Consider the following 71,550-nt stretch of genomic DNA (forward strand, 5'->3'; position numbering starts at 1 on the left):
TCTCGTCTTATCGGGTAAGACTCTTGGTTCTTGTCTCGCTCTTATCGGGTAAGATTCTTGGTTTTTACCATATTCATCCGGTTAGATAATGTGACTTGGTAAACACTTATTCAAGTAAGCGTTTGATAAACGGCTCCTTAGTTTGGTTTCAAAAATCCAAAAGATTAAAATGTAACAAAAAAACATGATAATTAAGATTAAAGCAATTCATTAGCATATGCAAGCTTCTAATTTAAAGAATCAATAACCAATATTCATATATGAACAATCATCTCATATTTAAAGGCAAAACTATATATCATACTTTTGTGTTTTTTTATTAACATGGATATTCAATCTGTTATGCGAATCGACTAGTCTTAGGACGACCATCTGTTTTGTGGGTAGCCCGGAGTCACCACATTTGAACTTATGTGGCTATAAGTAGATTTTTATTTGTCATTGGATTTGAACCTAGGACCTAACATGCACTTTTGATTTTTGGAGTCAAGCTCAAACCAATCAGACAACATCTTTGTGGTTCAAAACACTAGCTTTTAGTATTTTTGAATAAAAAAACAAATAGTCTAAATTACAAAATGTATGAAGTTTTAATAGAACGATGAACAAACCATAAACCAATTTGTAACTTGTAATGGCTCATTGTTTCAAGAATTCTTCGAACCTTTCGGTTTCGGTTTCGAGAAAAACGGATCCCATTCATGAACACCGATATACTCGCCTTCTTCTAACAACGCATACTTCCAACTCAATTCTTCGATGAAATCATCGTTCGTTCTATTGTTAATCATATCTTCTCGAACCCTTTTCACCTTCTTGATGATCGATTCCACGGATACATCAAAAGCATCTTTTAGAGTCTCCAATTTGGATCGCGGGTCTGCGTATATCAATCTCGGGATCAGATTTACAACCTCATCCCTCATTTTCTTGATCGTTTCTGAAGGAATTCGACTGAGAATTTGTTCTATACTTGCGTTCTTACGGATATCATCTTCTGGAATGAAAACTGAGTATTTTGTATAGTTTTTTGGGAGATGCCAAGTGTATTGTGTGTACGCCGAACCCGGATGAAAGAAAACCGGGATACAACCCGCCAAGATCGAATCAAAAGCCGATCGTCTTGTGTACGAATCACCTTGAGGCTGTAAGCAGAAAACCGAATTTTGAAACATTTTCATCACACTACTCGGCGAATGACACTTGCTTTCACCAAACCCACATTCCAAAAGCTTCCCAACTTCCGAATTCTTGCATTGATCGATCAAAAGACTCCTGATTGATTTAGGGTTATCCGGGCGTGGAGCGCCCGCGAAACAAAACAACCATTTTCGTTCAAGATTCTTCATCCGGTCCTGCCAAGAAAACACGTCCGAATCTTTCGACGGATGAAAGTAAGTCGGATACGGAATCGCGAAATCGTTTGCATTCCACGGGCTCGATTCTATAAGAAGCATCGACATGTTTTTCGCAGCCGGTAAGAACAAAAACTTGTTCCCCCAATCGGTTTCTTCTTCGCTTAATCTTCTGAAATCCCAAGTGATTCTTCCTCCAACAAGAAAATGATCTTTTCCACCCATGAACCTCCATTCGGGTCTCTTTTGAAGCCAATTAACAAGATCAAGAGAAGCAGCATCTCTCATGGAGATATTGTATCCCCAAAGATATCTTGCAGCATCAAAACCTGCATAAAATGGTACAAAAATGGCGGCAGCAATGGAGGAATCATTGGTTAAGCATTCATACTGTTTCATCCGATTGTTGAAGATGACATCAACTGAAAACTGATTTGTGGCATACCATCCATTATCGGAAAACACACCTTCACTGTTCTCTAATGGCGGACCAAGCCCATAATTCGTAACAAACTTACACATATCGAACCATTTATTAATACTCTTGCATTCCTTAACCATATCTTCATTGAATCTCGGAGGAAGATCATGAACAAAAACATATCTCCCACCACATGGATCACTCTTGTTATCCACAGTTCTCATTGCTTTCATAAAAGGGAAAAATTTAGGGTTTTCCGATCGAGAAATGGAGGATTGGGGATTCTCTGGTTCGCGATTAACATCAATCGGCGGAGCAGGAGGACTGGTTGTGATTGGATGAACAACAGGTGTGGATTCAGGATACCTAGAGTGATTTGCAATTGGATTAATTTGAACTTCAAAAGTTCTACTTTCGAGAAAACCAAAATGGAAGAACAATAAGCAAAACCAAATTAGGGCACAAAGTATCCCTAATACACAAATCCGAGACTGTTGGAAAATGTAATTCCCCTTCTCCATCGAAACGTCGGCGACGGCGTGATTCCCGCCGGTGAACGGCGTCTCGATGGATTTCAAATACACAAATAATCGACACCCATACACATGAACATGATGAAACGAATGCAAATCAAATTAAACACCTTCAATTCCCTAAAGAACTAGACGCGATGCGATTGAAGTGAAATTAGATCGATTTAACGTGCAAATTGAAGTGAATATGATTCGAAGTTGATTGAATTGAAAAGTTGGATGATCAATTGATGAGTGGATGATTTTTAGGTGACCAATTTGAGGAGGGTGATGATAATGCAATATATGTATATGAGCAGTAGAGTAGTCCAATGAAGAAGACGACGGTAAGTTAGCGTGATGGGCGCAATATAAGCACAGGGTGTTTAAAGACTTTTCGTGAAGGTTGTGTCGGTAGCCTGTAATTTTATGCCACGTGTAATGTTGTTTTCCCGTAAATCATTGGAGTATTTGATCAAATCAAGACCCCGCGTATTCTGCCGTAAAACCTACATTAACGGGAAAGGTGTTTCTAACATTGAATTTGAGGGTACGAGATTCATGTCAGATCAGTCTGTTTTTGTGAGATATATATAAATTTAATTTTTTACACTTGAAATTTTTATAACATAATAATTATGAAGGTAAAAAATTGAACTTTCACATAAAAAACATTGTAAAATTTACCTTCATAGGGTTTACTCTCGGTAGGTGTTTTCCACATTATCAAATTCTTGTGTCTTATTTACTTCCTCATAATTGCGTTTGTCTATCAGAGAATACGACCTCTCGTTGTCAAAATGAGCACATTGAACTATCCATGTGGCTGAGAGCCCTCACAGCCCAGGCACAACAACGCAATTATCAGGGACCCATTGTAATTGAAAGGAAAAATCTCCTGTAAGGACGATTCTTAGTTTACAACAACCTTAATTTATTTTTATAAAATGATTTTCGATACACACAAAAGTATAAAAAACAAAATATAATATTTAAAAAATAACTTTCTAATACAGAAATTTATTGCACTTAAATATAAAAAATAGATTTTAATAAAATAAAATGGAATAAAATATTATCTAAAAGTGGGATCCACATATGGCCACGTGGCATCGAGATTTGAGTCGCGGATTCTCGCATCCACCGTCGTCTTTCACGTGACCAATGTTGCTACGTGGAGTCGAAAAAACGTTGGAAGGACGAATATTAAGATACATTTCAATAATTTATTGATCGAATTTATAATAAAAAAAAATTTTAAAATTGTTTGATAGTTGTTGAATTATTTGATATAGAGTAATTAAATGGTTAAAATAATTAAGAGGTCTTATGATATAGTACAAAATAAAATATAATTGTTTGATAATCGGTAACAATGAAATTAAGGCGCTGAATGGTTAAGATAGGCTCAATATACAAAATCATTAAAAGGGTTTTAAAACCATGAAAAAACAGATGTTATATTTGTCAAATAAGATTCATCATGAGTTGACTCTTAATGAAACTAACAAGAGGTAAACAAACAAACCCTTGATTGATTTTACAAATAAAGTTTTCTGTGTGGATTAGTCCATCTGTAAAGATTTAAAAGGTTAATCATAAGGGTGATGTTCGATTGATTTAAACTTGACCTCCAAAGGTCAAAAGTGTTTGGAGGCCTCATGTTCGAATTCAAGGGGAAATGAAAATCCTATTATGACCACAGAAGTTCAAATGCGGTAACTCCGGGCTACCCGTAAAACGGATGGTTGCTCTAGGATTAACCGGCTCGCATAGTGGGTTAGATATACAGGTTAATAATAAAAAAGAGGTTTAAAAGATTTTTATTTGAGAGGATTTGTTTTATATATGGAATAATCGTGTTTTTTGTTTTGGTAGGTGATTCAGAAAAAGAAAAAAAAAAACTTGATGACACCATTTGACTATAAGAAACAAATATAAATATATTTTTCACAAAATCATCATTGATCTGTTGATTAGTTCGTTACTTTTCATATGTAGAGTCCTTTGTTGATGTCTAATTAAAAGTTAAGAATAAAAATGTTTACCAAACCATTACCCAGTATCACTTCCTTACATGGTGAACACGAGAAGTATCAATAATCTTAGGGGCCGTTTACGAAATGCTTACTCGAGTAATCTTAGGGGCCGTTTACGAAATGCTTACTCGAGTAAGCACTTACCAAGTCACATTACCTTACCGGATGAATATGACAAGGACTAAGAATCTTACCCGGTAAAAACGAAGGCAAGAACCGGGAGTCTTACCCGGTAAGTGATGGTGACGACTCTTACCACGGTTAGCGCTTACCGGGTAAATTGTTGTATATAATGTCGTGATGGTGGACTAAAATCTTACCCGATAAGTATGTAATAGTGTTGAATTTTATCGATAAGCGATTACCGAATAAGTGTTTGGTAAACAGACCCTTACTCGGTAAGTAACAGAGAAAACATTTACCCGGTAAAACTCTTACCACGTAAAAGACGTTACCAACAATCCATTTTGATATATGAAAATGTTACCCGATAAAGTAAGTCAAGGTGGTGACTCTTGCACGTAAATATTTACCAAATAAGTATTTAGTAAACTACCCTTCATTCATATATTAGAACTTATGAAAGTCAAATGCCGAAAACAAGTTCGTAACGGGTCGCTTTTAGCGGTTCGATGAAATCCAATTAAATGCACAAATAGACTCTGGCATAAAGATAACAAACAAGTGACTCTGTGGCCCAATGGATAAGGCGCTGGTCTACGAAACCAGAGATTCTGGGTTCGATCCCCAGCAGAGTCGATTTTCTACCCTTTTTTCTCTGGTTTACTTTAGATAGAGTAAATTACAGTTTTATCCTTGTGGTTGTCACTCATTTTCAAGTTTGATCCCTCTTTTTAAATTAATTACAGTTTTGATCATTATATTTGCATTTTGTTTCACATTTAGTCTCTGACTAACTATAGTTAAAAAGATTAGTTAAGTTTCTTTTGTTTTTTTCTTTTTGATCATAGAGTAAATTACAATTTTAGTCCCTGTGATTTGTGTTTCTTACTATTTTGTTTTCCATTTTATACTCTTTATTATATTAATTAATGATGACTTTAACTAAAAATACATTAAAAAGGTATTTTGTTTTATAAATTATACCTTTGAAAAAATTTATCGGTATCTTTAAAATGAGTTAAATATTAAATATTTTTAAATTTTTATTCAATTTATCTGATATATGTATATATATTTATAGGGTTAGGTTCATCTAAAACCATCCTGCATCCATAAGCTCCGTGAGACCATTTTTTTACACTTGAAATCTCACAACAAAACTCTGTCAAGGTAAAAAAAAAGTAAAACCTTTACAGCAAAAACACAGTGAAGGTTACATTCACAGCGTTTTGCTGTGAAGTTTCAAATATAAAAAAATGGTCTCATAAGTCTCACAAAAACAAACTGGTGTCACTTGATCCCAAAATTTGAAAAACTCTCAAAAAATGATTGCATAAGAAAGATAATTTATTTTATTATTATTTCCATCGGTAAGAATTTTTTAAATTAAATAGTCACGAGAGAATAACAGTTCATGAATTATACATAATATTTTAGTAATATAATTTATATTATAATATCCAAAATAGAGAAATTTTTTGAAGTATATAATATTTTTATATACGACAAATAAAATAAATAAACTCAACACCCTTCTCACATTTGGTGAAGTTTGAACCCCTGACCTCCTAGGAGGTCAAAGACTCATATACCGCTAGGCTAAAGGCCCTTTCGTAAAAAACAGAGAAGTTGCTGAAGCTTAAGGTAAATTTCTTTTGGAGATTTTTACTTTTGACCATATCTTTTGAAAAATCTGTTGGAGATATTTTTTACAGATCAACCCTTGAGTTATGCATTTTATTTAGGATTTGATTTCTCACTTCGACATATCTGACGTCAATTAATGTAACAAACTTTCTAAAATTCATATCTAATAGCAACCATGTGTTATACTAACCGATAAGGTTGTTAACTCAACGGTTAATTTTGTCTCCAAAATAATTTTTTTAGAAAGTTAATTATTTTAATCGACGATTTTAGTTCACGATGATGGGCAAATATAGATATCATCTAGAGGGTTCCATGCTCTACTCTATCTAGGCATGACAATGGGGGCGAGGATGGGGCGCGTTTTGTAATCCTTGGCCTCAACCATGTTTTTTAGTAACAGCCTCTGGCCCCGTTTGAGTAACAACACCTGGCCCCTTTTTGAGTCTACCAGGGATCCCTGACCCCGACTCTATGACCCGTTTTAACAGGAATCCCTGTCCCTGTTCGGGTCGGTGAGTCGGGTTCCTCATTGAATCGGAACAAATCACCATCCTTAACTTTATCATCCCAATTGAAAGCTGTAAAAACCGTTTTTTGTCTTCTCGGAGGTTGTAGTTTTTATATGATGCGAATTATTTTATATCTCTAAGTTGAATTTAAATCTATTAAAGACAAAGTCTGCTACATTTTAATATATTTTTTTCACATAAAGTATTATTAGTGGTTGATTTTGGGTGTAAACAGATATATGGATTTGCCATGTTGCAGTGTCCAAAATTAAGGGACTGAAAATGTCATTATCATATAGTTTAGGGGAGTAAATATAAACAAATAAAAAATTATATAAAATTGTCAAGAATGGGATTCGAACCCATGCCCTTTCGGACCAGTACCTGAAACTGGCGCCTTAGACCAACTCGGCCATCTTGACTTTGATGTTTTGTAGTTCCTTTTACTTTTATAAAAGGAGAATTAGTGAGACATTTACAAAGTTAAGGGTCTATTCGGTAACTTTATATTTACTCAATTACTCTTGAACTTTGGTCCTAAAAAAACCATATCCAAATTTTTAAACTTACGGAAGTTATTTGATTTTTAATTAGTAAGTTGTATGAAAAAGTAATCTATTTTAATTTGATTTTTATTTTGGGTAATATACTTTTAACACTTACATTTTGGTACATAAGATGTAAATTTTTAAACATTTAAGTATTTGGATAACCGGTTATCATGCTGATGTGTCGAGTGATGCGGTATCCAACTCAGTATTATTTGCTGAATCATTAACCGGATACCACATCACTTGCCACAATCAACATGATAACCGGTTAATACTTAAACCCATTACCCGGGTACTTAAATGTTCTAAAACTTTACATCTTAGATACCAAAAAGAAAGTTCTGAAAGTACGTTACCCAAAATATGAATAAATTAAAGTACGTTACATTTTCATGCAATTTGCCTTAATATATTTAATAAGCAATGCCAACCCTCGTCTTTTTTGATTTTTTAAAAATAACTTATAAAACTGAATGCAAATATAAGATGTAACTGTATTTGGACGACATAAGTTTCACAAGAATATGACCAATCAGATATACATTTAAAATACTGTAATAATTTCACACATTCTTTCCTATTTTATCAGTTTTAGAAAAAAGATTTTAAAGAATCCGTCGAAGCTAAAAAAACTTGTTCAAAATCTTAATTTTCTGCAATTTGAAGAATCTGTTGAAGATGCTCTAACTTTGTTATGTAGATGTACTCAAATACCCATCATATCTACGTTAGGGCTTTACCTAAAAAAACTCTTATACCTTTTTAGAGCTATAAACGTTAGAATATTACTAGAAGGGTACTCGAACAATGCAGCGAGATACATCTTGATTTTAATGTTTCGTTTTATATGTTGGTAATGCAAAATTATGTGGTTTTGAGGAAAAAAAATGTTTTTATTTTTTAATAAAATATAAATTTGAAGATATTATAAAATTTTGATAAAAAAAACGATATTAATATCAAGATAACTATTTAAAAGTTCTATTTTTTTGTATAATTTTCTTTAATTCATTTTTTTTTATTATGATTTAATTAAATTTTAAAAATGAACTAGTTTATTTTTGGTTTAATAAAATAATTTTTTTAAGATCATAATTAAGTATTCTGTTATAATTCAATAATTATTTTAATTATATTTTAGATTTTTTATATTTAAAATTATGTTTATCACGTATTTGATTATGTTTATATGCAGTTAGTTATACGAATTCAAACATAGAGCTTTAATAAAATGTACTCATGCACATTATACTTGTAATCTTAAATTTTAAGTAATATGCATCAATAAACAATATTTTATGCATAAAAAATTATTTTTAATAGTTTTTATCAAATGCTTTATAATATAGTATAGATATACAAATCAATAAGCTATACAAATTCTTTCAATTTTTAAAAACCGGCCCCATTTGTGTAAACCGTGTAAACCAATCTCATCCATCCATTTTTTGATCAATGGCCAAAATTAATTTACTTTAATTTAGGAAATTAAATAAAATATATATTAAAAATTTATTTTATTTCAACAGTAAGGGCATAAATGGTAAACAAAATTTAATATTTGGTAACATCCTACTCGATCTTTCATGAATATTTTTTCATGCAAAATTATTTTCTTCCAAGATTAGTTTACTTTCATGAATATTTTTTCATGCAAAATTATTTTCTTCCTTTTGTTTCTGGTTTGATACATTAATTCATTTAAGCCTTGCAATTTTAAAGATTCTAAAGCGTATTACAATTTTCAAGATTCTGAAGCAGTTTCTTCATGTACCCGTTTCATCATTCAATTATTTCATGACGAACCAAATACATTATGCAACCGTTTCACTAGTCATGCTTAAGAACGCCATGAACCAGTTTCACTTTCATGAAAATTATTTCATGTACATTAATTTTCTTATTTCACCACTGATTTGATGGATTCATTCTTTTAAGTTTTACAATCTTCAAGATTCTATAACAGGTTACAATCTTCAAGATTCTGTAGCAGATTAAAATCATTTCCTCGTTTCATCATGCACTTAGTTCATGACACATCAAATACAAAATGCACCGGTTTCATTTTCCTCTTCATCAACTAAATGGATCAACTACACAATCAATGCAATGGGTGCATCATGAAAATGTTTCGGTTAACATAATTTATTTGCAACATGAACCAGTTTCACGTTCATAAAACCTGTTTCATTTATGGATTTTTTTATGTTCATCTACGATTTGATGATTTCATTATACACTTCAATTGTTTCATCAAGACCCGTTTGTTGATTCTTAAAGATTATAATATATGAAATTCAAATTTTTAATATTATAATATAATTAAATATTTAAATGTTACCATTTATACAATTTTTTTATTACGTTTCTTAATTAAGATTTATTAATAACTTTTATATTTAATTGAAAATATTGTAAATGACTGAAATACTCTTATTGATTAATTTTAATTAGAAAAAGTTAGAATTTTCCTATTGGTCGAAATTGATTTACACGGTTTCTTAGAAATACACAGTTTTCATTTGAACGTGCCCCTATATATACACACATATCGGCCGGGCCGGGCTAGTGATCACCTTACTAATTCAAATTTGATACAAATTTCCCCGTTAAAATCCCCGAATATATCCTCGATCCCCGCCCCGTCCCTATTAAGATGTCTCTAAACCCGATCCGAAAGTTTCGATTTTCGTTTTTCACCATCGGTTTCGAGTTTTTTTTGTCATCTGTATAAATACGTTGAATAAAAATGTATGAGCCCATGACTGGTGGGCCAATTAGCCCAATAATAATGTTGTAGAATCTTGATGACTCTCAGCTCACTGCACACTAAATTTAACAAGCGCCATTTTCTCCGTTCAATCGGTTAACCGCCGGTGAGTGTTTCTGTGAGGAAGAAAGCATGGCGTTGTTGATGGAGAAAGGTGCAGAACCTCAAACTGAGAAAGAATTAGCAGACCTTGATGCTATCGCTGCTCTCAAGGAGTCCGCTGCCATTGAACTCAAAGTAATCTCTCTCTCTCTCTCTCTCTCTCTACTTACATACACGCAACAAAGTTAGGTCTAATTTCATCATTTGGTTTCTTATTATCGTGATTTAATGACTTGATTATCGACTGATTGTATGTTTTCATCGATCCTAAGCTTGTAATGGAGAAAATGATACAATCACTTGAATCCCTAGTAATTCAAATGAATTACTTTGTTAGATCAAAGTTATCGTTTAGGTTTTCAGTTCTTCATTCCTAAAGTTTATTGTGTTTGTATGTCAATTGGATAAACGTATATCGCCATAAAGGCATTTAACCTACAAAGATGAGATGGAGTTTTGAGCACTATGATACCAGTCACTAACGGAAAAAGAGAACATATATCAATGCACCCTCTATGCAACTGGTACGGAGGATAGAACAGAAACGGAAGATAGTATACTCTCTCTCTCTATATATATATGTGTGTGTGTGTGTGTATATCAATGAACCCTCTCTGCAATTGGTACGGACTACGGAGGATAGAACAGAAACGGAAGATAGTATACTCTCTCTCTCTATATATATATGTGTGTGTGTGTGTGTATATCAATGAACCCTCTCTGCAATTGGTACGGACTACGGAGGATAGAACAGAAACGGAACATGATAGAAGAAAAACTTGTTATCACACATTTGATGTGATATTAGATGATTCAGTTGTTCTGGGAGAACAAAAATTAGGTAAACGGACCATATTGGTAAATTACTAAATTGCCCATGTCAAATAAAATCCTAAGACCTTCTACAATTCTTTTGGAATCCAAAAGCTGCAAATCACGAACCAACAGACATGTATATAGATAGGAACCTGCCCATAAGGGCTATCTTGGGGTTCCATGCATACAAGTCGGGGTCTATCACATCTAGGGACTCAACATACTCTTTCGCCTCCGTTCCAGGGGCACCTTCTAGTCTCCATTTGAAGGGCCGTGTTAGAGTCCCACATCGGCTACACACGGACCATCAAACTTGTATATATATATATATATATATATATATATATATATATAAGGGTTGAGTACCGGTGAGAATGAAAGTTACGATGAGAAGGGTAAAAAGGATCTCCACCATTGGATCAATCCTAATTGAAGACCAACACTAATGAGATGCATCAGTTCCCGCATCAAGCGCAATTCATGGTGTGGGGGTGAGATTAAAAGTGATCAAGGGTCCAGTTCCCTTCTTATGCTTCTTACTTAAACTCCTATTCTCACATGATCCTTCGTCTATATGTATGTAGGAATTCCCCTTCTTTCTATGAGGGATCTTTTTATAAAGTATCTTAAGGGTTCCATTTTCCACATATTATAATGGTGTTTATTGATGTTCATTTTGGGAATGTAGGAAGAAGGTAACAAGTATGTCAAGATGGGAAAGAAGCATTACTCGGAGGCTATCAACTGCTACACTCGAGCAATAAATCAAAATGCCTTAAGTGACACTGAGACTTCAATAATCTTTTCTAACAGAGCACATGTAAACTTACTCCTTGGAAATTATGGGCGAGCTCTTTCGGATTCAGAGGAAGCCATGAAGCTGTCTCCAACAAATGTCAAGGTTTTCTTTTGTGTTCAAATGTTAAGATTTTCCGTACGGTTCTTTTCTCAAATTATCGTTAATAGATATACGTGTTTGTCAAATTCCTAGGCTTTTTATAGAGCGGCCAAAGCATCATTATCTCTGAATAAGTTGGTTGAAGCAAAGACTTTTTGTGAAAACGGACTTGATCAGAATCCAGATAACGAAGAATTAAAGAAGCTACTAAAGCAAATTGATTCACAAATATCCGAACATCAACAACACGAGGCTCAAGTTTCCAAAGCTCTGACATCAGCTAAGGTTTTGCATCTTGATTGATGTTTTAGCGTTTAGGGTTTAGAGGGGTAGGGTGAAAATAACACTCATCTTAATGGTGTGAAGGCTTCCTAATCCGAATTTATGCAGGGCTTAGTGTCAGCAATAGAAGACAGAGCATTGAATATTGGAAAGGCAATGTTTCAAGAATTAACTGGATTGAAAAAGCCGATTTTGGATAAAGATCATATACTTCACTGGCCTGTTCTTCTTCTTTATGCAGAAGTTATGTCTAGCGATTTCATTGAGGACTTCTGCGAGACTGATATGTTTTCGGCTCATCTTGACTTGATATCCTTTCTCACTCATTTCTTAGATCACAGAAGCTATTACATCCCCTTTTGGTTAGCCATAAGCTGGTTTTTTTTTCTTCAATTATGCCCCTTATATTTGTCCTTTTTAGGTCATCTTACATTGTTCTTAAGCTTATCAGCCAATTTTTACTAAACATGATTAGTTTATTAGCTAGCTTATCAGCTAACAACTAGCTTATTAGCCAATAACTAGCTTTTCAGTTAGTTTGCCGAACATAGCTTATAAGGAAAAGACAAAAGATAGGTTCTAATGATGGTTAAGTAGAAAACAACGAGGTATGATAACTTTCACAAACCGGAGGTCTTCACAGAAACAACCATTTGGGGTAGAGATCAGGTCTGTACACACCCCACCCTTCACAGACCCCATGTCTACCACGTTAATTTGGTTATAAATTTAATGATAAGAGTGGCAAAATATGTTTTACTCGATGGTAGAACGACCAAACAAATGTTCTTTTTCCCACCGATACCCTTGAATTTTTTTTAGGGAAGACTAATCGTATTCGCAGTGGAATCTTGAAATCCTTAGCTTCAAACATGTTTTCAGACAGTTCTGCACCGTTGCCGTGGGATAAAGAAAATGCTTACACTCGTGATGCTATTGAGTTGTACTACGAGGTGAGATTCATGATAATTTATATTATTAACTTCTCATTCTACAATTCAATAATCTGTTGCAGAAATAAACAAAGAATCACTTTATTAACGGGAAATTGACTGAAATAGCCAATCCCATCAAGGGGTTTCACTTTTTAGCTACTTTTGTATCTCATTTCGACTTTTAGCTGTTTCTTACGCATATGCGTAAGGTTTGCTTTTCTGGAAAAAAAAAGAAAAAAACAGTCCTTGCGCATATTTCTGTCAATTTCCCCTTTATTAACATACATGGATGTATGTTATCTTATGGCTTGCTTTTTAAGTCACAATTATTCTTAATGTTTCGTGTCAACTTCCGATCACCAGGCAGGATCCGGGGTCCGTTTGTCGAAGAGGGAAATTATTAGCACTTTCTTACAGGGTACAGTTGCTTCCCATCTCGAATCTTTTGGTGATGATGAGATAGATGGGGTTAAATCTTCTCCGAAAGGAATCTCTTCAATTGGTATGTTTCTTTGACTTATATGTGTTATTTAGAGATGAGAATGTATATAAAAATATTCGCAATTGTTTGCTTTTGAATTTTCGTGAGGAAAAAGTACAAAGTTTCAGCATGAAGCACCCGACCTTGTAAAGCATGTTTCTAACCTTGAGGGTCAGTTAACTCCCCCGTAGGTCGCTAGTTCAAGTTTCCTCGGGGTGTTGTTTGGTATGCAGAACAGGACGCGGCATGACGTAACAAAAACTTCGTATCCCACATTTGGCGCGACATTAGACTGGGACATGACGGGATTGTGTGGTACAAAAAATGCATTTGTTGTGTCCCACCAAAATAGGTGGAATGAATATCAGGGAGATGAAACAAGATTGGTAAATTAATAAACTATCCATGTCAAATTGAAATCCTAAAACCTTCCAAGATTCTTTAATCCGTCTACCTCGCTCTCACCCGTACCTGTCCATTCCCGTTCAGTCTTGTTCTGTACCGCCCATGTACCAAATGTATCCTTAGGGCCACCGAGGATTCTTGTGGCTGTTATTTTCAGGGTCCCATGGGATTAGTCCAAAGTGAGGTGTGCAGAAGCTGGCCTGGACACCCCAAAAACGCACGTTTCTTTCCCATGTTGCAATCATCTGATGTCGGATTTGATTGATGCACCGACTGCCGAGCTCTTTTATGTTTCTTACTTCCTTTTGTTGTAATGCACTTTAGGAGAAGGTCGTTCCAAATGGGTGAAAGTGAACGAAAGAAGAACCCTTCATGCAGTTCTCAAAGAACCGAATCTCATTATTCCTGGAATTCCTGGTTTGTAATCAGCTTGTTTTGTGTTCTTCCGTATTTGAACAACATGCATCTATGGTCTAGGGGCAGGTTTATATAAGAACCATAATATTTCGATATCTGCAAGAACCAAATATTCATAATATTCATGATGAATATTCATGTATTCTTGATGAATATACTTACATACACACATAGAAGGAATGTCCAGTTGAGAACCGGGAACCGTCCACAGCATGTCACATCTCTTTTCGGGATGAATATTCATCATAACTAACACATTCCTAATGAATATGGACGTGTCATTCATCATGAATCACACGTGTCGTGCTGTGGACGGTCTCCCTTTACTTGATGAAAATTAGCAGAACCTGCCCCTACACACACACACACATTCATGTATATTCATTATTAATATTTGGTTCCTAAATAAACTTTGGCACTAATGGTTTATATGTTCATTTTCTTAAATTCAATTTGGTGGGTGCAGTGTTTTTTGTTGTTTCAAAGAGAAGCAGCTTCTATAAAGAGTTCAAATCTGGGAACTGGTCTCTTCCATTCTGAATCAAGTTGCATCTAATAATGGCTTATGGAAGAGAAGAGAGAAACATTTGGTAGTGCGTTTCGTTATGCAGTGAGACCAAGATTGTCGATTTACTGTAATCCCGTATTCATTACATGAACCCGAAACCCTATACCGTGAACACTGCTATGGCTTCTAGACGAGAAAAACATTTGGAAGTGCGTTTTGCTATCCGGTTAGGCTAAGATTGTCGATTTATTGTAATGTATGTACATTAATATCCATTTAAATCAACAAGTCTAGGTAGGTTATGTTTATTTAGCATGCAAGTTCAAATTTCCGTTCTTGATGGACGTTCGGTGAATAATCTCAAGATACATTTTCATTGTTCGAGTTATGTACTTTATATCTAAAATTCAAGCTTTGAAAGACTCTTTATGATTTCGAAGTCGATATTGATTTGAACTCGGTAATTTTTGTATTTCGATTTTATGATTTATGAATATATGGATATGTTTGATTCGAAAAAATCGTAATTTTTGCATTTTAATTTTATGATTTATACAGATTTGAATTTTCATGTGAAACATTAATTTGTTTGTGACCCAAGATTTTGGTCGAGTGGGGTGTAACTTTCAAAAGCATCAAAGGCTTGATGTATTTTTAGTTGAATTTTACTGATAAGAGTTTTATAACGTTGTTTTGGTTGATTTCGAGGGATTTTTAAAGGGTTTTTTTTTGTTGATTTCCATATACTTGTTTGGTTAATTCCTAAAGATTTTTCAAGGGTTTTTGATTGATTTTAGGGACTTTTTCGCTTTTTAGGTTTATGTCCCTTGTATTTACTGATACACAGAGCACCCCTCAAAGTTTAGCATATACGCCTTTCATCTCTCAAAAAATTCCATTTGCAAAAGATTCAGTTTGATCAAGTGCACGGACCCGCTGGGTCCTCCATAGATCCGGCCTTGTGCCTATTATTGTGATTGAATGGTGGTGTTACATGTTTGTTAAGTAATAAGATGTACCATTAGATGCTACCCCTTTCGGCTTTCGTGTTGAATCGATATTGACGATTGTTTTAAACGAATATCGAGAGAGTTGACCTTTTAGTTTGACTTTCTGATATAAGGCCAATTTGTGATCAGCGAACCTTATTTCACAACACATTAGCAATGGCAAAAGTTGTCCAGGACTTGAGGTGGTATGGACCCGAGCAGTTTTGCTAGGTCTGGATTCTAAGCTAGAACTCAAAGAACATGGAGAATCCAGACCTAAGACGGAATCGTCATCACCAGCACTCTTGCCACTGTGTTGCAGCATCGACTACACTTGACCGATGTTCACAACAGCCGAATTGGGTGGTCCACGACAATCTTCGGTTACTCCATGGTTTATAGGAGGCTAGTTGCCGCTTGGGTCTTGATCAGGGTCAACATACCTGTTGAAAGAGTACTAATAACTGAATCAAACAAATCCAGTATCTCCCATCCATAAGTGGAATCCGGATAGGTGAGATGTACACAAATCTAAAAGAGTCCACATAACAAAATCATCAGAAAATGGTCATAAAATCCCAAGGAAAAGAGGGTTACAAAATTAGAGAAACAAGGATAACAATATGAACTCTACCCCCAACAAAATCCACATTTATAATTGGCCAAAAAAAATGGTAAAACTTGTATTATCATGTATACAAGTATGAAACTATACGATTAAACGGAAAAAAAGTGAAGAAGAACAAAACCGACACCATTTTACCAAGAAAGCTATGGAGAAAACGTCTATGATGGGGAAACAATCTCGTCTCGATATACAATATTTGTTGGATCCCTAAAACCCTACATACAACCGAATATGGCCACGGGAAATGGCGACTTCTTGAGGTGTACTACAACTTGTTAACAAACACATTGTACATGGGTAAACATACAAGAAAACGGTCAAAAGTGAGAGAGAAAAAGAAAACACCCGAGCAGAAGGCCACGGAACCAATTCCAGCTAGCAGCATCGGTTAGGAGAGCTGGTGCAAGTTCCTGTAACACAATTGGTCGTTTAATCGTCCCACTGAAATTACAACAACTTTCAGTTTCTTATTTTTCAGATATTTTAAAGCTAAAAGCACCTCCTTGTTAAAACATGAAAGAAAAAAAGAAATTACAGTCTCCAATAATGAGCGGTTTTGGACCAAAGGGTATCAGCCGAGTGGTAAATGGGTTACCAATAGATCCCGACCTCCCTGGAGGACATGGGTTCAAAGATGAGGAGTGTGTGATAGTTTCCCCGTTATATTAAGGGTAAAATAGTCATTTAAGTGTCCACATTTCTATTTTACTTTGTCCGAAAATAGGTGTCCACATTTTTATAGGAACTTCTGTACCAGAAACAACGGTATCTCCAATTAGAACAATTTGAATATTTAATTATTTTAATATTGAATAGAAGGACCATATCAAGTGTCTACTTTTCCCATTCTACCCTTAATTATGAGATGGAGGTTAAGGGTAAATAGTCATTTAATTAAAAAGGTGTAAAAATTACACGTTCCTAAAACCATGTCTTTTTCATCGACATTTATTTTAGGACGCAGAGAGTACTTAAAAAACGAGTTATTTTGGACAAGGTGCCAATTACGACTTCTTTTACATTAAAACCTTCCCAGTTTGCCATATATAAATATTATATATTTCAAGAAATCCTTCACAATTAGTCCAAAATCGTTCATTCGGCTTCTTTCGGCATTTTTGCAAGATTGATGACTGTTTTCAACTAGAAGTCAAATACAATGGTTCATGAGTTGACCACTCCTTGATCAATGGTCAAAAAGGATATTAAAACGCATCTACGAGGTTAATTGTTGCAAATTTCATGAGCGGAGATACATACCTAGATGTGAAACATCATGGCTGTGTTTTAACATTCTAAAGCATAAAGCCTGACCCTGCAATACAAGGAAATAGACTCACAGGTTATTCAGTCAGCTCCACGAGGCTGATCGGTAGTGGCTTAATGATATAAAAAGTGACTTATTGAGTAAGCTTATATAAGGAGTTGTATGCAGACGTTTTTTCCAAACTTGCTCCTCCCAATCAAAAAACACGCACCTTCCATCTATGAGAAAACCCTCCCAAACAAAAGTCTTTTAAATCCATAGAGAGAAAGTAATCCACATAAACAGCTTTATCTTATACAAGACTTAATGGAAAACCAACCAAACAGCCCTATAATGTCATTAAAATGAAGCACTTGCTGAACCAAATAATGCAACATATAGTTTAATAGAAATGTTTGGTTATTAGTCAAATATAGGAAAGTTCAGGTGAGAACTTGTTTTTCCTTGAGAACCCGAGAACTGTCCACAGAATGCCACATATCCCTCTTCAGGATGATATTCATCATGAATAACACATTCATGATTAATATGAACGTGTTATTCATCATGAATCGCATTCATATGAATATGTACAACATTCGTATGAACATTCATGATGAATAACACGTCCATATCCTTGATGAATATGCCAAGTGTAGTATTGTGAGTCGTCCCCCGGTTCTTAGTGAAAATGAGGTTCCTAACAGAACCGCCCCTAGTCAAATAAATCCAAATAGACGTCTGACAAAATAAGATGACACATCGACCATAATCCATATTATATAAAAGATCGTTAATGAGCAAAAGGAGGTAATCTTGGATTGAAACTTCGTCAATATATCATGTTGCATTTATGTTTTTTTTGTAACCATGGGTGTCTAGGCCATCTTGAACACACCTTGACTAATACATTGGGGTCGTGAAGATAACAATCAGAAAAATCCTCAATGGTTTGAGGCTCAAACCGGCAACCTATGGGCAAGAGCACGAAGACCCGGCCTTTATTTGCCGGTTAGGTCTCAAGATTTGTTGCATTTTTTTGGAAAGGTGTCCTAAGCTATGCCCAGACCAATCCCGGCAAATTGCTACTGATAAACTCGGTGGCCACAATTGTTGTGGATGTTGCATGTAAATTTGGGACATCTTAGAACGGAAATTGTATGTAAACGAGTAACAACCTGTACTATCGTTCTACATCCATTTGTGTTTCAAGAAAGTGATCGGGTCTAGTGAAAGTCATCCCGTGAGCACCATTAAATTGAAGGACTCTAAGCTTGCCTTCCTGCAAACACACATAATATTGCAAGTGAATTAATGTTGTTTAAATGAAAACTTCAAGGATAAAAATGTCGAACAAAAATATGAAGTTAAAGAATGCGTAAATAGTCGAGTACAAACCTTTGTTCCATAGACAATACCTCCCCCCGAGAAAGGGTGAAAACATGCTACATTCACCTCATCTTCTGCGCTAGGAAGCACACTCACGAGTTTCATATCCGAAACTCTATATACCTAAATCCCCATATACAAAAACCGAGCTCATCAAGAGAATGTAAAGTGGATCTTCATGATCTCATAACAACACGTGCATGAATACTAAGAAACAACTTCAATTAATTGTATGCACATGTGCATAAAGTCCAGATGAATGATCACCAGGGAGTTCATCAGTTTTTCATTATTTAGAGGTTTTCCCCCTAACCTAACTTTGAAATAACATCTAAACTTCGTCACCATCATGCCCAAGCCTTATGATACATGCATGCCATATAGTACAATGACATTAGCTCTCATTTAGTTTTTGGCTATTTGATTGCAACAACTTCAAACAAAACACGTCGAAATAGTAAATATTTCGAAACCAACACTAATACCTTAAGTTGTGATTTTATCCTAGGAATCTTTCTAGCAAGCAAAGGTCCAGGGGCGGACCCACTCTATTGGATATGGTGGCACGGGCCACCACTTCGTTCCTTCATTGTAGTGTAAAAAATTATAGGGTCGAGAAAGGTGCCACCGTATCATTTTGTTTTGTGCAACCGTATATATTTTGAAGCTACAATGATAACACAAGTTTCCCTTGATAGAGTTGGTTTGCACGACTCTTCTCCCACCCTAGACCCAGGTTCGAATCCGTTTGTATCATTTTCCTTACTTTTAGCTTTTAATTTCAGATTTATTATGTTTATGAAAAAATGTACAATAAAAGGATTGAACACAGGACCTCACATATGAAAAGCAAAGAACTAACCAATAGACCAATGATAATTTTGTGAAAAATATCCATATCTTTGTTTCTTATAGTCAAACGGTGCCACCACCTAAAATTTCTAGGTCCGCCTCTGCAAAGGACTATCCTATCTGCATAAATTAGTGTCAGTATACCACCCTACTTGTGAAAACACATTCAAACATTTATCAGTTTACAAAAATGAACAATCTTATTGATTCTACTTTCAGACTTCAGCACCACCTATTATCAATAAGAAGTGAAATAAGACTTAAGAGTTCAACACCTCTTAAAAAACAAACAACACCTTATGCTCGTTTAGGGAGCGTACACTTTTTAGAAAATATAATGTTCAAATCAATGAAATTCACGAAGCTAGGTTTTGGAAGAAACTATATTATGAACCAGAGTTCCTAGATCAATTTTTTCGTATTCCCACTAATTCCATCCTGGTGCCTGTTGTCCATCATGATGGCAAAAATGAAATTAATTCTCCCTATGAAAGGACTCCAGAAATAGATATTCTCTACTGGCAACAATTGGTAAACAGAAGAAGCTGTACTTACTATTTACGGGAGGCTCAATGTTAATTTTGCGCAAATTATTACTCCCTGCACTCGAAAATAAGTGTCCACATTGCTATTTTTGTTCGTCCCAAAATAAGTGTCCACCTTCAAAGTGCCTACTTTTCAATTCTACCCATTATTATGAGATGGAGAATTCATTATTCCCTCTACTGTTAAGGGTAAAGTTGTCATTTAATCAATTAAAAGTGTAATAATGACACATTTCTAAAAAATGTTTTTGCGCTGGAGGGGGTATCCACGTAGCTCTGATTTAGTCTGTCATGTGCCAAAAAAGCACATATTTATTGCTAAAGAGGATAAAGATTGTTCAATATATCAAGCTTTCAACATGGTTGTCTTATCTTTTGTAGGAACGAAGCGGGTATAAATTTAGAAAACTGGGTACAACCAAGAGAAAATACGGAATATTACCTCCAAAACCGTGTAAATAGATAAAGAAGTCTCCCCATTTATATCAATGCTTTTGAGAAGGGAACTATGGCGTCGACCATAAGCAAGCAGTATGTGCTCAGAAGTAGGTGAAAACTGCAGGATAGCAGAAAAGAGAGATTATTATAAAACCTTCAAACAATTGATGGCACTCGAATCTTGCACTTGTAATTTCCACCTAGGATAGAGTTTATGTTTTAAAAAATGGGAAAAAAATCCACATGGGTCTTTAACCAAGGTTTTTGGAGAAAAAAGACGCGGAAAATTAGTTTAAGGAATCATATATGATGGGATTTTTGTAATTTAAGGACTAAATTAGATGTTGGACCAAAGGTCCCGTGTTTTTGTTGGCAAATAACTCTAAGCCCCGTTTGGTTTGCAGGATTTGGTGGGATTTGGAATTGGATTCCATTCCAATCCCGTGTTTGGTTTAAAGGAAAATCTGAAATTGAAATCCCGGGATTTCAATGAAATCCCACAAACATGAGATTTAGAAATGCCATGAGGGTAGTTGGTATTTCGCAGGATTTCATAGCATTTGTTTGTAATGATGTTAAAAACACTTGTTTTGTAATAATCAATCAATAAAAGGGTAATTTAATTACTTTCATAATTGTTTTAAATAAAGAATGGAGTTCAATTCCATTCCAAAACCCTCCAATTCCAAATCCTTCCATGAAATTCAAATCCCTCAAAAACATTCCGTTAAACCAGACGAACCCTAACTGAATTAAGTGAACATACGCAAACAGCATATGGAAAACTAATGCAGAATCAATGAGCAACATGAAATGTTTAGATAGACTAGAAAGAAGTTTACCTGGATTGACGTCAAACAGTGAGCAGCTCTAATTGGCCATGAGATAAGTACCGAACCGAAGCTACACAAGCACGATAATTGTCAGATTTACAACTTAATACACGAAATAAAGTAGTTAACATAAAGGCACCTAGGCAGAAGTTATTGGTAAGAAGAAATGAATCCCTACGTTGCCTCCTCGAGTGAATATATTCGAAGTTCATAGATCACTTGACGAGCAGAAATAGGATGTCGTGTAGGAGATGTTCCAGCCCCCCTGGCCTCTTGATGGAGTTGGGTTGGCATCCCAGAATCGGCTTCAAACTGAGGAAGCACACATGCAACACAAGCAGCTAGATATCTTCCACAAGGTGAAAAATGGGCACCCATTTCGCTGCAACAGCATACGCAAATGAACAACCAACATATGATCACCCCAGACCTTAAAAAACCGTATCTAAGCATATATAGCATAGAATAAATACATATATACACACATGAAGCTCGAATCATAGGGGTCAGGTTCAGGGGAAAACTGCAAAAAATTGAAAAACTAAGAAACAACCCCGGCAACTGTTCATCTTGTCGGTGTGCACATGTTCATGCAAGTAATCTTTTAGCAATTTGTCCAGTATGCACATGTGCATAAAAAAACAAGAAACGGTTTCAATTACTTGTATGCACATGTGCATACTGTGGGTGTTCCTCAGTTTTTCATTTTCTTGGGGGTTTTCCCCTGAACCTTCCTACCAATCATAATTAGAACAAGTGCACTTTTTGGGTCAGATGATTCAGGGTGCATGGTTCAAGAATCTGGGTTCAAATTTGTGTATATAGGTTCCATACTACAATGCAAATGAAACATAATATTTTGTGCTTTAACGAGACAAAAACAAAGATACTGCCTCTATCCCAAAATAAATGTCCACAATGGAAAAGGCACTTTTAGAAATATGTAGAAGTGTTACACTTTTAAATTAACTAAATGACAATTTCATCCTTAATAAATAGAGGGAGTAATGAATTTCTCCATGTCATAATTAATAACAGAATTGGAAAGTGAGCACTCACTTTTGAAAGTGGTAACTTATTTTTGGGACAAACTAAAATAGAAACATGAACTCTTATTTTGGGCCAGAGGGAGTATTGCATTTCACGAAATGCGACTTCGCTTAAAAAATTGAAAGTGCCTCTGAAATATTACCTGCAAAGGACAGCATGTGGAATAACTAGACGGCATCGTTCAACCTTGAGTGAGGCACTTGGATTTTTCAAATCATGAGGCCATATTCTTAGCTTCACGGTGCACGGCAACTCAGCAGCCGCTGTGGCAGCCAGTGATGCCGACAGCTGAGACTCTATTCGACTTATAATGGGAAACGAGTCACCACCGTCGTTTGGCTCATTGGTTGGAGCACTTTGCCTGTATTCCGATGCAGAAGTCAAAGTAGCATGTGGATAAAAATCCCATAATCCCGGTCTTTCAGGATTCACCCTATTCATATTGTATGGCATGACCAAAGAAGCCTCCGCAACTTCCCTACTAGTATTTGTCGATTCAGGTGTCAAAGATGTTAAACCTGGCCTCCTGTCACCAACTGAATATCTATGTGGACTACCCCTAAGAGGAAATGTTGATGGCGTGCCAACTTGATTATGACCCATTAACCATCCTTGCATGAAGGGTAATTCCCAACGTACCCGATCTCTTGATAGGTCTTGCCTAATCTCGTCCGACGCCTGAGCCAACGAACTAGGTCTTGATTCATGAACACCTTCAACACCAGAGATATCCATGTTTGAAGGACCATCTTGATGGGATCCATCTGAAAGTTGCAACGAGCTACGATTTTGATTAGCTAAACTATCATTTACGGGATTATGGGTGTTAGAAGTAGGCATAGAAGAAGCCATCAGATGTTCATATTGTTCGGTTGAATTTGCATGAAATATATGTTGATCAGAAGATTCTAACAGTCTGGTATTCGAGCCAACAGGTCTACTGCCGTTCTGCGGTTGTGGCCTTGAATCAACTCTTAGAATTGAAGGAGAGTAGAGAGGTAAGGGCATCAACGGTAGTTCTGCTGCTAAACTTAGACGATCTATCCGATGCATATTGCCCATATATACAGCAGGAGGGGGATAATGCAGATAACCAAGAGATGTTGCAGGTGCCATTTTAGAATCCGAAGAGTCAAGATCATTGACCTGAAAACCCATTCAATTATTTAGAACAAGAGAATGGTTTTTAAGAGTATCTCCAACAGATTCTCTATAATTTCTCCAAAATGGAGAAGCAAAAGTTGAATTCTCCCAAAAAACAACATTCATCTCCAACAGTTTCTCCATTTTGGTGATTTCAACATAACATTATTATTAAAATATTCAATAGACTTAATATCCCAAGAAACTTTCAGATAAACTTTATACAAAATTGATAATGCATGTGGGAACAATTAAAAAAGGGAAATTGTCCAAAATAGCCAATTAGACCCACGGTCTTCACTTTATAGCCACCTTTTCAACTTTTTGACCGAAATAGCCAAAAATTACACAAGTGGCACTTGTGCAACTTGCATGACCCACTTTTTCAATATAATATTCAAAAAAAGTAGACATATGCAAGTTGCATAACTGCTACTTGTGTAATGTTTACATGGAGAAACAAAAAGTAGACTTGCACAAGTAGCACTTTGCAACTTGCGTAATGTTAAATTTTCCTGAATATTATATTGCAAAAGTAGATCACGCAAGTTGGGTAAGTGCTACTTGTGTAATCTCCGGCTATTTTGGTCAATTTGTTGAGAAAATGGCTACAAGTGAAAAGAGAAGGCCTGATTGGCTATTTCGGTCAATTTCCTTAAAAATATTTCTGTATTCAGCATTTAATTTTGAAGAGTTCTCCAAAATTGGAGATTTTTATCCTCTCTACTACTTTTTCCATTTTGGAGAAAGTTTTGGAAGATATGTTGGAGCAAAAAGAGGAGGTTAAAAACTCCAAATCTCCATTTTCTCCATTTGGAGTATCTGTTGGAGATGCTCTAGTAATTCCAAACCGGTGAAAAGAATGCTACCTCAGCGGTTAATAAAAGTGGAGATGAATGTGGATGGAAATGCACGGCACGAAGAGAACGCCTTGTCCTCAATACGATAGCAGGTGAGGAGGTCTCTCCTTTGCCACTGTACTGCCATAAGTACAGCTGAAATTGAAAAGCTACTGTCAATATAGTGAACTATCCCTCACTCCGAGGCCTAGGCTCTAACTTTACAAAAACAAAATATCTAGACAAGAGTCGGGTTCAAAAGAGAGCAGTGACCAAATAAGAGAACACGAGAGCGACTAAATCATGTGATTTTACACTAAAATCACGTGTAAAATCACATGTGATTCACGTTGACCCTGATCCATAATCACATGTGATTTGGCCGTTTTCTTGTTTTTTATTTTGACCCCAGAGACATGACTATAGCTAAGTTAGTATTAACACCTTATGGCCTGCAGCAACTGCAAGCAGTTCTCCTTCAGAATGGAATGCAATGGAAGCAATAGGCCGGTCTGTAATAAACACAAATATGCAGACATAAGATGAACACAAATACATAGGCATACAAAATATACGTATGTATATGTACAAGCATGTTTTCATGTGCTAGCTTTCATCTTCATGCAAACATTGTACTCACTCCGTCCCAAAATAAATGTCCACAACGGAAAAGGCACAGAGTTCTAGAAATGTGTAATTATTACACTTTTTATGAAATTAAATGACAACTTTACCCTTAATAATAGACGGAGTAATGACTTTCTCCATCTCATAATTGATGGTAGAACTGGAAAGTAGGCACATACTTTTGAAAGTGGACACTTATTCTGAAACAGACTAAAATAGGAATGTAGACACTTATTTTTTGGGATGGAAAAAGTATGTAACTATGTATCAACATATCCTAAATGGTAAACCATTTAATATTTTCTATTTGCTTGATTGATTGATTACCAAGGAATCCCATCAATATTCTTTTTATTGATGATTGATGAAGTAAGGGAAAAGAATGTTTAGTAATTACAAAAATCACGGGATCCTATGCATTCTGAAGTATTTGCATTCCATAAGCGAACTTCATGGTCCAAGCTTCCACTGGCAAGTATGTCTGGACGCAACGGGTGAAATCTAACCTGTTAAATGAACACCAACACGTAAACAGATAAACAGGTCAACACATGTTTAAACCATGAGATACCTGATATCTTATATCAATTCAAAGAATCGCAATTATCCCATTTCAAATACGACAACTAAGTCCACGTCATATTTCCATGGAAATACAAGCCTACAAAAAAGTTAAGCACCAAACATAGAAAATATAGAAAAAATAGCAGCTTTAATGGAACTCTAGGTGATAAAAGACTCTGATTGCTCAAGTTCGGTTTGGTTCAAAGACTCTAATTACGCAAGTCGCGAGTCTTCACGGAAACAGCCGATCCACTCTCGAGGTAGAGGTTGGGTCTGCGTACAACCCACCCCTCCCAGACCCAAACCCAAACCCCACCTCCTGGTGGGCTTAGGGTCCGTTTGGTTGGTTTCCATTAAGTATTGTATGGATAAAGTTGTATGTGTGGATTAATCTGTCTATATAGATTGAGAAGGTTTTCGTTTGGGAGGGTTTTCTCATAGATGGAAGGAGCGTGATTTTTAATTGGGAGGAACAAGTTTGGAAAATACTTGGCTTTCTGCATAAAGCTCTCTCCTAGAAGTTTACTAAATTAGCAACTTTCTATATCATTAAGCCACTACCAAACAGTCATGTATAACTGACCAAATAAGTTGCAAGTCCCACTAAGGTCATTAAGCTGCTAACAAACAGGCCCTTACTGGGTTTTTTGGTTTGGTTTGGTTATTCAGGAATCAGGACACAAGCTATGTGCATAGTTAGATGACGAAGATATTTGTTAAAACTAATTACGTCACATTCAAAGAAAATGCTAGCATCAAAATTGACCATGAAAGAAATTAATGCATCGGTATCTTACCACCCAAGGTGTCCTTCGATGTCCACTCAAAACCTTCAGACATTTCCCAGTTTGGCAGTCAATTATTTTGACGGTATGGTCACCGCTGTCAACCCCGAATTGAGCTACTTCAATTAATATAATAAGAAAAGCTTGTAACAACAAAACAAAAACAACCAACGACGTACTGAGTAGACGCAAGAATTTTCCCATCTGGACTAAATGCTGCTGCAATAGTTGATCTCGGTGAAGGCATTAATGGACAATACTTGGCTGATAAACACCGCAAGGACTCAGCCTCCACCCTATAAGAACACGTAATTTGGAAAAACGATATAGCTGCACTTTTACTTATTTTAGCTTGGAAGTTGGATTAAATTGACAAATATACGAGGGGATTAAATAAAACTCAGCTTTACGTAAGTACCATGAAAGAAGTTCCCGCCTTGAATCCCGAGCACTTTCACTTTTGGGTTTAACAAACGACCGATGGTCATGCTCAGAAGTTCCACTCCCTTGCCTTCGCTGTAAACCCTTTCTAATTCTCGGAGCTATCTCTCTCCTGGCCAACATTAGGAACACGTTCCTACTACGGATAAAATTTACCTGTTAGATGGCTAGTATCCAACAATTCTCACCTCTAAAATCTCTGGCATAATTGTACTAGATTTGAACATCAATACTATTATAATTCATTTAAAACATACTATATGCGAACCTAAAAGAAATAAAAACATATAAAAACAACAACATGCAAACCCTAGACGAAAGAAGAAGAAAAACTATAAAAATACCAACAAGCAAGACCTATTAGAAATAAAAGAAGGATTCAATTGGCTGACTTGACAATGCAATTGAACAAAAAAAAATTGGAAGGGTGTCCCCGGCTATGCCCAGACTAATCCCGACAAATTGTGACTGCAAGAGATCAACCCTGATAAACTCAGTGGCCACAGTTGTTGTGAACGTCTGGAATAACCCAGGGCAGATGGGATATTCCACCACATCCCCCTGGGCCTCAATCAATATGCCACAACCCTTGTAGTTGCAATTGAATAAATTCACAGAGACTATTCCGGCAAATAAATAAACTAGAAGTGCAAGACAACCAAAATATGAAGCAACAATCCGGGCAGGGATTGCAATTTTCGTAAATTAAAACATGGTCAGGATATGCTAAGTCTAATATATCTTATGCATCACTTATGGACAAGAAAATTCCTATGGGTTTCGTGAAGGTGAAGATGAAAGATCATCTGCGTGTGAACTTGTCTTCATGATATCCATTCATATAAATCAAACTTGAAAAGGTATCTTTAAGAAACCGAGAGAGATCAAACACGTAAAACCAGAGTTTCTATGTGTTGTATTTCTCCGCTCCCTCACTTTACTTCTTAAAGATACCTCTTCAAGTTTGATTTATGTGAATGGATGTCATAAAGACAAGTTCATACACATATCATCTTTCATCTTCACCTTCATCTTCACCAACCCATGGTGGGTGTGCTTTAGTTCCGTTGTTTTGATTTCGGTAACTGGGTTGTTTCTTGTTTGGTTTTATTTATGGTTGCCTTTCAAAAATTCCTATGGACAAAACTAACGATCGCTAATAGCACAGTGATCTAAGATGTGGAATCAATCATTACAAAGATCTAGCAGAATTTTTAAGAATTATTACGGAAGTACATGATCCAACTAGCGAAAATTACTACTTTCCCTAATTGCAGAAGATAAAACCAAATCCGACCACCAAATTATATCAACATATCCATTTTCCATATCCTACCATCAACTGTTCGATTAAAATATCCAAATTCAGCATCCGTAAATAACATAGATCAATCCAGATTCTATCAAGAGAGAAAAATCATTGAATTAAAATTGTAAATAATCACGAGGAGCAGATAATTCAATCTCACTTTCGATAGGTTGGTGAAGGTGAAGAGGAAAGATCATCTGTGTATGAAGTTGTCTTCATGATATCCATTCACGTAAATCAAACTTGACAGAGAGGGAGAAGAGACATCCAACACATAGAAACCCTGGTTTTAACTATCGATCTTCCTCGGTTTCTCTCTATGATTGGATTTAGGAAGTGAAATTTTGATTAGAGAAACCCTAGCGAGCGAGGTAAAACCGGGATGATGTCTGATTGATGTGCAAGCAAAGGGAACAAATCTCTCTCTCTCTCGCTCACTCCCCTCTAATATTATTAGATACAAAACATATGTTCGTATATTCTTGTAAATTATAAACCAAAACAAACAATAAAAATATTATTAAATATAAGAAAAAAATAAAAATATTATTAAATATACAAAATCATATATGATTTACGTACAAAATTATATATGATTCGGCGTGATTTGGCTGACGACTCAAGTCACGTCATAAGTCGTTTGATTCCATTTATTGACGTGAATGTAAAAGACATGTGATTTTGTACATTAACGACTTTTTTTCTTATTTTCTTAAATAATTAGCGTTCTCGTTTGAACGTTTCTCGATTCTTGTATGTACCTTTATATACATGCATTTCATCCAAACGAATGGTTACTAAGTTGTTCCTCAATTTTTAATTTTAGGGGTTTCCTTGAACCTCTTTTTATTCTGAATTTTGATAAATGTGACTATTATTACATACGAAATATATGTACATATATTCATGTAGGGTCAGGTTTATGGAAAACAATAAAAAAAACCAGATAAACACTCGGGTAATTGTTCATCTAGACTGTATGAACATGTGCATACAAGTAAAGTCTAAGCAATTTGTCCGCTATGCACATTTGCATAACATGCACGTGCATAAAAACAGGGAAACAATTTTAATTATTTGTATGCATGTGTTCATATCATCCGAAAAAATGGTTACCCGGATGTTCCTTAGTTTTTCATTTTTTGGGGGATCTTCCTTTGAACCTCAATTTATTCATGTATTTTGATAAATGTCACTGTTATTACATACAAACTATTACATAAGGTGTTGTTTTGACATGATTTTTTCCATCTAAGACTATAATTTAATATATATTAATTAACATATATTCGTGTTCTTTATGTGTTTGTTTTATACATATTTGGTTCACAATGTAAAACTTTCTAGTTGTATTTTTAAATTTTTTTTTTTTGTTCACAAACACATAAAAAAGTGTTCATATTATGAAACAAATATATGTTAATTAATACACTAAATAAAAGTCGTAGATGTAAAAATCATGTGAAATAGCATACGATGGCACTGGTTATCAAGGTTGTCACAACTTTATAGATTCTTACATAAAGCCCCCCTATACAATTAATTAGGAAAAAAACTTTCTGATTTTAAACGATTAAATGTTTGTTTGTTTACCACTTAATAGTTTCATTAAAAGGCAAAACCTGAATCGCTAAGAAGTGAATCTTATTTGACAAAAAATTGTCTGCCTCTTAATGGTTCTTCAACCATCTGAATGATTTTGTATCTTGAGTCTCCCCAAACGATTAACCACCCTAATTTCATTTTGAACAATTTGCTAAATAACCATATTTTATTTTGCATTATATCATAAGACCCTCTTAATCATTCTGACCATTTAATCATATTGCATCAAACCATTAAGCAATTGTCAAACGATCTCTTAAGAAACCTAATATGTTAAAATCAAGGGAAGCACGAAAACAAATAAAACAGAGAAGGAGATAAGCAAACAATATTTTTGGTTTACAGCAATTTATGAGATGAGAAAACAAACAAACATGAGTTCAATCTGACATAATTGTATTTTCAGTTATTCTTATTATAACAATATATTTTCAAATTATTTTTTATTAATATATTGTACTTTAAAAAATTTACCTATTATAGCATAGGATAACTTTTTTATTTAAATTTATCAATTATATCAGGTTTCAATGCTACCTCACTCTACACGTATATTGTTTACATGTACTATAATGTTGACATGACATTTCTTATTACATCACTGTACTTTCAAAAATATTTTATTATAACATAATCAGTTCTTATTACAACATTGTATTTTTACTTTTAGGGGGTGTTTGGGAAAGCTTTTCAAACTCACTTATTGACTTATTTCAGTTTGGTACCGGAGATAAGTCATTTTGGAGTGTTTGGGTAATAAAAAAAAAAGTGCTTATACCGGTACCAAACCGGTAATAAGTCGTTTTTTATAAGTTAATCCATACTGACTTATGAAAATTGACTTATTACCGATTTACCATTTTAAGCTTGTCTAAACACCCCCAATCGATCACGTCTCCAAATCACGTCTTCTCCAAAATCGATCAGATATCCAGGTTACGTTTCTCCAAAATCGATCTCTTCTCATCGATCTCTTCTCCAGGTACGTCTTCTCCAAATCGATCTCTTATCGATCTCTTCTCCGATCATCATCTCCTCTTCTCCAATCGATATCTTCTCCGATCATCATCTCCTCTTCTCCAATCGATATCTTCTCCGATCATCATCTCCTCTTCTCCAATCGATATCTCTTCCCCTCCATATATACATCATCGTCTACCCTATACGATGAACAAATCGATACYCTAACCSTAGAGATCGATAACCCTATACGATGAACAAATCGATACACTAACCCTAGAGATCGATAACCCACATCTGTATCAGTAGCCATAAAATACAGGTGCATCTCTTGCTCCTCACCATACAATCGCTCTCCCGCCTGCATACATTAACCCTAGAGATCGATAACCCTGTCCTTTTTGGTCATTTTACATATATAAGCAAAATTTGCCAAACACTAAAAAAAACTTATCAGCTTATTGCAGTTTGGTACCGCTATAAGCTAATCCAAACACTTTTTACAAAACTCCAGTTTGATACCGCATAAGTTAATAAGCACTTTTACAAAAAAGCATAAGTTGTTTTAAATAAGCAATCCCAAACACCCCCTTAATATTTTATTTTTTAGACATTGTACATTTAATCAAACACGTTTATCTAAATTTAGTATCTGTTTATAATATTTTATTAGTTGATACAATTTACCAGGTTTTCATGTCATCTCATTGTCTACATGAGATGTTCACGTGTAAAATTTTGCTGATGTGAGATTTCTTATTACAAAATTATAATTTGGAAAAAGAAATTGATTTTACATATTATTTAATAAATATATTAAATGAATTAGAAAATTTCTAAATTATTCATAAATATATCAATATTAAGAAAACTGTTAGAACACAATTTATCTCCCTAACATTTTTTTAAAAAATGTCTTTTTTGAAAAAAATAAAAAATATTTTTTACTATTTTCTTACCAAAAAATATTTATTTTTTAAAGAATATATCATATTTGTGTAAAAACAATTACTTCACATGTAAATATATTAAATTAATTAAATTTTTTGAATTATTTATTATAACAATATTTAAAAAAAAAAACTTGTAAAGCACAATTTATCTCTCTAACATTTTTTTTAAAGATATGTATTTTTTTGAACAAAATAAAATAAGAAGTGTTACCTTATTTTACAAACAAAATAGTAATCTCGAAAATAATATATCATATTTATTTAAAAAATCTTTACTCTAAAATATTTAATTTGTATTTAATTTAATAAGAAAAAGTTAAAAAATTGAAATGTTTTCTTAAATATATTTAATCATGTCATCAAAATGAAAAAAACCATTTCCAACAAAAATCTTCCCAATCTATACAGACATATTAATCCACGCTGACAGCTTTATCCATACACGACTTATCCATACACGACTTAATGGAAAACTAACCAAACAACCCCTAATTCATCAACTTTATAGAACCATACAATTATTTCTTACCTACAAAACAAACCGAAAGATGCATCGAACTAGAAACCGAAGCGGAAATGGCTACTTACAACGAACACGAGAACCGTGGTGCAGGAAGTCAAAACAGATGGATGCACAATATAAACTACGTATCGACAGAAAGCATCGAAAAAAATACGTTTGACTAACTACAGGTAATGGTTACATACATCATACGAGTTTCATCTTCTCTGATCGATTTGGTCCCCAAATGCGAATGGTTTGATCATCGCTAGCAGAAGCTAGCATTTGGTGTCTCTTGGGATTCCAGCTCACGCTGTTTACAGTCATTAAATGGCCGGACAGCACCTCGATTGGATCAGAACTACGTCGATTCCAAATATACACCTGCTACGACAAAGGAGAATGCTTTATGCCCATGGCTGGATAACTTTCTCTACGGTTTCACTAAAAAAAAAAAAACCAAATGAGACGAGCATAGTATATCCCACTCAAAGGTGGTTTTGTTGGGGGAAGGTTTATGCAGACTTGCCTCTGCTCCAAAAAATAGAGTGGTTGTTTCTATGGCTTCAGAGACAGACCCAAGATTTTTGTCGAGTGGGTGCACCTTTAAAGTGAATCAAAGGTTCATAAAGTCACGGTTTGACCCGAGACAAAGTCAATTGTGTCGATTTGGAGAATAAAATACAGTTTCCAAATGGGATCGACCTTTTGAGCAAAATGCAATTCTATGTTTTACCTGATGCGTTTTTAGCCGAATTCCACCATTTTTCAAGATATTTTTTCAGTTTTTTTGTTGATTCGAGGGAATTCTGGGGGATTTAGTTGATACTGAGGAACTTTTCATTTTTTTGGTTGATTTCAACGGACTTCTTCAGTTTTTTGGTTGATGTCCCTTGTATTTTCTAATATCCCGGAGCATCCCCTCAATGCTTAACATGCACCTTTCATACCCAAACAAAAATTCTACTTGCAAAAATCGGTAGAGCGGGTGCACGGTACCGCCTAGGTCCTTCATAGGTCCGCCCCTGCCCGGCTTGTGTAATAGCATGAGGAAGCAAGCAGCATGAACAAAGATTAGCATATGCTTGATGCATGTGGTTCGAAAGGTTTCTTTGTGGTTTCACTAGGGAGTTGAATATCCACTTGTTTTGGGTAATGGAGAATCCAAACAAGAACAATCAAGCTTGTTTGGTATGCAGGACAAAACAAAACAAAAATTTGATGTCCCATCTTTGGTGCGATAATCAGATTGAGACTGGGTAAGACTGAGTGGAACAAATGCATTTTTTTTGTCCCACCAAAATAGGCAGAACACAAAACAAAAACTTGATGTCCCATCTTTGATGCGACAATCAGATTGAGACTGGGCAAGACTGAGTGGAACAAATGCATTTTTTTTGTCCCACCAAAATAGGCAGAACACAAAACAAAAACTTGATGTCCCATCTTTGATGCGACAATCAGATTGAGACTGGGCAAGACTGAGTGGAACAAATGCATTTTTTTTGTCCCACCAAAATAGGCAGAACAAAAATCGGGGAGATAGGATAAGTCTAGTAAATTACTAAACTACCCATATCAAATTAAAACCCTAAAACCTTTCACGATTCTTTCAACCGCCTAGCTCAATTTTGCCATTGCAACGAAACACAAGCATCCATATAAAATAGAGGGAGAGAAGTTAATATAGACTTGAGTAGGGGAAGGTTTAAACAAGAACCATAAATATTTTGAGATCCTATAAACCAACTATTTCATGTACTATTCATAATGAATATCATGTAGTTTCATGATGAATAATTTTCATCATGAAAATCTATCACGACATTCGTCGTGAATAAAGCACGAAAAGTTGGTCCTCATGTTCTCAAAATATTTACGGTTTTTATTTGAACTTCCCCTGACTTGAGTACGGATGTAGCATACCTGTGAATCCTCACTGCCACTGGCAATAAACATGCTGTTGACTCCACCGAAGCAAGAACGTATGACATACTTGTGTTGCTTATGACCCTTATACGTCAACGGCTTTTCCCACGATCCTTCAATATCCCACATGTGAATCTTTTGGCTGTTGAGGTTAACAATCAAATACTTGCTATCCCCGGAAACAGAAAGAGACGTGATAGGGTGCTCCTCAGAGATAACCCGCTCAACATTTGTGACCACATTTAGGATCCGAATATCCTTATCCGAGAAAATGCTGATGAGATTTTCTCCATTTGGAGTAACGGCGATATCTGACACCTTAGGCATCCTCACTCCTCTCCATGCCTTGGTCTCGTTGCCTTCACAATCCCACATGCATATGCCCTTTTTGGGGTCGGAACTGCCACAGACGAGTTGCTTTGAGCTCGGGAACCAAGCACACGAGCTAACAAGGAAGCCACTATCACCAAAAGTGTGCTTACATGTACCTGTTTCCACATCCCAAAGCCTAAGGACTTCTGAGCTGCCACATGTCAGTAGCATCGTGTCATCAGGGCTCCACGCTACAAAAGAAACTGGATTTTGGTGACTGCTTAATGTATGTTGCAGAACCAACTTGCAATCTTCTAGTACCTGCAGCAAAACTTTCAAGAATAGGATTCAGAAAAAAGGGTACTTTCTGGGCATCTTCGGTTCTCCCTCTTCTCTGTTTTCTGCTTGCTTCTTTCCCCAAATATATACCTTTCAAGATTTGCCACATGAAATCAAGAAAAGAAAAAACAAGATGACTAGACAAATGTAAGAAGTGAACACAACATATAAAGATAATCCATGCATAACAAAAATCGATCCAGAATGCAGTTAGGGCCTGTTTGTTAGCAGCTTAATGAGCTTAATGAGACTTGCAGCTTATTTGGTTAGCTATAAATGACTGTTTGGTAGTGACTTAATGAATTCAGTAAGCTTCTAGGGGGGAGCTCTATGCAGAAAGCAACGATTTTTTCTGAACCTGTCCCTCACAATTAAAAAGCATGCTACTTCCATCTATGAAAAAACCCTCCCAAACAAAAACCTTCTCAATCTATACAGAAAGATTAATTCACACATACAGCTTTATCCGTAGAAGACTTAATGGAAAACTAACCAAACAGCCCCTTAATGTGCAGGGACCCGGTGCTTTGTACAACCAGAAGATGGAAGGTTAGAGTGAAACAATATACTCGAGATTTAAGAACATGAAATTTCAGTTTTCCTAAATAAAACATTGAGAAGCTGCTCAAGGTTCAAATCAAGTAATCATAGTTGATAGACCACAGGAATCAGTGTTAGGAATTCAATTCTTCTAAAGGCTTTTTAGGTTATAACATGGATGTTTGTGCCCATTGGTTGTAGAAGGTCCAAAAACTTGTTATAAATCAACAATTCTACACTCTGTCAGATTGGTCTGAATTGTGAAACTGAACACATATGTCTCACCTGAATTGGCAGTTGGAGGCACTCAAGCCACAATGAGATTAAGTGCCCAACTCCCCTGTTGTGCATAGTTAAGAAGTTTGTCTTTCCTGAACAATGGAACAGACAAGTGAATGTTACGGATTACAATCAGTCTCCTAATTCCGGTGCATGACAGAAGAAAATATAAAAGAATATATCATGCATTCATATCTTATCCCAGTGTTAGAGCATTTGATTACAGTGCTTTATAGACAGCTTAGGCATGTTGTTAAAGTGCACCAACAAGGCAACAGCTCCAAAAGTAGCAAGTAATCATGAAGAAGTAATAATATGCCGCGTTCAAACTACTGTTTTGGAGATCAGCATTTTGGAAGGTGAAGTAATTGGCAACTTTTAAAAGATAAAGGAACAGCTTACAAATGTCATGTGGCCACAAACTCGCCCACTATTCAGGACAATAGGAATAATGGCCACACGCTTGGCTTAATGTGAGTTGGAAATAAAGTTTTTGGTGGTAAGAAATAAATGCCAAAACTGATCCAAAAGTAACATAAAAAAAGTTAGGGCACATTAAAAAAGCAACATTCTGGTTTACCAAACATCTCAGTCAGTTATAGCCTTTAAATCCCTACCCAAGAAAGACAAGAAACTCATGGTCAGGCCTCGCCTACATAATATGGATAACAGAAATGACACTGAACATATGCTGCACACCTACTAGTCAATAGCAAACGGCTCAATCTTGGATACTTCACCTACTCATGAGCATTCCTATTTCAAGGATATAATTATAAACATCGGATTCCAGGCTAGAGCTAAACCCCTCAAACAGATGATATAACACAGGCAAATAGACACCACAAGGATCCAGAAGAGGAAAACCGCATCTCCTAGGTTTGTCATCTTGATCACTGTGAACTGGGATGTTAGCAAACAGGAGGCAAATATAAGGATTTAAATCAATAAGTGGCGTATTCAGCTTTACCTGCTTTTGGCACTGCTAATGGTCATTACCTATTCATTCAGAGAATCATCTATATGAAGCAATCAAGCTAAGTGATTTCCGAGCGAGGTTCATTTATTACTGTTATGAGTTCTAAGCCAGTTCACTATTCATTGGTAAGGACAAAACAGGAAGTGCCTGTACTCATTTGACCCAATTTCACCCTAATCCTCTTTTGTTGATACCATCACTGTCTCATTGATATATCCAATTGAGGGTGTTCGAGAAACTCCTTGTAAGATGGATGCATTATGTAGGAAAAGGTAGGAACACATTTATTATTCAAATAAGAAACACGTATTTTGAATTTAACAAAACAACTTACTGTGGGTGTTTCTTTACCATCATAACATTAACCTCTTTTCATGTTGTAACGTCTTACTGTTGGCTTCTTTGGGATTAATATTTAATACTTATTCACTTTAACATGTTACGTAAAATTAATATCTAATTAAATGAGAGGAATGCGTTGTTTCTATGATTACACTTGTTTCATTCCCGAGTTCGTACAGGTAGTGTAAAATAAAGAGTCCATGACCAGAGATCCATGGACTCTATGTAAAAACCCATGGTTCAGTGATCAACTGCTGCTTGAGACCTTTCCAATTCAATATCAATGAAACCAGTGACCACAGTTACCAAGGTTAGATACTATGTAAATAACATTAGGGATTCTCTTAACCTTGATAGAACAAACATTGACCAACTTGTTAGCAGAAAATATAAGCAATTTGTTTCAGTTAACATTGATGATAATTAGTGTTTAAAAATTGTCCTTGATTGCCACATGCGTACCAAGTGAGAAGGATAACAGTTTCTCATTATATATATATATATATAATAACCAAACAAGGACAATTGGTTGTCTCCATGATATCAACAAAATAGTACATAAGAATGTTTGTCTGTTCATTCAGAAAACCAATTTATAGCGCGCGAATAAGAAACTATATTTTTCCTTGCTTTTATATGGAACCTATAATTCAACAAATTTCCCACATATTCTACAAGTAGAATCTCCGGAGTATCAATTTTGTCCAGAACATAATATTACCTTCCATATAATGGCTGTACAATCGCTTGATGAAGATGCTAAATAGTTCCCATTGTTAGAGAACTGAACAAACCAAACTTCGTTCTTGTGATCAGACAGAATCTGCAACAATTTAAAAGAGGTTACTCCATCCATTGGTCCACTAAAAAATCACCATAAAGAGAAATCACTAGTTGACCAATTTACAAATGACGGTAAATTGATTATGTGTATGCTAGTTAATAACTAGCACCAAGAAGTCAAAAGTTGTGATAGTCAAGGGTACTCTTGTCACATAGGGACCGTTCAAGAAAAATTAAATGAAAAGAAAATGGCAAAATTTTCCATCATAAAGTTAGCTCAGGTAGGCAACACAGATACATGGCTTCAAAAGTCAACTTACACACCTGGACAGTTTCTGTAGGGATCTGATCCCGGCCACAACGATGGTCCCCATAGATTGACACTGGATCGAGAGAATTATGATAGATGCATGAATCAATTTGGGAACAAACCACCTTTTCGACCAGATGTTCCAATCTTCTATCAGGCACAGTGATTGGTGGTGGGAGCAATTTCTCCAATTCATTTATTAGATTTCTCCTCAATTTTTGAAAAACATCACCATCTTCATGAACTTCATTCAAACCCAGCTCCCCAGGTGAAAATAAACTAAAAGCAAGCTTGTGCACTTTCTCTCTACCCACTTGCAATTTGGAAATTTGTTTACGCAAAAGGGACAAGGCTAAAGAATCATCCCCTCGTCCCAAAGACTCCAGCAAATACTGTTGTGAAACAAGAAACAAAGCTGCATCCCTTTGTTCATCTGTCATGTCCCTGATCCCATATAGGCTATCAATACAGCCCTCCCAATCAGCACTAAGGACCAATGATTCAAGCAACTTAAGCTCCGCCGATTTGAACGAAATGCCTGACTCTAATTCCAAACAAGCTGCCGATTTCTCATAGTCTAACGAATAGAGACACTGAATAAGGATCCTTACAAATTCGTTCCTTTTTATTAACCCTTTTGAGCCAATCACCATCGATAAATTCTCCATAAATAAACAAGTTCTTTCTATGCTCCAAGATACTCATCTCTTGCACTTGCCATTTATCAAAGCACTTAGCAACCCAACTGTCATCGTGACGTTGAAACTGTAAAAAATGGAAACAAAAAGGAACATAAGCTTTATGACGATTGAATAAAGCTCAAATTTCTATGTCGTCATGCTGTATGGGGGCCTTGTCATATGAAGTCCAAGATTCTCATCAAAACAACAATGCCACAAACACAGATATCTTAATTATATATCGACATCCTATAGTCTGCTCGTTGACTTCTGATATAGCTTTGAGATGGCTATTGTTCGTTGACTTCAAATTCCTATTTGAGTAACTCAATTCTACTTAAATTCAAACAAATTGATAACTAACACTAGATATAACCTACCAAATAATTGAGAAATACATCGATCAGGAAACGAAGTGAAGATAGACGAAGCTTAATTTCATTTAAAGTACCTCGTGGTCGATTGAAAATTGTGTTCGACGTGCGAAATTACAAATTCTCGATGAATTCGATCAAATCAATGACTTTAACACTTGATCAATGAGATTAGTAGAACCCTAAGTGACACTGGAGATTGAGAGAGACGAAAATCCTGTGGAAGATGGAGAGATCGGTGCAGTTTTCAGTCGAGGATAGGGACGAAAAGGGGGTTAACTAATTTTGTTCATAAATCATAACCCTTCAATTATCAGATTTGTTTTTATTATTTTATTCGGATAAGCAACCATTCGACAAACCTACAAAACAGTTAGTTTAATATACAGTACGGTTATTATTTATATTTGTATAATCAATACAATTTAATTTTATTTAATTTGATAAATATATGATTTTATAAAAATTTTGATTGTTTCTTAATATAAAGAATTGATCATAATTAATAAATCATATTCGTCTTCAATAAATATTCAAATCATAATAAATAAACTTTTATCATTTCTATAAATATCTCAATTAATTGAATTGCATTAATTATACAAATGGACATAGTTATATTTGAAATATACTATATATATATATATATATATATATATATATATTAAAAGACTAATCATGCAATACAACACGTTAAATTTTGATTTTAATGTTTTGTCTTATTTTTTGTTTTTATCAGTGTTATAAAATGGTTTTATGTAATTATAGAAAAACGATAACGTTTTTATTTTTTAATAAAATATAAATTTGAAGTTATCTTAAAATTTTAAATATATATATATATATATATATTAGTATCAAATTAACTATTTAAAAATTCTCGTTTTTATAGTTTATTTAATTTAATTTTTTATTATAACTTAATTTAGACTTAATAACGAAATAGTTTTTTTTTGCTTTGATAACACGAGTTTTTATAAAAACAATATCTTGTTATAACTCAATGATTATCCTAATTATATTCTAGTTTTTTAATATCTGAACTGAGATGTTTTTTTCTTATTTGATTATGTTCATCTGTTGTTAGTTACACGAATTCGAACATGGAGCTTTAATAAGTTGTACTTACGCATAGTTTAATTATAATCTTGAATTTTAAGTAATATACATCAATAAATAATATTTTATGCATAAAAATGATTTTTAAGAATCTTTATCAAATGTTTTATAAAATAATATAGATATATACGTTTAAAATATTAGCACATCTTTAACAAAAAAACTTAAAATAGAAAAAAAATTAAGTTTTTGTCTTTTATACGATTTCAATAAATTGTCTATTTTATTTTCTAAAATAAAAAAATATGAAAAAAAACTCTAAATACAGAGAATTCTTCAAAAAAAAAATTATTAAAAAAAAAGAGAAATGAGTTTTTTATTCGTCTCATCAATGAGATTGAATGAATATTATTTTATATAAAAGATTTTTTAAGTGTACTGCAATCATAAACTTATAGAAGGGAGTGTTTGGTTAAATGTATTTGATAAATCAATGTGAATGAAAATAAAAGAAATTTTTTGGTTTTATATAATATAATGGGTTCATTCATCCAAAAGCCCAAATTTTGATTCCAAGTTTAAGTGGGGAATAAAATTTTTCATTTATCTGACTGAACCAAATACCCCCTAAACAATAATGTTTAAGGGGTTGTTCGGTTCCTTTATCATTAAGACATGCATAGATAAATATGTTTGTATTAATAAAGTTGTCTGTATGGTAACAAATAAGTTGTTGTTCGGTTGTTATGTTGAATAAACAATTTACATGTCAGAAATGACTATTTTTACCATTAATGTTTGTATTTTGTTTCATTAAACTCATCTCCACTCGTTCGTGATGTTCTATTAGAGATGCTCAAATCGGCCCGGCTCGGCCCGGACCGCCGGAGGACCGGGACCGGGACCGACAAAGGACCGGCCCGGGACCGGTAAGGACCGGTTATGGGACCGAAAACGGGGACCGGTTGAGGTTTTTGGTAGTTTCGTGGGACCGGGACTGGTTATGGGATCGACTATGGACCGGCCCGGTCCGAAAATTCAAATAATTTTATAAATAAATGTATTTTTAAATAATTTTATAATGTATTTTTATAAGAAAACGTAATTTTAATTATATTAAAACGCATTTTTAAAGTGTATTTGAGTGACCTAATTGTAAATTTTATAATGTATTAAAAATATATATCATTAAAAAAATAAAAATTAAAATCTTATTTTTTTAATGCAAGGACCGGTTGGGACCGGGACCGACGGCCCATAATCGGTTATGAAGTACCTTGACCTGTCCTATCATTTTCAGTTGGGACCGGGACCGAGACCGGGACAGGAACCGGTTATGACCGATTATGAGAAAGATGAGGACCGATTGGGATCGGCTCGAGACTGGTTTTTAGCCATCTCTACTTGGAAATATATGTACCTTATTCCTTGTTGCAACCCATCTCCCTCACCTGCCATTAAACAATCACCAAAAATATCACTTCCCTTTTCAACCCATCACCCTACTTTCAATTTTATTTATTTCTCTAATTTTCCACGGTGCCACCAAATTACAAATAGATTACATGCCTTTAAAATTCTAACTACAAAATCTCAATAATTCATACCATCCCTGAACCTAAAAACTGCAAAATATTTTTTTACAACAGTTAATCTGAACAGTTGCAGGTGGGAAAACATGAGATCAAATATGCCATCGTGGTGGTCTCCATCAGCATCCTAAGTCTTATCCTCTGACAATGGCGTCCCTCTTTTAGGATATGAAACCACTAGTGGCGGGTTGAAGTCCCTCATGAACCCGATACCTTCCCTCACGAACCTAACATGGAAAACGTGGTTGTGGGTTCGACACATTCAGGTCAGATAGTTCAAGGCTCACGGGCTCTTGATGTGAAGATGGAGATAGATCAAAGATTTGAAGTTGGTGTTTTGTGTTTCAATATCTACAGTATTGGTGTTGAAGTTCTTGAAGACGGCAAATGGAGACGAGGAGAGAATACCTAAATCAATAACTAAAAATATACAAAATCAAAACAATAAATCATAAATCAAACCTCAGTTTCCATGTTTTTTCTTTGGTGGCTGGAGTTTTTTCTTTGATGTGGTGCAGCCAGAATGCGAAGATGGAGAGGTTCAAGACAAAAGGTTTTATGATTTGGGGATGAAGATGAAAGAGGGTGAGAGGCAAAAGAGGACTATAAAGGGCTGAATACGAAGGACTTTACTTATTTAGCTGACCAAATAAGGCATCGGCTGAGCAAATAAGCCACAACTGAACAGTTATTTATGGTTGAGCGAATAATCCATATAGGTTATACAACTCATTAAGCCATAACCGAACAACCCCTTAGTTTAATGCGGTAATGTCAAAACTCGAAGTAAACAAAAATCAAAAGAACAATGATAAATTCATAATCTAAGCTACCGTGCATTGCAAAACAAGTGACCAATAAGGCAATATCAACAACATATTGTTGTGTAGTGTACTCTAACTGTGTTGATACATTGATGCGCTTGTGTGCATTGCACGTTTATTTAGGTGACGTTTGTTTTTTAAGAGGTGCTGAAGTCTGAATTCACTTCTGATTTTTAAGAGGTGTTGCTGAAGTCTGAAATTTGAATCAATCAGACTGTTTGTTTTTTGCGTCAGAAATCTGAAGTTTGAAGATGAGAGATCGAGAGTTGATATGGATCGACAGTTGACAAAGTTGAGAGATGAGAGATCGAGACAGAATAGTTGATCCAGAGAAATCGAACGCAAAGAGATCAGAGTAGGTAGGCGACGATTTGAAATAAGAGGTTTCTCAACCACTTAAATTTTCAGACCTAATAAGAGCTTTTAAGCTCTTAATTGAAAAAAAACAAACACACTGAATCCTCTTATGTCTGACTGATTCAGACTTAAGAGGACATTAAGAGTTTTTTTATTAAAAACAAACAACCCCTTAGTATTAAAAATGTTTCATTATAGATTTAAATACAAAATATTTTCTTTAGTATTCAAAGTGTTTCATTATTTTTAGTTGATTATAGTATGTTTTATATTTCATAATTTATTAGGATATAACTAATTCATTGTAGGTGACAAGAAGTCATGTGAGTTAGGTAGATGAAATATAAAACATACTATAATTAACTAACAACAATGAAACACTTTGAATACTAAAGCAAATATTTTGTATCATTAAATCAATAATTTAAACTGTTTCACCGTTTATAGAACGAACTCACGTGACTGCCATTAATGAAAGACCGATTGTCATGTAATGTTGAACGATAAAACATATAAAGATTGAAACATGTTTAAAAATTTAATGATATATTTTGAAAACTGAATATTTTTTTATTTAATGAACATTATTCATGCATAAAACGTTCCGAAATATTATGAGATTGTTTACTAGTCATTATTGAACATGAAATTAGTTTCATTACTCAATGTACATATATTTTTTTCAATGAAACGAAACACATATTTCATATTCTATTGTTTTTAAAATTCATATTTTTATAAAATATAATGGTAAAAAATAATAAAACGTATTAATGGTAAAAAAGTTATATTAAGAAGAAATGATTTACCTCATTCTATATGAAACGTTTCAATTATTACGTTTCCAAAATTAACAGTATTTATTACCTTCCAATATTAATCAATATAGAATGAAAATGACTATTACACCCTTACTGATTAAAATTAAAGGAAAAAAAAATGAAATTTTCCTATTGCTCGAAAGCGGTTTGCAACGTAACCCGCTTCACCCTCTCTACATATATATATATATATATATAAAGACTAGAAGAGTACTCGCGCAATGCAGCGAGAAACATCTCGATTTTAATGTTTTATTTTACTATTTGTCTCTATCGATGTTATAATACGATTTTATGTGTTTTTTAAAAAAACAATAATGATTTTATTTTTGAATAAAATATAAACTTGAAGATATCATAAAATCTTAAAAAAATATCAATGTTAATATCAAATCAACTATTTAAAAGTTATCATTTTTTATGTAATTTCTTTAATTTATTTTTGGTTTAATACTATAACATTTTATAAATATAATAATTAAGTATTCTGTTAAAACTCAATGATTATCCTAATTATATTTTAAATTTTTTATATTTAAAATGAGATGTTTATCATGTATTTGATTATGTTTATCTACAGTTAATTACACAAATTCAGATATAGAACTTTAACAAGTTGTACTTACGCACAATTTATTTGTAATATCATGTTTTAAGTAATATGTATTAATAAAAATTATTTTATACATAAAAAATTGTTTTTAAAAATTATTATCAAATATTTTATAAATATAATATAGATAAATAAGACAATAATCTCTTAGACATACCACCAAATAAATCAAAACCGAAAAAATATCAAATTTGGAGACCATTTTATATGGGCCCCACCGTTAGTGATGTTCTACTTCTATGCAAATCTCACTGGTCGGCAAGCAAACAAATCATTGATTTATAAATTAAAATATTAACAACTTTTCCTGCAAAAATTTAATTTGTTTCCTTAAAAAATGTATTAATTCATTTCCTTAAGAAGGGTTGGTTCACGTGACAACGATAAGTTCACATCGAGGTGTCAAACGACTCCGTCGATAAGAGCTACTGGGAGTCATCAGTCTGTTAACATTTTTCTACTTGAAACTTCATAATAAAATGATATGATGGTAAAAAAAACCCGAACATTCACAGCAAAATACCATGAAGGTTACTTTCACATAAAAAATGGACGTTTTCTATGTTGACATTCGTATTTTTAAATAGTTTGTTCAAGAGTTTTAAGTAGCATTTTTGTTCGTCAGAATTTGATGAAATCTGAATGAATTGGAATGGTTAATCTACTGACAAAATCCAATTCACGTGTTTGATTAATTCTTTGAGTTTTATGGGTTGTTTATCAAACACTTACCCGAATAAACGCTTATCAAATCATATTACCTTACCGGATGAATATGACAATGACCAAAAAATTTACCTGGTAAGAGCGAGACAAATAAAAAAAAAATCTGGTAAGTGAATACGACAACTCTTACCACGATAAGAGCTTATCAGGTAAATTATTGCATGCGGTGTTGTTTTGGTGGACTAAAATCTTACCCAGTAAGTAAGTAGCAGTGTTGAATTTTACCGGTAAACACTTATTGGATAACATTAACATGTGAAGTATGTAGTGCATGCATAATGCTAAAGAGTTATGTATTAGATTAAAAATGGTTATTACTTGTAGTATTTCTTACTGCCTCACATACTTGATTAAACACATTTTATGTAACACAAGCAACAAAAGCGCGTCAACAACGTTAGAGATCAGAACCAATATGATGGCCAGGAATAGCATAAAAAACCCGAAACTAATGCTGAAAGCCGAAAACCGGGAATTTCGGACCGGGTTCGGGGACCTCTTATTGGGAGTGGGGACGGGGATGACCGACGAGTAGTTTGGTTATGTTTGAGACATTTATACTTGCATTTTAAAAAAAAGTATATTTTTAGTTGTGAAAATTAATATTTTGTAATTTTTTTGGCTGTTTTTGGTTTTGGGTTCAGGTATGACCAACGATGAATGGGGAAACCATCGAGGACGGAAGTTTTTTTTAATCCTTAACGGGTTCTCAACAGGGATCGAGGAAATCGGCAGGACCGATGGGGATCCCCGATAAGATCCCCGACGGGGACTGGGGTGGTTACAGTGACAATTTTGGTTATCGGTTTCAGGGACATAGATACCAATAACTGGGCCCTTGACGATCCTGATGATGGCCCATGGACAACAAACTGACAAGCGTATCGGACCATCGAAATAATAGGGTAATATCATATACAATTAACACGGTACTAGTATGGTATTAAAAAATTATGTACCATTGTACCAATATATGCAATTAACGTGTATTACTGATAAACTTGTTGATTATCAACTCAATACTTAACGTTGGTAACATACTTTTTCTTTATAAATCTGACACCTTAACATATCTGATTTTTATAAAACATTTTGTTAATGTCACCATCTGAACATGAACATTAGGAATGGCAACGAGACGGTTATTGGTATCCCCGTCCCCGAAACCGATAACTAAAACCGTCCCCATAACCGCCCCGATCCCCGTCGAGGATCTTAGCGGGGATCCCCATCGGGTCCCCGCGGTTTCTCCGATCCCTGTTGGGGAACCCGTTAAGGGTAACAATCCACTTTTTTCCGATCACCGTTGGTTATAACCGGATCTAAATCTACAACCTGAACCAACTTAAAAAAATTACAATATGTTAATTGTCACAACTAAAAGTAAATTACAATTTTTTAAAGATGAAAATTTAAATGTCTTAAATATGATTGAATCAATTACAAACAATGTATTAAATTATAATATAAAAATAAACAGAAATTCAAACATCATACAACTATCACGATTTCATGATTAAACAAATAAACTAGATTTTTTCGTGAGCCTTATGATCACCGTCCCTGTTAAAATCCCCAAATTTGTTCCTGATCTCCGCCTCGTCCCTGATAAGATGTTTCTAAGCCCGGCCCAAAAATTCCAATTTTCGATTTTCACAATCGGTTTCGATTTTTTTCCATTCCTAATAAACATTTTATTTATGACGTGTCACGTTGTATTAAAAATTCATTTAAAAACTGTACCAAATCCCAAAAATATTCTATAAGAAAAACAAATACTTTATTTGGATTTTTAATATTAAATTACATTGTTTTGTTTGGAAAATTATTCTTTAATGTTTTTATCTTTTAGGATGTATAAGGTATTCAATGCAATTAAGAAAAAAAATAAATTATATAAAAATGTAACGTATTTTAATTTGATTTTTATTTTTGGTAAAATATTTTAACTTTATTCCTATTTTGAATAACATAATTTCAAAACTTTTATTTTAATACCTAAAATGTAAAATTATAAATATTTAAGTATTCAGGTAATCGGTTAAGAAATTAATAAACAAACTCATATATTTTATTTTGTATTATATTATAAAAATCTTTTTATCGAATACTGTTTAATTATTCAGCAACTGTCAAACAGTCTTTTAATTTACATTTTTTTTTTCTGTTTATCTTAAAAAATTTATCTAAACTTTTTGTTTTTAAAAAAATAAAATAAAACGTGGACAAAATAATATATATAAATACATGAAAAAACAAAAAAACATTGTAAAAGGCGAATTAACAACTTATCCCAAAAACAAAAAGGAGACTTCTATTCTTTCTTTTTCAGTAGTATGTTACACGCGTCTATATAAAGCGCGTGAACCAAACACTCGTTATGTACTCTTCTAAAGCTGGAGCGTGCAATAATAAAACGACCCCACTTCACGCGCAGACCACCCCTTTCACCCTTTCCAGCTCCCCTGTTTCTTCTCCATCCTCTTGCAGCTCAAATGCTGTCATAAGTTCTTCATCTTTCTCTCTCACACACAAACACACACTTGAAATCCCTCTTCTTTTTTGTTCCTTCAAGATCTAACTCTAACTTCAGTTTTCTCTCACTAGATTCTTGTAGTTCACTCGGTTTCTGTATCTACAACGCCTTTGCTGCTGATCTTCGCCGCAGTTTATGGATCTACATTGCGGTATTTGAGCTTGTTTTTTAGTTGATTTTTGCTGTGGGAGATAGTTAATGATGGTGTATTTACGTTTCGTTGAAGGAGTTGAGGGAGAGTTTTGTCGGCGGAAATTACTCCAGGAGCAAAACCCTAGCTTGGAGTCCAGTGTTGCATTGTTAATTCAAGCTTTAATGTTTTGACAATGGTGTTTATGTGTTTGCTTCCAAGATGCCAAGTACTTTGATGCTGTTGTTTGTGTTTCCTCTTCTCACTCTCGGCTCTCCTACAGTTTGTTACGGTAATGAGGCTAAAGTTGATTTGTGTTTTTTTTTAATAAATTGTTTAGGGTTTTATACTTTGCCTCATCCTTAGATGAATTGCATTGATGGAAAATTGCAAAAAATAATTGTTAAATGTGTGTATAGAAAATTATGAACTTGTTGATTGATAATCTCTCAATAGAAATGGCGACTTGTTTGTTTTCATAGAATTATATGTCCTTATTGCACGTTTTGCGGGAACCTGCTTATTACGGAAATCGTATATTCTCTTCCGAAACCCCTTTTCCTTAAACAAGAATAAGGCTGCAGTTTGATGTCAACCTAATGGCTAGAATGCAAAATTGGTATCTATTGCATTTGTAATTTACTAATATCATAACCGTAGGCTGTGATACTTGACTTGTTATGAGGACTTATGTAGTTAGCAACTGATTCCAGTGGTCTGAAATTTAATATCAATTTTGAATTGCAACAGAAACCCTTTTGACTTTCAGAGTCAAAGTGCAGCTTCTTGGAACAGGAATATTAATTTTTTTAATGGTCAAATACCACTATAGGGTGATCAGTGTTGTCAATTGAATATAGAGCATCGTCTTAACCCACTGATTGTATATTAACATCACTATTGCCATGTGATATTATTGTACCCGTCTTTTATTCTTGGAGAGTTGGATTACTGAAAGTAATTTGGAGGTTCTTAAGAATGTACTTTTTATGTAGGGATGTTGATGTTGAAGAATTGCTTTTGATTTGGGATAGTGAAAAAAATCACTTTGAGAATGTTTAATTTTTGATGTCCCAAAAGGTTGTTATATGCAAACCATGCTCTCAAATTTATGTGTGCTTGCTGCCATATCCTTTTTTACACAGCATGATAGCAATATCCAGAATCCAGCGAGTATGTTAATTTGGTATGGCGACGAAATTTTGTTACCTTAGAAATCCAAAGTAATTTACTATGCATAAAATGTTGGCATGCATATAACTAAAAGAAAAGTGCACCATGCATCTGTGGAATGCATGGTGATATACCACAATAGTTAATGTATGTGTGCGTTTTTGCTTCTTTGTTGTGTGCACATATTACACAAACTAGGAAAGGAAAATCAAAAGGGCTTGAACTTCTAACCTCATAAAGTCATATAATCTTTTACCGGAGCCGGGTAGCTCTCTAAAATACCAAAAGAGTCAACTTTGATCCAGGTCCCAATGAAACTACCCTGTTTGATTCAAGGTCTCTCTCTTCGAGTTTTTTCACTTCTGGATATTATGCAACTTTTGCTGCTACAGAGTACAGACTCATGCTAACGGGAAATTTGAAGTCTTAACTTTTCCCACACTAGCCTGAAGAAGTTGCATTGTAATAGCAATCATCAATCGCTTCTCTTCCATTTTATATACGTAAAACCAATTTACAATGATGTCCCTTCATATGTTGAAACCATTTATGGGCATATCGTGGTTGCTATAATAAAACTAGTGTTGAATATTATTATTGTTTACTAATCCATTATGTGTTGAAAACATAAAAGGAAAGTTTTGATGTATTTCCACTCTGCGCACTCCTTTCCACGTATGATTCAGGCTTCAGAAGTGTTATGGTGAAGATTTATAAAGGAAAACCAGTCTGCTAATCATGTCAAGGCTCTTACCTTTCACGTTTTAACAGATCTCGTAGATTTTCATAAAACCAGATCCACCTCCAGCCAGCTTTTTCTGGTTGCTACTTATCTAATATTCTTGCACTAACTATTAGTTAAAACAGGTTGTATAAACAAGAGTCAAAATTAGTTCCTGTAAATTAATACTTCCTTTCTGATGAAGAATGCAAAAAGCTGTCTATTACGGATTCCTGTTAACTATTTTGAATTATCTACCTGCCTTGATATTGATGAGCAATCTTTGTGAAAGATAAATTTTGATATTTCTTGTAGCTTGACCTTCTTATTCTTGATTTGATCACAAGGATGATGCTTGTATGTTATATCCTCTGACTGCGGAAGTTTGTCTACTTCCTCTCCAGGCATTTCTTTTCTGAATATCAAATTGTCTCCTTCCCTGCTGTCAAGCCAACCTTTGTTAGTGAGGAAAAATGGTTTTGAACATCTCAAAGGTATGGATTTCATGTCTTCTTTGGAGATGGAGATATTAAGATTGCAAGAATGGAACTGTAACCATTGGCTCATTTTTGTATCTATTCCATCTTGTATCAATCTGCTCAACGAATGGACCTCTGATGCTGAATCACCTCTTATTGCAAAGTGAATTACATGCATATATCAAATTATCAATTTATTGGTTGTGTAAATTGGGGAGAACTTTAAGGTGAATGAAGTAAAGTTTGCATTAGATACTTTATGCCAATATTAATTATGGCATACGGAAGAATAGCCAATGATGTGTTGGGTATTTGTTAGCTTTCCATAATGGCTCAAAGGTATAGTTTGTATTTGTGAATGCTTGCTAATTTAAAATCAATTTTTATCCTTTAGGGTAATTACTTACTTATAACATTTACGTAATCCACATGTTGGCTATCTTGTTGAGCAAGGTATTCGAACCCGTATGTGTTGCAAACTGTATGCTTCACTGATTAATATACTGAACTTTTCAGAGCAGTAACGTGCATGTGTAATTAATAATAGTACTTTGTAAAATGTTCACACGAGCGAACATTTTCTTAAAATAAAAAATCAACTAAAATAGCACAAGAGATCAGAATGCAAAATGGAATTGTCATGCTACCAAAGTCAAGTGATATGTGCTCAGCATAAGTGATGGAGCATTTGCAATCTTTTGATGTGAACAAAGTATCTGCCTGCTTGTTTCAATAATGAATCAATTTAAAATCATGTCTTTGTTCTCTTAAAGCRWGGATAATCATTGGACTTGAGGAGTACATGCTACCGTATGTATCTGACACCCTAGTATTCTGATGTACATTTGCATCACCAAAAACTTGCCATTTTTTTATATGTAAATTCAAATAAGATGGATACTCCTTTTTGAGATGGTTGATTAGTGCTTCTGCTCCAAACTTGCTCACAAATATTGAAGCCCTGCTGAATTTGACCTTTTATCTGGGTAGCATTGTAAGGTCAGGCGTGCAACTGAAAGAGTTGGCCTATTTCTATATTTTGATCAATTCAATCATAAAGATTCATAGCTATGCACTTATATTTCTACTTTGTGTTCAAATTTTATTGTTCGTACTGAATATCATCTGATGCTTTATGATTTCGTGCTTGTTATTTTCTGAAAGACGGTTCGTTTTTTTAGCTTTGTTGCATTTTCGTTGACAATGTTTTTTCCCCGTGAAGTTGTTTTCATGAACAAATTTGGTGTTAGGATATATATACCTCTTAGTGGAAAATATCTCTTCTCTTCTGTTTTCAGTGAGGTTAATGTCAATGAGTGCGTCAGTTATTCCATCTATAACATCACATCCACGCGAGCCCTTCATGCAGCCTTCAATCGTGCCTGCTCCTTCTCCAACAATTCAAGGTATTTGCAAGTTGCATGTGCATTATGAGCTATTGTAGTTGAATGCTCTTCTAATCATATAAAACATCCAGGCCCTGTTGCTAGTCCTACTGTCGGCAGCTCTAGGCGACATCGCCATCATTATCGTCATGGGATGATCACTCGTGCAGTTTCTCCATCCCCGTCCCCCATACCAGGTACGAGTATCTATTATTTACCCATCTCGCTGCAACTATTATTTTGCATGTATCATTCATATATCATAATGATAGACTATTGGAGTATAACTATGCATTTCCATACTAAAGGTTAAGAGCAAAAGCCCTTCATCACAAGCACTGAATGTTGCATTTATATATGTTTTGAAGGTTTTATTTTTTAAATTCTACCATTGTTTTCATGTGTCTCTGTGATGTTTTAAAGGATGCTGGATTTATTTTTGATCTCATCCAGTCTTATTTTAGGGTCCAAGCTTTGTACTTTCAAATATTTGGCTGGACAAATGTTTTATTCCCTTAGTTATCATCATGGTTGCCAATTTGTCAAAATTATCAGTATCACTAATCTGTTGAATCTTGAATGAACTCGACTCATAAACTTGTTTCAACTTTTTTAAAAATAATTTGTACATGTATAGATATAAACCAGAAAAGGTAAGCATTCTAGTTATTGATAGACCAATATACTTGTATCACTCAAGAGAATGTTGGGTTGTTTTATTAATCATTAGTTATTGACTTAACTAAATACCCACAAGAAACCTTTCTATCCATGTGGCCACTAATTAGTTTACACACAGTTCCACATAAGGAAACAAAATAAGGTAAAAGTCTAGGGTAAAAGTTATATAATCAAAAGTAAAATCCTATTTGCCTATACAAAGGAGATTCCCTAACACGATGGTGATTAAGTTTCAAACAGAATGCCAATCGACTAGCAGGGACCACATCATTTGCTTCGCGAAATCATATGTTTCTGAAATCACAAGGAATGTAACATGTTAACTAATATCCATTAGTCAATTATGGAAGCCAATTCCTCCTAGTGGATTTACTGTTAACTTCAGTTGAGTTGTATTTGGAAAAACATTACTATTTATACATTATTTACGTGCGATAATTTGTACATCATTAGGGGCGTAGGATTTGATCTATATGTATTAGTCGAACTTTATATTTCAAGCACATTTGTATTTAAATTTTTTCACCAAGGAAATCATTTGAATGGGGAAAAGGAGGAAGCAGTTGGCAATATTTTATCTATAACATCCAAGTATGGAATGTGGCATCAGGAGTTGTGCACAAGGGTATGCATGTGCAAGCAGACAAATCTGTATATGATGATGAACCATGAGAGACGCGTAAACTCTCAGGATTTGGTGTGGGACGGACCGTCTTTCAGGACAATACTGTCAGCTGGAGTGAACTACATCAATGTTGAATTTTCCAACACACACACATATATATATATATGTATATATATGTGTGTGTGTGTGTGTTACTACTACCATTACATTAGTATCAAAATTTTAGGGGGTTGTTGACTCACATTATTAAATCTAATAATCATGGGATAGGATGAACTTGTCAAACTGGGAAACTTAACCAGGATGACTTATGAGTTGGGGTAAAATCTGATTTGAGTCACTTAACCACCAGTGATGGCCAGAGTAAAGAAGTTCTATGGAGCAATCACAATCACCTACAATATGATTAAGCCAATTGCAGATCTAGTTGAATGATTGAACTTAGTAGGGCATAGGAAGCACAAGAGAATGAAAAAGTAACATTAGGAAGGAGGAATTTAATCTAAATAAATTAGCAATCCATCGAGTCTACTTGCAGGAGATATATCACCAATCTGGAAACTGTTTTATGATAAGAGTATGAGACATAATTTATATTCTAAACCAATTATGGACATGGCTAGATGGTAATTCCCAATTACTTTTGGCATACATTTATGGGGCTACATTTGTTCCTGTTGATCATCTTCAATCTTTCCCCTTTAGGAACTTGCTTTTTTAATTTCTATGCATTTCTCACCATCTGAGTTGATCTCTTAATCCTTGCAAGTGGTGCATGCCACAGACAATGGTGTAAACCCAAATAATGACCCATGGTGTGCAGTGCTTGCTGCAGTGTGCACCATTTCCAAATTTGAGATGAAGAAAATATGGAAAACTAAAATATGAAAGTAAATGATATTCAAGCATGATTAAGGGACTTTTTGTTAGCACTTAGCAGCTTAATGAGCAGCCGAGTTTTTCCGGAACCTGCCCATCCCAATTAAAGAACACGCTCCTCCAATCTATGACAAAACCCTTCCAAGAAAAACCTTTCCAATCTATACAGACAGACTAATCCACACAGACAACTTTATCCATGCAAAACCTAATAGAAAACCAACCAAACAGCCCCTAACTAGTATTTTGACGCTAGCAATCACAAACAACTACATGTGCTGCACCCTGCAGTCGACACAGATTGCTTGCTCCCAAGGAAGATTGGTATGGAGCATGTTTAAATTGTTGAAATCAAAACAGAAGAAGTTGGTAACTAAAACACAGTTACATATTTGCATTAGAATTGTTAACTTCTAAAATGGAAGAAGTCACACTAACATTAACATTAATCACGAGTGCTTAGGCAACCAAAAACCTTCTAGAGACTAGAATTAACATAGATCTATTTGGGTGTGAAAACAATATGACAAGGTATCATTGGTGTATTTAGTGGCCACAAGACAGCATTGTCATTGCTAAAAATGCATAAAAAGGCATATGGGATTTTGGAGAAAAATCTCGTTCACCAAAGGGCTTCTGGCCTAGCGGTATTCGGTAACTCAACCTTCCTAGAGGTCAAGGGTTCCAACCTCACCAAAGGTGGGGAGTGTGTGAGTTCCTTTTGCTGTATATAAATATTATTATATACTTCAAATAAGAAAAAATCAAAATAAATCCCATCCTGAAGCAACATGTGCGGACTATAGTCCCAACCTATGCCAGGTCCGAGTTTATGTAGGATGAAAAATTGTTCGGTGACCTGGTATTGTAGCTTATTGCAAGATTCTCAAAGGTTAGTCCCTGAACATCCATGAGCTACAGTCCATCCAATGCCATTGCTGTAAAGCAGTTCTTTCAATATTTATCCATATGAGATTGAGATCTACTGATGAGAGAAAGAGAGATGTATTAATCTCTGAGAAAATGAACTCAGACCAGAAAAGCAATGCCAGCAATTGGATAATGAAAATAAAAATATCAAAAGAATCTATCATTGAAGTAATGGATATTATCAATTGTCATAGACTAGATGCACATTCGTTTCAATGCTTAATGTGAAATCCAAGGCAGAATTTGGAGCAAACAAGACCAAGCAAAAGGAAACAACCATGGCTAAGTGCTTTGTGCCTGCATCAATTGGAAGGCTACATTTTTGTCATGCAACACCATGTAGAAGCCCAAATATGCAACACCCGAGTCACTAAGCACCACTCATCATCACAAAGTTGCTGAACTTCTCAGCCTGGAACTTTGTCCAGCATTGCTACATACTTTCTGTATCTTCCTTGGACATCCTTACCAATTTTTAACTAACTGTCTTTGATTTTTATATCTGACAGGTTGTGACCAAACCTGTTTGGAACCACTCACTTCGACTCCCATTGGGTCACCTTGCGGTTGTGTTTTTCCAATGAAAGTCAGATTGCTTTTACAAGTATCTGTCTACGCTGTATTTCCCGTTGTGAGTGAGCTAGAGATTGAGATTGCAACAGGCACATACCTAACACAGAGTCAAGTGGTCATAACAGGTGCCAGTGCTGATAGTCAAGATCAAGAACGAACTGCAGTTGATATAAATTTGGTTCCACTGGGAGAGAAATTTGATAATATGACGGCTTTACTCACTTATGATAGATTTTGGCGGAAGAAGCTCTCTTTGAATAGAACCCTTTTTGGAGATTATGAGGTGGTATATATTACTTATCCAGGTAAAGCTGCAATCTCTTTTACGGTTCCTGTTGTCATGTTTTAATGTTTTGGTTTAACTTTGTTCTAATTATATAAAATCATCGTCAGGGCTTCCTTCTTCTCCACCATATGGAGATCACCCTGGGAGCGGACCAAGTGGGAGTCCTGGAAATCGACAAAATCCCATCACTGCAACTTTTGTAGAAAAAAGTCAGAAGATGAACCCTAAAACCATTTTCGTAATTACCTTGTCTGCAGTAGTACTCTTGGTTGTTTTCTGTGCAGCAATCTCTGTTTTCTTAAAGTACAGGAAAATTGGTAAATCAAATGCCGTTGGCCCTGTTTTTACTATCCCAACTACCAAGAGACGTGGTAAGTCTATATCTGTTGGATTTCAGTAGAAATCGTTTTTACTTTCTAGTTCCTCTTCCATTATTCTATGTACACTATCTAGTGTTGTACTTTCTGATCAATTTGAACACCGGTTGTTCTTTTTGAATTTTATTATGTTAATCTTTGTTGGGCGAAGTGGCGGATAGACAAGTCGATTTAAACTGCAGTTCTAGTTTGAGTTAGTGTGTCAAATTAGCGTTTTTAGATTTCTATGAATCTCAAGCTTAAAGTTATTTTGTTGTAACTTTTATGAACGTCTAGTTTTTATGATTTTTTTTGCAGGAATTGGAGCAAGGTTGTCAAGTGATCCATCAAACTCCACATTGTCTGTAGGCTCTGGCATGCCTACTTCCATCCTCTCTGTGAAAACGTTCACACTAGCTGAGCTTGACAAGGCCACTGAAAGATTTAGCTCAAGAAAAATCTTGGGTGAAGGAGGTTTCGGATGTGTTTATCATGGGATCATGGAAGATGGAGCTGAAGTTGCTGTGAAATTGCTCAATAGAGATAATAATCAGAACGGAGATCGTGAGTTCATTGCGGAAGTTGAGATGCTAAGCCGGTTGCATCATCGCAACCTTGTTAAATTGATTGGCATATGCATTGAAGGGCGCACACGCTGCTTAGTTTATGAGCTTGTTCCAAATGGCAGTGTTGAGTCTCATTTGCATGGTATGTCAATTATCCCGAAACAATCTATTAATGTAGCCGGCATGCCTTCGATATATGGTTCCGTTTCTACGCTGTTTTTATCTTTTTATTTTGCACCCTTCTCACAAACCCGGGGTCTTCACGGAAACAACTGCTCTACACTATAAGAGCAGAGACCAGGTCTGCATACCCCCCCCCCCCCAAAAAAAAGGAGTAAATTACGTTTTTTGTCCCTGTGGTTTGTTAAAAAAATTATGATTTTCGTTCCTGTGGTTTAGAAATTACGGTTTTTATCCCTATGGTTTGTAATTCATTGCTATTTTCGTTCTTATGATTTACAATTCTTTATTGTTTTGGTCCCTGTGGTTTACCATTCTTTATTGTTTTGGTCCCTTGTACTTACAGGTTGGAATTTGTCCAGGGACAAAAATAGCAATAAATTGCAAACCATAGGGACTAAAATCGCAATTTCTAAACCACATGGACGAAAATGGAAATTATTACCAAACCAGAGGTCGAAAATAGTAATTTACTCAATTAAAAAATGAGCCACCTTCGGGTGTGATATGCTGGGCTAGTTTTGTTTGTTTCTATGTATTTGTTTTCTTTATGAGAATTTTTTTATGCCCAAACCTCAAAATCATATATTCACAAATTCCAACTAGCCTATTGTAGGATGCTCTTAGAAATATACCAATTCACATACAACTCTCAGAAATCAAATGTTGTTTCATTATGGACCAGACAAGTAAAGGATGCTGCAAACGAAAGCATCATCAAATTACTATACTGCCCTTCCATGATAAGGGGGTGTTTGGTGCAAACCTTGTAAAGCACAAAAGTCCTGTCTTGTTGAACTTCAATAAATTTTGAGCTTCTATCCTTCAGGGTGCCATGCATTATTTTCAACTTTTGCTCATCAAATGTTTGTTACTTGGCAAAATGCTGATGTTTATCATGTGGTATTTATGATCCTCTGTGTGTTTTTCTCAAAAATTTTACTTACTTTTTCCCAAAATAAATGCCACAATGAAAAAGGTGCTTATTTTTAGAAAAATATGTAGTTTTTACACTTTTTACTTAACTAGATGACAATTTTACCCTTAATAACAGAAGTAATGAATATCTCCATCTCATAGTTAAGGGTAGAATTGAAAAGTAGGCACTTAGGGGCCATTAATCTAAATGCTTACAGGTAAAAGAACACTCTCACTTACCTTACTCGGTAAGATTCTAATCCATTAAAAAGTAAAAACTTCATATGCAACAATTTATCCGGTAAGCGCTTACTGGGTAAGAGTCGTCACACTCGCTTACTGGGTAAGACTCTCTTCCCTTGCCATCGCTCTTACCGGGTAAGATTCTTGGTCATTGCAATGCCCATCCGGTAAGGTAAAGTGACATGGTAAGTGCTTACCAGGTAAGCTTTTAGTAAACGACCCCCTACTTTTGAAAGTGGATGCTTATTTTGGGACAAACTAAAATAGAAACATGGACACTTATTTTGGGAACGGGGAGTAATAGGAATATCACAAGTTTGAAAACCAATACTTTAAATGTTTTCAACCAGATAGGCCCAAGTCATTTAGTTTTCGCAAGGAGTTTTGCATTCGTCCTGCTTCTGAAATTTGAACAGTGTGGCATATTCTTTCAAATATATAATGGAAGAGGTTGAGAAACTTCGTCAATTATGTGGATTTTGCAGATGTGGATAAGGAGAACGGACCTCTTGACTGGGATGCTCGGTTGAAGATTGCTCTTGGTGCAGCAAGAGGATTGGCTTATCTTCATGAAGATTCTAATCCCCGTGTAATTCATCGTGACTTTAAGGCAAGCAATGTTTTGCTAGAAGACGACTTCACTCCCAAGGTATCAGATTTTGGGTTAGCAAGAGAAGCTACAGAAGGGAGTAGTCATATTTCTACCCGTGTCATGGGAACTTTCGGGTACGTCTTCTTTCAAATATGCTACTGTATTAACTTATTGATACACACTTGGAAATGAGACCTGTGTTTATTTATCAAAATGAAAAGGATAACATATATTAAAATGAGACCTATGTTTATCGGGTAAGTGCTTACCCGCAAATGTTCCACCCTCACTTACCTTATTGAGTAACATGCTTGGTAATCAAAACGAGTTGTTGATAAGTGTCTTTTACCTGGTAAGCAGTCTCCTCCCTCACTTACTGGGTAAGATTCTCAGTTCTTGCTATGCCTTTACCGGATAAGATTGTAGGTCATTGTCATGCTTACCCGTAAGGTAAGTGACACGGTAAGCACTTACCTGGTAAGCATTTTGTAAACGGTTCCTTAGTTTCTATTCAATGCAACGAAGAGATTTTTTTCTCAGTAACAAAGTTTCAAATTTCCAATTTCTTACCCATTTTAACCGGTAGTATGCTGATCTCGTAAGATTTGATGATGTGAACACCCATTTATGAAAGGTTTATGGAAGGGTTATAATGAACTTGACATTCATGTTGTTAAATGTTACAACTTACAAGATTAGCAGGTTATCAGGCAAAATGGTAAAAAGTAGGAAAATTTGAAACTTCGTTACATTAAATAGGGTTTTGAAACTTTATTACATTCAATAGGATATTGTGGAACTTTATTACATTGAGGAAAAAAATTATTTGTTACACTAAATGGGAACTAAAGCAAATTTTAATGCATTTTTCCCAAGTGAAAAAGGGAACTAAATATGGCCCAGTGTAATGCATTTTGCCTAACTGAAAATGGGAATTAAAGCAAATTCCGTGGCCCGATGGGATTAGTCTAGGTGCCTGCAAGCTGGCCCGAACACCCCTAATTACCAGAAAAAGCAGCACCATTTGAGTGACGACCGACCACATTGTGGTGTGATTGTTGATAGTCTTTTACCTCCTTGGAAATTAGGGTCGTGCCTGAGGGTGTTCCAATCTGAGATATGAGAAAGGGCCCCCAAAACCCTAAACCCCAAAAGTTTTGGGGCCCAATTATATGTGTTAAAGGGCTGTTTGGTTAGTTTTCCATCAACACCTGTATGCATAAAGCTGTCTGTGTGGATTAATCTGTCTGTATAGATTTGGAAGGTTTTTGTTTGGAGGATCTTTTAATAGATGTAAGGAGCGTGTTTTTTAATTGGGAGGGGCAAGTTTGGAAAAAAAAACTTGGCTATTTGCATAAAGCTCCCCCTAGAAGCTTACTGAATAAGCCACTCTCTATATCATTAAGTCACAACCAAACAATCATGTACAGTTGATTGAATAAGCTGCGAGTCCCATTAGCCTTTACCAGATTATATAGAAGTTTGGAAAAAAAAACTTGGCTTTTTGCATAAAGCTCCCCCTARAAGCTTACTGAATAAGCCACTCTCTATATCATTAAGTCACAACTAAACAATCATGTACAGTTGATTGAATAAGCTGCGAGTCCCATTAGCCTTTACCAGATTATATATGTTTTAACTTTCAACCCCATTATAATGTTTTAGGCTTTCACTCTTTTAGCCAATTTTGCAATTCCCGATTCCAGGTTTTGCAAAATGTAGAAAAATGATTCTATTTAAGTGTTTAAGTGATTTTCATACATTAAATTGTCATCTTAAGGCATTGTTGTTGTTTTAATTTGTGAGACTCTTAATATAATATATGGTATGAACGTTTATAATTTTGTTTTATTTATTACTCGTCTAGTCGATTTATAGTCTTGGTATAGGTATAACCGGGCCTCCAAAAAGATTTAAACAACCCTCCTGGAAATCTTTAGTTATCTTACAAATCACTTACTGTGTATTTGCAGTTATGTTGCCCCTGAATATGCCATGACTGGGCATCTACTAGTCAAAAGTGACGTTTATAGTTACGGGGTCGTGTTGTTGGAGCTTCTATCCGGACGAAAGCCGGTTGACATGTCACAACCTCCCGGTGAAGAAAACCTCGTGACGTGGGCTCGCCCACTTCTCATGAGCCGAGAAGGCCTGCAGCAGTTGGTGGACCCCACTTTGTCCGGGATGTACGACTTCGATGACATGGCAAAAGTGGCTGCGATAGCTTCCATGTGTGTGCACCCTGAGGTAACCCAAAGACCTTTCATGGGTGAAGTGGTCCAAGCCTTAAAGCTCATATACAACGATAAAGATGAGGTATGTGGGGACAGCACCACTCAACGAGATTCATCGGTGGTAGAGTCGGACTTCAAGGGAGATCACGATCACGCCCCTTCCGACAGCAGTTGGTGGAACGCAGGTGGCGGTGCAACGCCACGCTTGACCTACGGTCAAGCTTCTTCATTCATAACAATGGATTATAGCTCCGGCCCACTTGAAGATTTAGAAAACCGACCGTTTTCAGCTTCGAGCTTTGATGCCGGTCTACCCATCAGTCATGGGAACAGGTCGGGCCCACTAAGGACGGTTCGGAGCAAACCGTTGTTTTACAGATCAAAAGGAAGCATGAGTGAACATGGTGGACTCCTTTTGAAGCCGTTTTGGAGTGAAGCTTCTTTCTAGAAACCGAAAAGAGTGTTCGTTGTTTTTTTTAAGTGTACATAACCGAAACGCCATCGTGGGAAGTGGGTCGATGACCGATAGGGTTTCGGGATTGCTTTCGGGTTGTATGAAATGATGTGAGTTTGATGATATTATATATGGAGAAAAAAGAAGGGAGATTTGTAGTTTTTGACAATCTTGATTTAATTACAATACAATTGTAGGTGTGTTGTCTGTATATGTTGATTTCTGATCAATTTTGTTTCCCTTTGTTTAAAACCCTTTTTTACCATGGTTGATTTTGGTTAAATCTATTTTTACTTTGTCTTGGCTTTTAAATTTTTACTGTTTGAAATCAGTATTGCTAAGGAGTGTATAACAACTCACCTGTCAAATCATTTAGTGCTAAAAATGAATGACGTTTAAGCGCGTAATCAACAACACGCTATCAGGATGCACACAGTTTGTGGCAATACACATTTGGATCAAACGAGAAAATTCCCTTGTACCATGGCTAGCCGGTTTCTCGCAACGTTGCTTGGTTTCCTTGCACCGTGGCTTGGTTTGCCACACGGGGCGCCTGTTCCACACACCATGACTTGAACCGCATTTCCATGGTAGAGGAAAGTTTGATGTTGAGAACCGCATTTCCATTTCCATTACAAACCATGACACACCTAGAACGGGCCATAGGTTTATATTCATCATGAATAATGGATGCGACTCTTTTACAACATTCATGATAAATGTCTTAGATACGTATTGCGTTCTAGATGATTCCCGAATTCATGATAAAAATGGGGTTCTTAACGGAATCTGCTCCTTATATGGTATTATCTAATGTTCCTCTTCGTAGCTTAATTCGAATCTCTTAGCTATAATGTAATATGATAGGTTAGGTTTATGTGAGACTAGTCTGCTTTTGTGAGACCACTTTTTTTACACTTGAAATTTCACAGTAAAACATTGTGAAAGTAAAAAAAACCGAACTTTCACAGGTTCACAGCAAAAACATTGTGAATGTTATTTTCACAGCATTTTGTTGTGAAGTTTCAATTGTAAAAAAGTGATATTATGAGTCTCACGAAAACAAGCTGATCTCACGTAATCCCAAATCGTAATATGATAGTTACAATTTCTTTGAAAATTGATTTTTTTAAATAGACTCTGGAAGTGCGTAATTTGTATTTTATATGAAAAATGTAATGTCGTAAAATGACCAAATGACTAAATAAACAATGAATTTTTTTTATTAACCGGATATCCAATCCGTTACGTGAGCCGACTATTTCAGCGCGACCACCTGTTTCACGGGTAGTCCGGAGTCACTGCATTTGAATATCCGTGGCCACAAGGGGATTTTAATTTCACCTTGAATTCAAACCTGAGAACTCCAGACACTTTTAACCTTTAGATCTCGAGCTCAAACCAATCGGACACCACCGTAAACAATGAATTTTACGATTATTAATATTTTATGATGATTGCTAATAATAAAAATGTAATTAAACGATTATTTTCTTTTTACCAAAATTAAGGGACTGTTTAATTCAAGCAGATGAATGAAAATTAAAAAAATGATAGGTAACGAAACTAGAAATGAATTTCATTTTCCGAGTTTAATTTGAAATAAAAATTTGAGCTTATTATATTATATAAAACATAATGGTTTTTTTTTTTTTCCGATTCTATTGATTACCTTCTTAATACCTCTAACCAAACAGTCCCAAAACTTTGGCAAATTTACAAGAGTATACGGTACTAAAAAGGCAATAAAACCACGTGGGTTGTGGCACACTATACACTGATTAAGCCTCAAATAGATGTAGTGAAAAATCTCATCTACTATGGGTTTGAATCTCGGTGCTACCAAAGCCTTTGTGATCACGGAGGTTCACATGCGATGACTCTAGGCCGTTCGTGATCGTCCGTAACATTAGTCAGTGTCCAAAAATCCATAGTAACCAAGAAAGACAATAAAGGCAAAAAGTTTCATGTGAAGGTAAATTCTAAAATCTTTTGTGTTTTTGTCATAAAGATACCTCCTGAATAAGACCAAATTCAACAATTATATTTAGAGATGTAAAAGAAACCGTCAATCCCTGAAAACCGTCCAACCCAACATGCTAAAAACCTAATTAAACCCAACCTGTGAAACCCGCTAACCCATTAAATCTTTTGTGTTTTTGTCATAAAGAAAATCTCATATCGTTTGGGATCACTTTTAGAAGGACGCTAGATGTGTTTGAAATTACTGTGGAAAAGACTATGCTTATAATAGTATGAGAATTGGTAGTAGTTTTTTGTATATTACCAACCCGCCAACCCAACCCAACCCAACCCGCCTTAACCTACAGTTGGATTTGGTTGGGTTGAGTTGAGATTTTCCAAACGTCATAATTAAACTGGGTTGAAGAAATGTCAAAAAACCGCCCAACTCAACTCGTGTACACCCCTAACTATATTAAATTAGACATTTTAAAGAATTTGGAATTTCTTTTGCTCAAATAATCATGTTAAAATGTACGCTAAAATAAATAAGAATCGAGAAAATGTAGGAATATCCAAATTCAAAGAAATCTTTTAAACTTAAAAATGAGGAGTGAAATACTTTATTTTAACTGTTTCCACCAATGATTGTGGACCTGGGTATTACAGACCTGGTGATTTTTGAGTAAAGTTCGGAGAGAAATGGTTAAAAGGTTAATTTGGTAGTGAAATATGGTCATTTGGGTAAATTTTCTAAATATTTGGTGGTTGAACTGTAAAAAGTAAAACCTAGTGGTGACAAATGTAAATTTTGATTGTGGATCCCACGGTGCTCCTCCACGAACAGAATAAACGGTCACAACAATGGCATGCAATCCGGCTCCCTATCCAGATCTATCACAGACGAAATCGGTTACAACCGCCAGACGCAACACCGCAGTGTTCACCACGCGCCACCGAATCAGGGCGTACACATGGCGGCCATATTCTCCACCAGTGCTATGCTCCATAGCTTTATTTTCGCTTCATCGCGTAAATCCTCCACTCCGTTAACCACCACTACATCCAGGTGACTTTCTTCTACGTTATTCAAATTCATTTGTTTTTTTTTTCTTATCAAATCATTTGAGTATGTGTTCAAGTGCACAGATTCAGGGCAAAAATGTCGTCGTCGGCGGTGACGGTTACATCGCTGGAAAGTACTCCAATCGTGGTACGTGTTTCTCTGTGTCCTCTTAATTTGCATAATTGAGATTGAGATTGCAGAAGTGTGTCGAAAGAGACTGATTGCGATCTTAATTACGTGTTACGATTGATGATATTTTTACAATTGGAAGTGGAATGTTTATGGTGTTAACAACACAGCTTGGATTTGGCGGTGTGGCGGTGGATCTCTTGGCTACTGTGGCTGCGTTCCCTAACCCGGATGACAAGATCCGTAGCACCAGCTTGAAGGTACTGACTCTAGAAGATGTTTTTATGTTTGGAGGTAATGCTTTGCTTGGTTCTATAGTTGGATTATCCATCTTATAATGTCCATTTCGGTGTTTTCAATTAGAGAATGAACTAACCTTCGGTGGTTAGCTCAATTCACACTCTCACCAAGGTCACCGGTTCGAGTTCTTCTAAGGCCACTAGGTATTCCTGGCTGTTCTTCACCATGGAATTACTCTATGTTAGAGTCTGTCCAACAATTGGTAATAAAGATGAAGTAAACAAAAAGAAGAATCAATTGATTGAATCAAATCAGGGATGATCGTAGAAATAATCCGGTGATCGGAAAATTAGGGCACAGCGAGAGCACATTCACACTGATATCATAACACGTGTTCGAGGGAGAGAGGAAAGATTATCATTATTTCATCAATGAAACAAAGTACAATTATTTTATACCCAATAAATATTTCTACCAACCACCATTAACTGCTCCTAACTATGATTAAACAACCAAACAGAAAAGTACCGAACTACCATTCGATAATTGAATACTTGAACCCGACGATTTCCCAAAATATGCTAAAAATGTACTTAGATTCTAGATTTTGAAGAACCAACACTACTCCGTTTGGCTTGTCTTGAACCCCCGGATCTGGGTGATGGATCCGAAATGTGGATCCCCACTTGGTGCTCGAACCGGTCAAACTAGTAGTTTGTGTGCTCCCTTGCTCAAATGAAAGGGTTACTTTTTTGGATGTCAAGCATGTTAAGAAAAAAGTCAATCTTTTGTTTTTGTACGACCTGTTATTATCATTGTTTTATTTGTATCTCTTCAAATAATTTCACCATCACAATTCACAATATTTTTTGGGTAGGTACAAGGAGGTGGTAATGCAGGAAATGCTCTAACTTGTGCAGCTCGTTTAGGATTGAATGCGAGGTTAATATCCAAGGTATGAATACAATATGCTAATGGCTTCTACCGAAAACATTAAGAGAAAAGGGTGAGGGATGAAAGCATAATGATAAATGCCTCTTCCTCTCATGCTCGAAGACACGGTTTTGAGTCTCACTAATCTTGCTCATTGAAAGAAGAGGAGAGAAAGAAAGAGAGCAAAACACCTTACTCTAAGATCTAAATGTACAAATCTCAATATATATTTCTCTCTGTGTGTATTTCTTTTGGAAGTATATGATATTCATATACGGAAAAATGTAACAAATAAATTCACACTTTTTACACCTTTGGTGAGGTTTGAACCCCCACCTCTTGGGAGGCCAAAGGTTCGGATACCTCCGGGCCAAAGGCCCTTTGGTGCTATGTGTGTATATTATTATACACTTCCTTTTAGGTAGCGTTTGGTATGCAGACATGATTAGACAGGACATGACTCGATGGGACAAGACTGGACAGAACAAGTGTTTGTCTGGTGTTTGGTATGGCTAGGACTGGACAAGACAAAACCATACAAGTTGCCCCCAAAAGTTATTTTATGGTTTTATATATCATATAATAGTTATAATTAACACAAATAAAGTGAATAATTTAATTTATAACATTTTTACACAATTTTCATATACATAAATACAAAATAGTACCAAATTTGAATGATATTTTTTATATAATTGATGGTAGTTTGAAAAAACCCACTTCATGCAAAGGAGAAATTATGTTTTATTCGGTTTGAAAGATCATTTTTTATTGGTGAAGACACGGTGAAGATTGTTGCAACAACAAAGGTTGTGGAGGTATTAACATTGGTAATTGGTGGACAATGGTGGTTGTGGAGGACGTGAAGATGGTGGATAGTAGTGGTGGTTGTCGACAGTGGTGGTAGAGGTAGTTGTGGCCTATGTGCTGGAGGTAGGTGTGATGGTGGGCAGTGATGGTGGTTATGGTGGAGGTGGTAGTGGCCGACGATAGATGGATGGTGGTGGTTGTAGAGGACATGAATATAGTAGATAATGGTAGTGGTAGCCGATAGTGGTGGCCGACGGTGGTAGTTGTAGCCGGTGGTGGTGGTGGTGGTGGGCAGTGGTAGTGGTAGCCGATGGTGGTTGTGGAGGTAGTGGAGGAGGAGGAGGTGGAGGTGGCCGACGGTCAGTGGTGGCGGCATCCGCAACTAGCGGAGGTGACCACTAAAACAAATACTCATATTAAGGTTATATAGCAAACGAGGGTTAATTAGTTTATGTCTCATTCTTGTCCCATCTTGTTTCACCTATTTTGGTGGAACAAAAAAAACCTTTTTTGTCCCAAAGTCGTCCCATCTTGTCCCGGTTATTGTCCCTGACTCATGTCGCGCCAAGCGTGGGAAAGGGAGTCATCGAGTTTCCTCTCGTCCTGTCCCATGTACCAAATGCAGCCTTATGTTTGTTCTCTTATAAAATTTAGTCCACATACTAGGATATTCTATAAATTCCTTTGCGGAGCTATTCTGAAGTGATTTCAATGTTCTATGTTGCATTTTCAGGTTGCCAATGATGCTCAAGGGAGAGGAATATTGGAGGAATTAGAAGCTGATAGTGTAGATGTGTCCTTCTCTGTGGTAATGAAAATGTATAGAAGTGAAGTTTTCCAATATCATTGAACACAGTTTTGTTATCTTTCAAGTTGGGGGTCTTCACGGAACAACACTTTACTCCTTAGGTAGAGGACATGTCTGCGTACATCACACCCCCTAAATCCTGATGGGATATACGGGGCTCATTTGGTTTGTTTTGTTGTATATTCTCGTGTAACTCAATAGAACCGATCTTGTTCTCAGAAAGATATTCAGAATTTCATACTAGCAAATACCCTTGAACATTCAAGTTAGAGAATGTAATTTGGGCTAAAACGAGGCAACTACTTTTCCTGTGGTTATTAAGTAGTCAATGGATATAACCAAGCCAAAACTAACCCCGTATATTCCATTTGAAGGTAGGGTTTAGGCAAGGTGGTATGTACGTACATCTGTCCTTTATTCTAAAAGGAAAAACAGTTGTTTTAGTGAGAACCATGGTATGTAGTCAATTGATATATCAACTTTAAAAATGATCAGAAATGGAAATATTGCAATTTTTGGTGGCATGGAGTAGTATCTTCTTTAGATTTTGCAAGTTTCATTCCTTCGACTTGCCTTATTTCATTTTTTTAAATTCTATTGATACACTTTTCTTTATGAATAGGTTGTACAAAATTTTCTATTGAATTTTACTCTGTAGCATCTGCCTTTGGGCATTCTTTTTACATATATTAACTTACTTTTCCTGGTTACAGGTTTCTGAAGAAGGAAATTCACCATTTACCTATGTCATTGTGGACAATCAAACGTAAGCGTCTCTTCATGCCCCGGCCCTTTTCGTCTCATTTTGTTACTTCTATGAAAGGTGCCAGGCTTGACTATATGATTAACTGTTTTTTGCTATTGGAAAACCGCTGTCTTTTCATTGAATTATGAACTTCTTCCGACTGTGCAAGTTCGTAGGAGACAGTCTTCGGCATTTGTAAGGGTCGAGGGTCTAAGGAAGAGGGAAATGCCAAGGGTAATGTGAGACAAGCAACTAAGACCATACATGACAACTTTAGGCATTTTGCCAAGGGTAAGTGTAGGGTTTAGGGATGGGTTAGAGAGTCGAAAGGTGGGTATCAATGTACCAGGAGGGTCGGATATGAACCAGAGCCGTAGGTAGGGGAGGGTTAAGGAGTCGTAGCCACTTTGAGTAACATCATTTCAACTGAAAGTTGTAAACTTTTGCAGTTTGTGCTAAACAACTAAGGGATCTTTATAACATGTTTCAACAGTTCTAGGGAGTTGCATCGAAACCTGCATACATAAAAGTGTGTTTTTAACTTATTGACAAGTTTAGATGCACCCAGGAAAACTCGAACTTGCATTCATACTCCAGGCTCGCCTCCAATGATTCCCAATGACATCTCCAATTCAACATTGTTAGCTGCATTGGCTGGAGTGAAGCTTGTTTATTTTGATGTACGGTTACCTCAAACTGCCTTAGTTGTTGCACATGAGGTAAATATTAGGTGATTTATGAATTTGTCGTCCAGATTACCCTGCATAACTCTCAAATGTTCTTTCAATCAGTTTTCCTTTAGGCCAGTTAATAATTTATACTAAAATGGAAATGAGCCATCTCTGTTCAATCTCACCAGTGCAGGCAAATCGCAGGAGAATACCGATTCTAGTTGATGCTGAACGGCCAAGAGAAGGCCTGGATGATCTTCTAAATTTATCAGACTACGTGGTGTGCTCGGCAAAACTTCCAGAGGCAAGCTGATTATTATTTTAGATTACCTGCTGTTGCTTCCTTTCTATGTCTTCCAACATATATTGAAGAGAAAATGTTCAAGTCTAGCCTATGTGAGACATTGGAGGGGGCACCTCAAAGGGTGGCATCTACCCTTTTTAATACGCCCCCTCCAAAGGAGGTTAGACGGGCAAAGATGTCCCATATTGACTTTGGCTCTGATACCATGCAAGAATACGTGGATCCCCATCACATTACTCTCTAAAAGATCCCTTAAATAAAGAAAAAAGGGGGGTTCTAATATATATTGAAGAGAAAATGTCCAAGTCTAGCCGATGTGAGAATCTAACAACTAATATGGCTGCATCCCTGATCAATTCGAAGTTCTAACACTAGGTATTTACTTTTGTATATACTTGATAGACATGGACTGGAGCTCCATCTGTTCCAGGTGCACTTATTTCAATGCTCTTGAGGTTGCCAAAAGTCAAGTTTGTCATTGTAACTTTAGGTGCTGATGGTTGCATAATGCTTGAGAGAAGCATTGGTGGTGCGTATATGATTTAGTTCCCAGACTCGTTCGCTTTTCATCCTTTATGTATATTTGGTAGCTACTAGCCGCCTTTATAACGCAGCTCTAATATGAACTTCACTTCCAGCAGAGAATGATCGAGCTGAAGAAATGGATGTAGATGACTTACTAGAGCAATTGAAGCGCAAAGCGGACAGTAGTACAGCTGACCCAACATGCATTTCCTCGGTAGTTCCACTTGTGCTCATTATATGTCCCTATGTTATCTCTCTCTCTCTCTCTCTCTCTCTCTCTCTCTCTCTCTATATATATATATATATAGGGTTGGGTTCACGTGAGACCAGCCTGTTTTCGTGAGACCCGTGAGACCACATTTTTACACGTAACCTTCACAACAAAAACATTGTGAAGGTTTAAAAAAAGTCGAACCTTCACAGCAAAAATACTGTGAAGGTTTTAAAAAGTCACCTTCACAGCATTTTGTTGTGAAGTTTCAAGTGTAAAATGTTGGTCTCACGAAAACAGGCTGGTCTCACATGATCCCAAGTCTATATATATATATATATATATATATATATATAGTAAGCTTACTTGTATCATTGCATATGTTGGTTTTAGTTTCTACACTGAAATTATATTGCATATCACACATGTTCTTGAAATGTATGCATCTTATGTTCATCTTCCTCTGCCACCAATCTCTTGCAAAAGTCATGAGTATAGGACTTTGATTTAGATAAACAGTTACTTTGAGGTATGGTATGTAGGCTGTGTTTGGCAAATTAGTTAATAAGCTATGTTGATGATAAGCTAAATGTTAGCTGAAAAGTTAGTTGTTGGCTAATAAGTTAGTTGATAAAATAATCATGTTTGGTAAAAACTAGTTGATAAGGTCGATATACAATGACCTAAAAAGTACATGTCAAAAATTAATTGGAAAAATATAAGAGGCATGGTTGGAAAAAAGAGGAAAAAGCCCCGGAGCTTATTGAAATGTTACTTCAAGTAGCATTCAAAAAATTAGCTTATAAGTAGTCTACCTGTTTATGGTTAACCAAAGTACCAAACAGAGTTTTTCAATAAGCTCAAAAAACAAGCTAGCTTATGGTTGCTAAATATGGCCCTAATCGGCTGTAGGAATCCCGTTAATAGTATACATGTTAGCATCAACAATCACACACAGGTTTTTTTAGGAAGATAGTATTTAAATTATTAAATAATATGGATGTATCCGCAGTCGTTAGAATTTTTTAATGCTGAATTCCGTAGTGTAAGGAAATGTGTGTCACAAAAGTAATGATAACAATTGATTTCTAAGGTCCCGAAACGAAATAGAAATCCAAGGACACAACAAACCCGACAACAAATGCGGATAACAATGATCTAGATGTTGCACAATGACTCTATCGAAAATAACCCAAATATAGATAATAACAATATATGTTATTATCTATGTAAATGACAAATTTACAATAACAACACAAGAATTTAACGTGGTTCCACTATCGGTGTGATAGTGTACGTCCACCAAAGAGAGAGAGCAAGAATATTATTACAACCAAGAAGATTACAAAGTGCTTGTACAAGGATCTTTAAATCCACAATCAACTAGCAAGTCTTCCTTCAAGAACTTCAAGAACACTCTCGTATCTCACACATATATGATATACTAGCTAGAGAGTGTTGTATCTAGAGGAAGATAGAAAACCAAGGGATATATAAATATGTTGGGGCCAAATGGTTATTTATAACCAAACAAAGAGTAGGGAAGAAGCTTTAGAGGATGAGTAGTGAACAAGCTTGGTAAGAGTAGTGAGGAAGCTTCCTTCTTTGAGTGCAACATCCACAAGTAATATAAATTTATATTACAACACGTAGTATGTCATAATTCATAAGCATGAAAGAAGGAAAACTGTACGTAACTACATAACCATTTTCTTACAAAATAACAAATTATATAATCCCAATCAGACTATTAGATCAATGATGTTTGTAACATGAATGCTGCATATTTTTACCTTGCTCTTCAGGACGTCAAAAGATTGCAGGCAAAGGGGATTGGGGTTGTGTGTGGGAAGCTATTGTTTGGCACAGCTGAG

General features: G+C 35.4%; 6 protein-coding genes and 2 non-coding genes across 18 annotated transcripts in view; 4 read left to right on the forward strand and 4 right to left on the reverse strand.

Moving 5' to 3' along the window:
- Positions 1-501: 501 nt before the first annotated feature.
- On the reverse strand, positions 502-2,574 carry LOC112518513 (xyloglucan galactosyltransferase MUR3-like). Its single transcript, XM_025126232.1, has one exon. The coding sequence runs from the start codon at positions 2,295-2,297 to the stop codon at positions 648-650; it is 1,650 nt and encodes a 549-aa protein (XP_024982000.1). The 5' UTR covers positions 2,298-2,574; the 3' UTR covers positions 502-647.
- Positions 2,575-5,013: 2,439 nt separating this feature from the next.
- TRNAR-ACG lies at positions 5,014-5,086 on the forward strand. The gene has a single exon. It is a non-coding gene; the product is annotated as a tRNA-Arg (tRNA).
- Positions 5,087-6,950: 1,864 nt separating this feature from the next.
- On the reverse strand, positions 6,951-7,031 carry TRNAL-CAG. The gene has a single exon. It is a non-coding gene; the product is annotated as a tRNA-Leu (tRNA).
- Positions 7,032-9,988: 2,957 nt separating this feature from the next.
- LOC112518715 (tetratricopeptide repeat protein 4 homolog) lies at positions 9,989-15,082 on the forward strand. The gene is made up of 8 exons (XM_025126506.1): positions 9,989-10,167; positions 11,537-11,749; positions 11,840-12,031; positions 12,137-12,337; positions 12,901-12,981; positions 13,327-13,465; positions 14,174-14,266; positions 14,733-15,082. The coding sequence occupies exons 1-8, from the start codon at positions 10,063-10,065 to the stop codon at positions 14,804-14,806; spliced, it is 1,098 nt and encodes a 365-aa protein (XP_024982274.1). The 5' UTR covers positions 9,989-10,062; the 3' UTR covers positions 14,807-15,082.
- A 1,335-nt stretch (positions 15,083-16,417) lies between these two features.
- Positions 16,418-28,866, reverse strand: LOC112517961. 8 transcript variants are annotated; one of them, XM_025125413.1, is made up of 15 exons: positions 28,613-28,866; positions 27,121-27,279; positions 26,882-26,998; positions 26,715-26,799; positions 25,751-25,859; positions 25,171-25,238; positions 24,757-24,882; positions 22,887-23,890; positions 21,873-22,076; positions 21,704-21,764; positions 20,866-20,979; positions 19,036-19,149; positions 18,816-18,919; positions 17,652-17,706; positions 16,418-16,801 (listed from the first exon to the last, which is right to left on the reverse strand). In XM_025125413.1, the coding sequence occupies exons 1-13, from the start codon at positions 28,678-28,680 to the stop codon at positions 18,821-18,823; spliced, it is 2,328 nt and encodes a 775-aa protein (XP_024981181.1). In that variant the 5' UTR covers positions 28,681-28,866; the 3' UTR covers positions 16,418-16,801; positions 17,652-17,706; positions 18,816-18,820. The 8 variants fall into 8 exon arrangements, with proteins under 8 accessions (XP_024981181.1, XP_024981184.1, XP_024981179.1 ...); XM_025125416.1 differs by having other exon boundaries at positions 26,882-27,032; XM_025125411.1 differs by having other exon boundaries at positions 26,882-27,037.
- A 3,566-nt stretch (positions 28,867-32,432) lies between these two features.
- On the reverse strand, positions 32,433-39,619 carry LOC112518532 (WD repeat-containing protein WDS homolog). Its single transcript, XM_025126255.1, has 5 exons — positions 39,417-39,619; positions 38,300-39,050; positions 37,914-38,015; positions 34,399-35,034; positions 32,433-32,856 (listed from the first exon to the last, which is right to left on the reverse strand). Exons 2-5 carry the CDS (start codon positions 38,951-38,953, stop codon positions 32,680-32,682), a joined length of 1,569 nt encoding a protein of 522 aa, XP_024982023.1. The 5' UTR covers positions 38,954-39,050; positions 39,417-39,619; the 3' UTR covers positions 32,433-32,679.
- Positions 39,620-47,831: 8,212 nt separating this feature from the next.
- Positions 47,832-61,441, forward strand: LOC112518076 (receptor-like serine/threonine-protein kinase ALE2). The gene is made up of 9 exons (XM_025125645.1): positions 47,832-48,289; positions 50,296-50,385; positions 51,669-51,776; positions 51,848-51,952; positions 55,380-55,748; positions 55,837-56,100; positions 56,404-56,793; positions 58,478-58,718; positions 60,558-61,441. Exons 1-9 carry the CDS (start codon positions 48,220-48,222, stop codon positions 61,264-61,266), a joined length of 2,346 nt encoding a protein of 781 aa, XP_024981413.1. The 5' UTR covers positions 47,832-48,219; the 3' UTR covers positions 61,267-61,441.
- Positions 61,442-64,120: 2,679 nt separating this feature from the next.
- The window catches only part of LOC112518042 (ribokinase-like), a 9,536-nt gene continuing 2,106 nt past the window's right edge, over positions 64,121-71,550 (forward strand). The window contains exons 1-11 of one of the 4 annotated variants that reach the window (XM_025125568.1): positions 64,122-64,303; positions 64,384-64,447; positions 64,600-64,689; positions 65,547-65,624; positions 67,146-67,220; positions 67,934-67,986; positions 68,534-68,684; positions 68,830-68,940; positions 69,343-69,469; positions 69,579-69,679; positions 71,482-71,550. The exon at positions 71,482-71,550 is cut by the window's right edge and continues 70 nt beyond it. In XM_025125568.1, coding sequence (XP_024981336.1) covers positions 64,209-64,303; positions 64,384-64,447; positions 64,600-64,689; positions 65,547-65,624; positions 67,146-67,220; positions 67,934-67,986; positions 68,534-68,684; positions 68,830-68,940; positions 69,343-69,469; positions 69,579-69,679; positions 71,482-71,550 — 1,014 coding nt within the window. In that variant the 5' untranslated portion in view covers positions 64,122-64,208. Of the gene's footprint in view, positions 64,724-65,546; positions 65,625-67,145; positions 67,221-67,933; positions 67,987-68,533; positions 68,685-68,829; positions 68,941-69,342; positions 69,470-69,578; positions 69,680-71,481 lie in introns of all 4 variants that reach the window. The other 3 variants (XM_025125569.1, XM_025125570.1, XM_025125571.1) reach the window with 3 other exon arrangements.

This window comes from Cynara cardunculus (assembly GCF_001531365.2).
Source record: "Cynara cardunculus var. scolymus isolate 2C chromosome LG 9, CcrdV1, whole genome shotgun sequence".
NCBI lineage: Eukaryota > Viridiplantae > Streptophyta > Magnoliopsida > Asterales > Asteraceae > Cynara > Cynara cardunculus.

Bases quoted from the DNA above. Each gene is read 5' to 3' on its own strand.
- LOC112518715 (XM_025126506.1), top strand. From the start codon at position 10,063: ATGGCGTTGTTGATGGAGAAAGGTGCAGAACCTCAAACTGAGAAAGAA. The intron at 10,168-11,536 runs GTAATCTCTCTC...TTGGGAATGTAG, and splicing joins CCGCTGCCATTGAACTCAAA to GAAGAAGGTAACAAGTATGT. The intron at 12,032-12,136 runs GTTTTGCATCTT...GAATTTATGCAG, and splicing joins AAGCTCTGACATCAGCTAAG to GGCTTAGTGTCAGCAATAGA.
- LOC112518513 (XM_025126232.1), bottom strand. From the start codon at position 2,297: ATGGAGAAGGGGAATTACATTTTCCAACAGTCTCGGATTTGTGTATTA.
- LOC112518076 (XM_025125645.1), top strand. From the start codon at position 48,220: ATGCCAAGTACTTTGATGCTGTTGTTTGTGTTTCCTCTTCTCACTCTC. The intron at 55,749-55,836 runs GTAAAGCTGCAA...AATCATCGTCAG, and splicing joins GGTATATATTACTTATCCAG to GGCTTCCTTCTTCTCCACCA. The intron at 56,794-58,477 runs GTATGTCAATTA...TGGATTTTGCAG, and splicing joins TGTTGAGTCTCATTTGCATG to ATGTGGATAAGGAGAACGGA.
- LOC112518532 (XM_025126255.1), bottom strand. From the start codon at position 38,953: ATGGAGAATTTATCGATGGTGATTGGCTCAAAAGGGTTAATAAAAAGG. The intron at 38,016-38,299 runs GTGTGTAAGTTG...AAATTGTTGCAG, and splicing joins TCCCTACAGAAACTGTCCAG to ATTCTGTCTGATCACAAGAA. The intron at 35,035-37,913 runs GTAATATTATGT...GTTTTGCTGCAG, and splicing joins GTACAGCCATTATATGGAAG to GTACTAGAAGATTGCAAGTT.
- LOC112517961 (XM_025125409.1), bottom strand. From the start codon at position 28,680: ATGGATATCATGAAGACAACTTCATACACAGATGATCTTTCCTCTTCA. The intron at 21,765-21,872 runs GTAGGGATTCAT...GTGCTTGTGTAG, and splicing joins TATTCACTCGAGGAGGCAAC to CTTCGGTTCGGTACTTATCT. The intron at 18,920-19,035 runs GTTTGTACTCGA...GTGTGTTTGCAG, and splicing joins GTATTGTCTATGGAACAAAG to GAAGGCAAGCTTAGAGTCCT.